This window comes from Dendropsophus ebraccatus, chromosome 15, assembly GCF_027789765.1.
Source record: "Dendropsophus ebraccatus isolate aDenEbr1 chromosome 15, aDenEbr1.pat, whole genome shotgun sequence".
In the NCBI taxonomy this organism is placed as follows: domain Eukaryota; kingdom Metazoa; phylum Chordata; class Amphibia; order Anura; family Hylidae; genus Dendropsophus; species Dendropsophus ebraccatus.
In genome coordinates, this window is record NC_091468.1 from 75548322 (window position 1) to 75620410 (window position 72089).

The 72089-nt window shown below is 45.6% G+C and overlaps 1 protein-coding gene across 1 annotated transcript; it reads left to right on the forward strand.

Annotated features, from left to right (window-relative positions):
* Window positions 1-30140: 30140 nt before the first annotated feature.
* LOC138774063 (translin-associated protein X-like) lies at window positions 30141-56768 on the forward strand. Its single transcript, XM_069954614.1, has 6 exons — window positions 30141-30266; window positions 36166-36261; window positions 40804-40918; window positions 48074-48204; window positions 51001-51113; window positions 56117-56768. The coding sequence occupies exons 1-6, from the start codon at window positions 30254-30256 to the stop codon at window positions 56501-56503; spliced, it is 855 nt and encodes a 284-aa protein (XP_069810715.1). The 5' UTR covers window positions 30141-30253; the 3' UTR covers window positions 56504-56768.
* The last annotated feature ends 15321 nt before the right edge of the window (window positions 56769-72089 follow it).

Here is a 72089-nt window from a genome sequence, read left to right on the forward strand (position 1 = left end):
CCCATATAGTATAGGAGTCTCCTCTGTGCCCCGATATAGTATAGGAGTCTCCTTCTCTGCCCCCATATAGTATAAGAGTCTCCCCTGTGTCCCCATATAGTATAGGAGGTCTCCTCTGTGTTCCATATAGTATAGGAGTCTCCTCTGTGCCCCCATATAGTATAGGAGTCTCCTCTGTGTTCCATATAATATAGGAGTCTCCTCTGTGCCCCCATATAGTATAGGAGTCTCCTCTGTGTTCCATATAATATAGGAGTTTTCTCTGTGCCCTCATATAGTATAGGAGTCTCCTCTGTGCCCCCATATAGTATAGGAGTCTCCTCTGTGTTCCATATAATATAGGCGGTCTCCTCTGCTCCCCCATATAGTATAGGAGTCTCCTCTGTGCCCCCATATAGTATAGGAGTCTCCTCTGTGCCCCCATATAGTATAGGAGCTCTCCTCTGTGCCCCCATATAGTATAGGAGTCTCCTCTGTGCCCCCATATAGTATAGGAGTCTCCTCTGTGCCCCCATATAGTATAGGAGTCTCCTCTGTGCCCCCATATAGTATAGGAGTCTCCTCTGCGCCCCCATATAGTATAGGAGTCTCCTCTGTGCCCCCATATAATATAGGAGTCTCCTCTGTGCCCCCATATAGTATAGGAGTCTCCTCTGTGCCCCCATATAGTATAGGAGTCTCCTCTGTGCCCCCATATAGTATTGGAGTCTCCTCTGTACCCCCATATAGTATAGGAGTCTCCTCTGTGCCCCCATACAGTATAGGCAGTCTCCTCTGTGCCCCCATGTAGTATAGGAGGTCTCCTCTGTGCCCCCATGTAGTATAGGAGGTCTCCTCTATGCCCCCATATAGTATAGGAGGTCTCCTCTGTGCCCCCATATAGTATAGGAGCCTCCTCTGTGCCCATATAGTATAGGAGCTCTCCTCTGTGCCCCCATATAGTATAGGAAGTCTCCTTTGTGCGCCCATATAGTATAGGAGGTCTCCTCTGTGCCCCCATATAGTATAGGAGCCTCCTCTGTGCCCATATAGTATAGTAGCTCTCCTCTGTGCCCCCATATAGTATAGGAGTCTCCTCTGTGCCCCCATATAGTATAGGAAGTCTCCTTTGTGCCCCCATATAGTATAGGAAGTCTCCTTTGTGCCCCCATATAGTATAGGAAGTCTCCTTTGTGCCCCCATATAGTAAAGGAGGTCTCTTCTGTGCCCCCATATAGTATAGTAGCTCTCCTCTGTGCCCCCATATAGTATAGGAGTCTCCTCTGTGCCCCCATATAGTATAGGAGGCCTCCTCTGTGCCCCCATATAGTATATAGTCTCCTCTGTTTCCCTATATAGTATAGGAGGTCTCCTCTGTGCCCCCATATAGTATAGGAGTCCCCTCTTTGCCCCCATATAGTATAAGAGTCTCCTCTGTGCCCCCATATAGTATAGGAGTCTCCTCTGTGCCCCCATATAGTATAGGAAGTCTCCTTTGTGCGCCCATATAGTATAGGAGGTCTCCTCTGTGCCCCCATATAGTATAGGAGCCTCCTCTGTTCCCATATAGTATAGGAGCTTTCCTTTGTGCCCCCATATAGTATAGGAGGCCTCCTCTGTGCCCCCATATAGTATATAGTCTCCTCTGTTTCCCTATATAGTATAGGAGTCACCTCTTTGCCCCCATATAGTATAGGAGTCCCCTCTTTGCCCCCATATAGTATAGGAGTCTCCACTGTGCTCCCAAATAGTATAGGAGTCTCCTCTGTGCCCTCATATAGCATAGGAATCTCCTCTGTGACCCCATATAGTATAGGAGTCTCCTCTGTGCCCCCATATAGTATAGGAGTCTCCTCTGTGCCCCCATATAGTTTAGGAGTCTCCTCTGTGCCCCCATATAGTATAGGAGTCTCCTCTGTGCCCCCATATAGTATAGGAGTCTCCTCTGTGCCCCCATATAGTTTAGGAGTCTCCTCTGTGTTCCATATAGTATAGGAGGTCTCCCCTGTGCCCCCATATAGTATAGGAGGTCTCCTCTGTGCCCCCATATAGTATTGGAGGCCTACTCTGTGATCTATATAGTATAGGAGTCTCCTCTGTGCCCCCATATAATATAGGAGGTCTCCTCTGTGCCCCCATATAGTATAGGAGGTCTCCTCTGTGCCCCCATATAGTATAGGAGTCTCCTCTGCGCCCCCATATAGTATAGGAGGCCTCCTCTGTGTTCCATATAGTATAGGAGTCTCCTCTGTGCCCCCATATAATATAGGAGGTCTCCTCTGTGCCCCCATATAATATAGGAGTCTCCTCTGCGCCCCCATATAGTATAGGAGGCCTCCTCTGTGTTCCATATAGTATAGGAGTCTCCTCTGTGCCCCCATATAGTATAGGAGTCTCCTCTGTGCAACCATATAATATAGGAGGTCTCCTCTGTGTTCCATATAGTATAGGAGTCTCCTCTGTGCCCCCATATAATATAGGAGGTCTCCTCTGTGCCCCCATATAATATAGGAGTCTCCTCTGCGCCCCCATATAGTATAGGAGGCCTCCTCTTTGTTCCATATAGTATAGGAGTCTCCTCTGTGCCCCCATATAGTATAGGAGGTCTCCTCTGAGTTCCATATAGTATAGGAGGTCTCCTCTGTGCCCTATATAGTATAGGAGTCTCCTCTGTGTTCCATATAGTATAGGAGGTCTCCTCTGTGCCCCCATATAGTATAGGAGTCTCCTCTGCGCCCCCATATAGTATAGGAGGTCTCCTCTGAGTTCCATATAGTATAGGAGGTCTCCTCTGTGCCCTATATAGTATAGGAGCTCTCCTCTGTGCCCCCATTTAGTATAGGAGTCTCCTCTGCGCCCCCATATAGTATAGGAGGCCTCCTCTGTGCGCCCATATAGTATAGGAGGTCTCCTCTGTGCGGCCATATAGTATAGAAGTCTCCTCTGTGTTCCATATAGTATAGGAGTCTCCTCTGTGTTCCATATAGTATAGGAGGCCTCCTCTGCGCCCCCATATAGTATAGGAGGTCTCCTCTGTTCGCCCATATAGTATAGAAGTCTCCTCTGTGTTCCATATAGTATAGGAGTCTCCTCTGTGCTCCCATATAGTATAGGAGTCTCCTCTGTGCCCCCATATAGTATAGGAGTCTCCTCTGCGCCCCCATATAGTATAGGAGGTCTCCTCTGAGTTCCATATAGTATAGGAGGTCTCCTCTGTGCCCTATATAGTATAGGAGCTCTCCTCTGTGCCCCCATATAGTATAGGAGTCTCCTCTGCGCCCCCATATAGTATAGGAGGCCTCCTCTGTGCCCCCATATAGTATAGGAAGTCTCCTTTGTGCGCCCATATAGTATAGGAGGTCTCCTCTGTGCCCCCATATAGTATAGGAGCCTCCTCTGTGCCCATATAGTATAGGAGCTTTCCTTTGTGCCCCCATATAGTATAGGAGGCCTCCTCTGTGCCCCCATATAGTATATAGTCTCCTCTGTTTCCCTATATAGTATAGGAGTCACCTCTTTGCCCCCATATAGTATAGGAGTCCCCTCTTTGCCCCCATATAGTATAGGAATCTCCACTGTGCTCCCATATAGTATAGGAGTCTCCTCTGTGCCCTCATATAGCATAGGAATCTCCTCTGTGCCCCCATATAGTATAGGAGTCTCCTCTGTGCCCCATATAGTATAGGAGTCTCCTCTGTGCCCCCATATAGTATAGGAGTCTCCTCTGTGCCCCCATATAGTTTAGGAGTCTCCTCTGTGTTCCATATAGTATAGGAGGTCTCCCCTGTGCCCCCATATAGTATAGGAGGTCTCCTCTGTGCCCCCATATAGTATTGGAGGCCTACTCTGTGATCTATATAGTATAGGAGTCTCCTCTGTGCCCCCATATAATATAGGAGGTCTCCTCTGTGCCCCCATATAGTATAGGAGGTCTCCTCTGTGCCCCCATATAGTATAGGAGTCTCCTCTGCGCCCCCATATAGTATAGGAGGCCTCCTCTGTGTTCCATATAGTATAGGAGTCTCCTTTGTGCCCCCATATAATATAGGAGGTCTCCTCTGTGCCCCCATATAATATAGGAGTCTCCTCTGCGCCCCCATATAGTATAGGAGGCCTCCTCTGTGTTCCATATAGTATAGGAGTCTCCTCTGTGCCCCCATATAGTATAGGAGTCTCCTCTGTGCAACCATATAATATAGGAGGTCTCCTCTGTGTTCCATATAGTATAGGAGTCTCCACTGTGCCCCCATATAATATAGGAGGTATCCTCTGTGCCCCCATATAGTATAGGAGGCCTCCTCTTTGTTCCATATAGTATAGGAGTCTCCTCTGTGCCCCCATATAGTATAGGAGGTCTCCTCTGAGTTCCATATAGTATAGGAGGTCTCCTCTGTGCCCTATATAGTATAGGAGCTCTCCTCTGTGCCCCCATATAGTATAGGAGTCTCCTCTGCGCCCCCATATAGTATAGGAGGTCTCCTCTGAGTTCCATATAGTATAGGAGGTCTCCTCTGTGCCCTATATAGTATAGGAGCTCTCCTCTGTGCCCCCATATAGTATAGGAGTCTCCTCTGCGCCCCCATATAGTATAGGAGGCCTCCTCTGTGCGCCCATATAGTATAGGAGGTCTCCTCTGTGCGGCCATATAGTATAGAAGTCTCCTCTGTGTTCCATATAGTATAGGAGGCCTCCTCTGCGCCCCCATATAGTATAGGAGGTCTCCTCTGTTCGCCCATATAGTATAGAAGTCTCCTCTGTGTTCCATATAGTATAGGAGGCCTCCTCTGTGTTCCATATAGTATAGAAGCCTCTTCTGTGTTCCATATAGTATAGGAGTCTCCTCTGTGCTCCCATATAGTATAGGAGTCTCCTCTGTGCCCCCATATAGTATAGGAGTCTCCTCTGCGCCCCCATATAGTATAGGAGATCTCCTCTGAGTTCCATATAGTATAGGAGGTCTCCTCTGTGCCCTATATAGTATAGGAGCTCTCCTCTGTGCCCCCATATAGTATAGGAGTCTCCTCTGCGCCCCCATATAGTATAGGAGGCCTCCTCTGTGCGGCCATATAGTATAGAAGTCTCCTCTGTGTTCCATATAGTATAGGAGGCCTCCTCTGCGCCCCCATATAGTATAGGAGGTCTCCTCTGTTCGCCCATATAGTATAGAAGTCTCCTCTGTGTTCCATATAGTATAGGAGGCCTTCTCTGTGTTCCATATAGTATAGAAGCCTCTTCTGTGTTCCATATAGTATAGGAGTCTCCTCTGCGCTCCCATATAATATAGGAGTCTCCTCTGTGCCCCCATATAGTATAGGAGTATCCTCTGTGCCCCCATATAGTATAAGAGTCTCCTCTGTGCCCCCATATAGTATAGGAGTCTCCTTTGTGCCCCCATATAGTATAGGAGCCTCCTCTGTGCCCCCATATAGTATAGGAGTCTCCTCTGTGCCCCCATATAGTATAAGAGTCTCCTCTGTGTTCCATATAGTATAGGAGTCTCCTCTGTGCTCCATATAGTATTGGAGTCTCCTCTGTGCCCCCATATAGTATAGGAGGTCTCCTCTGTGCCCCCATATGGTATAGAAGGTCCCATGTGTGCCCCCATATAATATAGGAGTCTCCTCTGTGTTCCATATAGTATTGGAGTCTCCTCTGTGCCCCCATATAGTATAGGAGGTCTCCTCTGTGCCCCCATATGGTATAGGAGTCTCCTCTGTGCCCCCATATAGTATAGGAGTCTCCTCTGTGCCCCAATATAGTATATGAGCCTCCTCTGTGTTCCATATAGTATAGGAGTCTCCTCTTTGCCCCCATATAGTATATGAGCCTCCTCTGTGTTCCATATAGTATAGGAGTCTCCTCTGTGCCCCCATATAGTATAGAAGTCTACTCTGTGCCCCCATATAGTATAGGTCTCCTCTGTGCCCCCATATAATATAGGAGGTCTCCTCTGTGTCCCCATATAGTATAGGAGGCCTCCTCTTTGTTCCATATAGTATAGGAGTCTCCTCTGTGCCCCCTTATAGTATGAGTCTCCTCTGTTTTCCATATAGTATAGGAGGTCCCCTCTGTGCCCCCATATAGTATAGGAATCTTCTCTGTGCCCCCATATAGTATAGGAGTCTCCTCTGTGTCCCCATATAGTATAGGAGCCTCCTCTGTGTTCCATATAGTATAGGAGTCTCCACTGTGCCCCCATATAGTATAGGAGCTCTCCCCTGTGCCCCCATATAGTATAGGAGTCTCCTCTGTGCCCCCATATAGTATATGAGCCTCCTCTGTGTTCCATATAGTATAGGAGTCTCCTCTGTGCCCCCATATAGTATAGGAGGTCTCCTCTGTGCCCCCATATAGTATAGGAGTCTCCTCTGTGCCCCCATATAGTATAGGTCTCCTCTGTGCCCCCATATAGTATAGGAGTCTCCTTCTCTGCCCACATATAGTATAAGAGTCTCCTCTGTGTCCCCATATAGTATAGGAGTCTCCTCTTTGCCACCATATAGTATAGGAGTCTCCTCTGTGTTCCATATAATATAGGAGTCTCCTCTGTGCCCCCTTATAGTATAGGAGTCTCCTCTGTGTTCCATATAGTATAGGAGGTCCCCTCTGTGCCCCCATATAGTATAGGAATGTCCTCTGTGCCCCCATATAGTATAGGAGGTCTTCTCTGTGCCCCCATATAGTATAGGAGGTCTCCTCTGTGCCCCCATATAGTATAGGAGTCTCCTCTGTGCCCCCATATAGTATAGGAGTCTCCTTCTCTGCCCACATATAGTATATGAGTCTCCTCTGTGTCCCCATATAGTATAGGAGGCCTCCTCTGTGTTCCATATAGTATAGGTCTCCTCTGTGCCCCCATATAATATAGGAGGTCTCCTCTGTGCCCCCATATAGTATAAGAGTCTCCTCTGTGTCCTCATATAGTATAGGAGGCCTCCTCTGTGTTCCATATAGTATAGGAGTCTCCTCTGTGCCCTCATATAGTATAGGAGTCTCCTCTGTGTTCCAAATAATATAGGAGTCTCCTCTGTGCCCCCTTATAGTATAGGAGTCTCCTCTGTGTTCCATATAGTATAGGAGGTCCCCTCTGTGCCCCCATATAGTATAGGAGTCTACTTCTCTGCCCACATATAGTATAGGAGTCTCCTCTGTGTTCCATATAATATAGGAGTCTCCTCTGTGCCCCCATATAGTATAGGAATCTCCTCTGTGCCCTCATATAGTATAGGAGTCTCCTCTGTGTCCCCATATAGTATAGGAGCCTCCTCTGTGTTCCATATAGTATAGGAGCTCTCCCCTGTGCCCCCATATAGTATAGGAGTCTCCTCTGTGCCCCCATATAGTATATGAGCCTCCTCTGTGTTCCATATAGTATAGGAGTCTCCTCTGTGCCCCCATATAGTATAGGAGTCTCCTTCTCTGCCCCCATATAGTATAAGAGTCTCCCCTGTGTCCCCATTTAGTATAGGAGGTGTCCTCTGTGTTCCATATAGTATAGGAGTCTCCTCTGTGCCCCCATATAGTATAGGAGTCTCCTCTGTGTTCCATATAATATAGGAGTCTCCTCTGTGCCCCCATATAGTATAGGAGTCTCCTCTGTGTTCCATATAATATAGGAGTCTCCTCTGCTCCCCCATATAGTATAGGAGTCTCCTCTGTGCCCCCATATAGTATAGGATGTCTCCTCTGTGCCCCCATATAGTATAGGAGGTCTCCTCTGTGTCCCCATATAGTATAGGAGTCTCCTCTGTGCCCCCATATAGTATAGGAGTCTCCTCTGTGCCCCCATATAGTATAGGAGTCTCCTCTGTGTTCCATATAATATAGGAGTCTCCTCTGTGCCCCCATATAGTATAGGAGTCTCCTCTGTGTTCCATATAATATAGGAGTCTCCTCTGCTCCCCCATATAGTATAGGAGTCTCCTCTGTGCCCCCATATAGTATAGGAGGTCTCCTCTGTGCCCCCATATAGTATAGGAGGTCTCCTCTGTGTCCCCATATAGTATAGGAGTCTCCTCTGTGCCCCCATATAGTATAGGAGTCTCCTCTGTGCCCCCATATAGTATAGGAGTCTCCTCTGTGCCCCCATATAGTATAGGAGTCTCCTCTGTGCCCCCATATAATATAGGATTCTCCTCTGTGCCCCCATATAGTATAGGAGTCTCCTCTGTGCCCCCATATAGTATAGGAGTCTCCTCTGTACCCCCATATAATATAGGAGTCTCCTCTGTGCCCCCATATAGTATAGGAGTCTCCTCTGTGCCCCCATATAGTATTGGAGTCTCCTCTGTACCCCCATATAGTATAGGAGTCTCCTCTGTGCCCCCATGTAGTATAGGAGGTCTCCTCTGTGCCCCCATATAGTATAGGAGGTCTCCTCTGTGCCCCCATATAGTATAGGAGGTCTCCTCTGTGCCCCCATATAGTATAGGAGCCTCCTCTGTGCCCATATAGTATTGGAGCTCTCCTCTGTGCCCCCATATAGTATAGGAGTCTCCTCTGTGCCCCCATATAGTATAGGAAGACTCCTTTGTGCGCCCATATAGTATAGGAAGTCTCCTTTGTGCCCCCATATAGTATAGGAAGTCTCCTTTGTGCCCCCATATAGTATAGGAGCCTCCTCTGTGCCCATATAGTATAGGAGCTCTCCTCTGTGCCCCCATATAGTATAAGAGTCTCCTTTGTGCCCCCATATAGTATAGGAAGTCTCCTTTGTGCCCCCATATAGTATAGGAAGTCTCCTTTGTGCCCCCATATAGTATAGGAAGTCTCCTTTGTGCCCCCATATAGTAAAGGAGGTCTCTTCTGTGCCCCCATATAGTATAGGAGGCCTCCTCTGTGCCCCCATATAGTATATAGTCTCCTGTTTCCCTATATAGTATAGGAGGTCTCCTCTGTGCCCCCATATAGTATAGGAGTCCCCTCTTTGCCCCCATATAGTATAGGAGTCTCCTCTGTGCCCCCATATAGTATAGGAGTCTCCTCTGTGCCCCCATATAGTATAGGAAGTCTCCTTTGTGCGCCCATATAGTATAGGAGGTCTCCTCTGTGCCCCCATATAGTATAGGAGCCTCCTCTGTGCCCATATAGTATAGGAGCTCTCCTTTGTGCCCCCATATAGTATAGGAGGCCTCCTCTGTGCCCCCATATAGGATATAGTCTTCTCTGTTTCCCTATATAGTATAGGAGGTCTCCTCTGTGCCCCCATATAGTATAGGAGTCCCCTCTTTGCCCCCATATAGTATAGGAGTCTCCTCTGTGCCCCCATATAGTATAGGAGTCTCCTCTGTGCCCTCATATAGCATAGGAATCTCCTCTGTTCCCCCATATAGTATAGGAGTCTCCTCTGTGCCCCCATATAGTTTAGGAGTCTCCTCTGTGCCCCCATATAGTATAGGAGTCTCCTCTGTGCCCCCATATAGTATAGGAGTCTCCTCTGTGCCCCCATATAATTTAGGAGTCTCCTCTGTGTTCCATATAGTATAGGAGGTCTCCCCTGTGCCCCCATATAGTATAGAAGGTCTCCTCTGTGCCCCCATATAGTATAGGAGGCCTCCTCTGTGATCTATATAGTATAGGAGTCTCCTCTGTGCCCCAATATAATATAGGAGGTCTCCTCTGTGCCCCCATATAGTATAGGAGGTCTCCTCTGTGCCCCCATATAGTATAGGAGTCTCCTCTGCGCCCCCATATAGTATAGGAGGCCTCCTCTGTGTTCCATATAGTATAGGAGTCTCCTCTGTGCCCCCATATAGTATAGGAGGCCTCCTCTGTGTTCCATATAGTATAGGAGTCTCCTCTGTGCCCCCATATAGTATAGGAGTCTCCTCTGTGCCCCCATATAGTATAGGAGGTCTCCTCTGAGTTCCATATAGTATAGGAGGTCTCCTCTGTGCACTATATAGTATAGGAGCTCTCCTCTGTGCCCCCATATAGTATAGGAGTCTCCTCTGCGCCCCCATATAGTATAGGAGGTCTCCTCTGAGTTCCATATAGTATAGGAGGTCTCCTCTGTGCCCTATATAGTAAAGGAGCTCTCCTCTGTGCCCCCATATAGTATAGGAGTCTCCTCTGCGCCCCTATATAGTATAGGAGGCCTCCTCTGTGCGCCCATATAGTATAGGAGGTCTCCTCTGTGCGGCCATATAGTATTGAAGTCTCCTCTGTGTTCCATATAGTATAGGAGGCCTCCTATGCGCCCCCATATAGTATAGAAGTCTCCTCTGTGTTCCATATAGTATAGGAGGTTTCCTCTGTGCCCCCATATAGTATAGGAGGCCTCCTCTGTGTTCCATATAGTATAGGAGTCTCCTCTGTGCCCCCATATAGTTTAGGAGGCCTCCTCTGTGCCCCATATAGTATAGCAGTCTCCTCTGTGCCCCCATATAGTTTAGGAGGCCTCCTCTGTGTTCTATATAGTAAAGGAGGTCTCCTCTGTGCCGAAGATAGTATAGGAGGTCTCCTCTGTGCCCCATATAGTATAGGAGGTCTCCTCTGTGCCCCATATAGGATAGGAGGTCTCCTCTGTGCCCCCATATAGTATAGGAGTCTCCTCTGTGTTCCATATAGTATAGGAGGTCTCCTCTGTGCCCCATATAGTATAGGAGGTCTCCTCTGTGCCCCATATAGTATAGGAGGTCTCCTCTGTGCCCCATATAGTATAGGAGGTCTCCTCTGCGCCCCCATATAGTATAGGAGTCTCCTCTGCGCCCCCATATAGTATAGGAGGCCTCCTCTGTGTTCCATATAGTATAGGAGTCTCCTCTGCGCCCCCATATAGTATAGGAGTCTCCTCTGCGCCCCCATATAGTATAGGAGGCCTCCTCTGTGTTCCATATAGTATAGGAGTCTCCGCTGCGCCCCCATATAGTATAGGAGTCTCCTCTGTGCCCCCATATAGTATAGGAGCCTCATCTGTGCCCCCATATAGTATAGGAGTCTCCTCTGTGCCCCCATATAGTATAGGAGGTCTCCTCTGTGCCCCCATATAGTATAGGAGTCTCCTTTGTACCCCCATATAGTATAGGAGTCTCCTCTGTGCCCCCATATAGTATAGGAGTCTCCTCTGTACCCCCATATAGTATAGGAGTCTCCTCTGTGCCTTCATATAATATAGGAGTCTCCTCTGTGTTCCATATAATATAGGAGTCTCCTCTGTGTTCCATATAATATAGGAGTCTCCTCTGTGTTCCATATAGTATAGGAGTCTCCTCTGTGCCCCCATATAGTATAGGAGTCTCCTCTGTGCCCCCATATAGTATAGGAGTCTCCTCTGTGCCCCCATATAGTATAGGAGTCTCCTCTGTGCCCCCATATAATATAGGAGGTCTACTCTGTGCCCCCATATAATATAGGTCTACTCTGTGCCCCCATATAGTATAGGAGTCTCCTCTGTGTTCCATATAGTATAGGAGTCTCCTCTGTGCCCCCATATAGTATAGGAGTCTCCTCTGCACCCCATATAGTATAGGAGTCTCCTCTGTGTTCCATATAATATAGGAGGTCTACTCTGTGCCCCCATATAATATAGGAGGTCTACTCTGTGCCCCCATATAGTATAGGAGTCTCCTCTGTGTTCCATATAGTATAGGAGTCTCCTCTGTGCCCCCATATAGTATAGGAGTCTCCTCTGTGTTCCATATAGTAGAGGAGCCTCCTCTGTGTTCCATATAGTATAGGAGTCTCCTCTGTGCCCCCATATAGTATAGGAGTCTCCTCTGTGCCCCCATATAGTATATGAGCCTCCTCTGTGCTCCATATAGTATAGGAGTCTCCTCTGTGTTCCATATAGTATAGGAGTCTCCTCTGTGTTCCATATAGTATAGGAGTCTCCTCTGTGTTCCATATAGTATAGGAGTCTCCTCTGTGTTCCATATAGTATAGGAGGTCTCCTCTGTGTTCCATATAGTATAGGAGTATCCTCTTTGCCCCCATATAGTATAGGAGTCTCCTCTGTGTTCCATATAGTATAGGAGTCTCCTCTGTGTTCCATATAATATAGGAGTCTCTTCTGTACCCCCATATAGTATAGGAGTCTCCTCTGTGCCCCCATATAGTATAGGAGTCTCCTCTGTGCCCCCATATAGTATAAGAGTCTCCTCTGTGTCCCCATATAGTATAGGAGTCTCCTCTGTGTGCCATATAGTATAGGAGTCTCCTCTGTGCCCCCATATAGTATAGGAGGTCTCCTCTGTGCCCCCATATAGTATAGGAGTCTCCTCTGTGTTCCATATAGTATAGGAGTCTCCTATGTGTTCCATATAGTATAGGAGTCTCCTCTGTGTTCCATATAGTATAGGAGTCTCCTCTGTGTTCCATATAATATGAGTCTCCTCTGTGCCCCCATATAGTATAGGAGTCTCCTCTGTGCCCCCATATAGTATAGGAGTCTCCTCTGCGCCCCATATAGTATAGGAGTCTCCTCTGTGTTCCATATAATATAGGAGTCTCCTCTGTGTTCCATATAATATAGGAGTCTCCTCTGTGTTCCATATAATATAGGAGTCTCCTCTGTGCCCCCATATAGTATAGGAGTCTCCTCTGTGCCCCCATATAGTATAGGAGTCTCCTCTGTGTTCCATATAATATAGGAGTCTCCTCTGTGTTCCATATAATATAGGAGTCTCCTCTGTGTTCCATATAATATAGGAGTCTCCTCTGTGCCCCCATATAGTATAGGAGTCTCCTCTGTGCCCCCATATAGTATAGGAGTCTCTTCTGTGTTCCATATAGTATAGGAGTCTCCTCTGTGCTCCCATATAGTATAGGAGTCTCTTCTGTGTTCCATATAGTATAGGAGTCTCCTCTGTGTTCCATATAGTATAGGAGTCTCCTCTGTGCCCCCATATAGTATAGAAGTCTACTCTGTGTTCCATATAGTATAGGAGTCTCCTCTGTGTTCCATATAGTATAGGAGTCTCCTCTGTGCCCCCATATAGTATAGGAGTCTCCTCTGTGCCCCCATATAGTATAGGAGTCTCCTCTGTGTTCCATATAGTATAGGAGTCTCCTCTGTGTTCCATATAGTATAGGAGTCTCCTCTGTGTTCCATATAGTATAGGAGTCTCCTCTGTGTTCCATATAGTATAGGAGTCTCCTCTGTGTTCCATATAGTATAGGAGGTCTCCTCTGTGTTCCATATAGTATAGGAGTATCCTCTTTGCCCCCATATAGTATAGGAGTCTCCTCTGTGTTCCATATAGTATAGGAGTCTCCTCTGTGTTCCATATAATATAGGAGTCTCTTCTGTACCCCCATATAGTATAGGAGTCTCCTCTGTGCCCCCATATAGTATAGGAGTCTCCTCTGTGCCCCCATATAGTATAAGAGTCTCCTCTGTGTCCCCATATAGTATAGGAGTCTCCTCTGTGTGCCATATAGTATAGGAGTCTCCTCTGTGCCCCCATATAGTATAGGAGGTCTCCTCTGTGCCCCCATATAGTATAGGAGTCTCCTCTGTGCCCCCATATAGTATAGGAGCTCTCCCCTGTGCCCCCATATAGTATAGGAGTCTCCTCTGTGTTCCATATAGTATAGGAGTCTCCTATGTGTTCCATATAGTATAGGAGTCTCCTCTGTGTTCCATATAGTATAGGAGTCTCCTCTGTGTTCCATATAATATAGGAGTCTCCTCTGTGCCCCCATATAGTATAGGAGTCTCCTCTGCGCCCCCATATAGTATAGGAGTCTCCTCTGTGCCCCCATATAGTATAGGAGTCTCCTCTGCGCCCCATATAGTATAGGAGTCTCCTCTGTGTTCCATATAATATAGGAGTCTCCTCTGTGTTCCATATAATATAGGAGTCTCCTCTGTGTTCCATATAATATAGGAGTCTCCTCTGTGCCCCCATATAGTATAGGAGTCTCCTCTGTGCCCCCATATAGTATAGGAGTCTCCTCTGTGTTCCATATAATATAGGAGTCTCCTCTGTGTTCCATATAATATAGGAGTCTCCTCTGTGTTCCATATAATATAGGAGTCTCCTCTGTGCCCCCATATAGTATAGGAGTCTCCTCTGTGCCCCCATATAGTATAGGAGTCTCCTCTGTGCCCCCATATAGTATAGGAGTCTCCTCTGTGTTCCATATAATATAGGAGTCTCCTCTGTGCCCCCATATAGTATAGGAGTCTCCTCTGTGTTCCATATAATATAGGAGTCTCCTCTGCTCCCCCATATAGTATAGGAGTCTCCTCTGTGCCCCCATATAGTATAGGAGGTCTCCTCTGTGCCCCCATATAGTATAGGAGGTCTCCTCTGTGTCCCCATATAGTATAGGAGTCTCCTCTGTGCCCCCATATAGTATAGGAGTCTCCTCTGTGCCCCCATATAGTATAGGAGTCTCCTCTGTGCCCCCATATAATATAGGATTCTCCTCTGTGCCCCCATATAGTATAGGAGTCTCCTCTGTGCCCCCATATAGTATAGGAGTCTCCTCTGTGCCCCCATATAATATAGGAGTCTCCTCTGTGCCCCCATATAGTATAGGAGTCTCCTCTGTGCCCCCATATAGTATTGGAGTCTCCTCTGTACCCCCATATAGTATAGGAGTCTCCTCTGTGCCCCCATGTAGTATAGGAGGTCTCCTCTGTGCCCCCATATAGTATAGGAGGTCTCCTCTGTGCCCCCATATAGTATAGGAGGTCTCCTCTGTGCCCCCATATAGTATAGGAGCCTCCTCTGTGCCCATATAGTATTGGAGCTCTCCTCTGTGCCCCCATATAGTATAGGAGTCTCCTCTGTGCCCCCATATAGTATAGGAAGACTCCTTTGTGCGCCCATATAGTATAGGAAGTCTCCTTTGTGCCCCCATATAGTATAGGAGGTCTCCTCTGTGCCCCCATATAGTATAGGAAGTCTCCTTTGTGCCCCCATATAGTATAGGAGCCTCCTCTGTGCCCATATAGTATAGGAGCTCTCCTCTGTGCCCCCATATAGTATAAGAGTCTCCTTTGTGCCCCCATATAGTATAGGAAGTCTCCTTTGTGCCCCCATATAGTATAGGAAGTCTCCTTTGTGCCCCCATATAGTATAGGAAGTCTCCTTTGTGCCCCCATATAGTAAAGGAGGTCTCTTCTGTGCCCCCATATAGTATAGGAGGCCTCCTCTGTGCCCCCATATAGTATATAGTCTCCTGTTTCCCTATATAGTATAGGAGGTCTCCTCTGTGCCCCCATATAGTATAGGAGTCCCCTCTTTGCCCCCATATAGTATAGGAGTCTCCTCTGTGCCCCCATATAGTATAGGAGTCTCCTCTGTGCCCCCATATAGTATAGGAAGTCTCCTTTGTGCGCCCATATAGTATAGGAGGTCTCCTCTGTGCCCCCATATAGTATAGGAGCCTCCTCTGTGCCCATATAGTATAGGAGCTCTCCTTTGTGCCCCCATATAGTATAGGAGGCCTCCTCTGTGCCCCCATATAGGATATAGTCTTCTCTGTTTCCCTATATAGTATAGGAGGTCTCCTCTGTGCCCCCATATAGTATAGGAGTCCCCTCTTTGCCCCCATATAGTATAGGAGTCTCCTCTGTGCCCCCATATAGTATAGGAGTCTCCTCTGTGCCCTCATATAGCATAGGAATCTCCTCTGTTCCCCCATATAGTATAGGAGTCTCCTCTGTGCCCCCATATAGTTTAGGAGTCTCCTCTGTGCCCCCATATAGTATAGGAGTCTCCTCTGTGCCCCCATATAGTATAGGAGTCTCCTCTGTGCCCCCATATAGTTTAGGAGTCTCCTCTGTGTTCCATATAGTATAGGAGGTCTCCCCTGTGCCCCCATATAGTATAGAAGGTCTCCTCTGTGCCCCCATATAGTATAGGAGGCCTCCTCTGTGATCTATATAGTATAGGAGTCTCCTCTGTGCCCCAATATAATATAGGAGGTCTCCTCTGTGCCCCCATATAGTATAGGAGGTCTCCTCTGTGCCCCCATATAGTATAGGAGTCTCCTCTGCGCCCCCATATAGTATAGGAGGCCTCCTCTGTGTTCCATATAGTATAGGAGTCTCCTCTGTGCCCCCATATAGTATAGGAGGCCTTCTCTGTGTTCCATATAGTATAGGAGTCTCCTCTGTGCCCCCATATAGTATAGGAGTCTCCTCTGTGCCCCCATATAGTATAGGAGGTCTCCTCTGAGTTCCATATAGTATAGGAGGTCTCCTCTGTGCACTATATAGTATAGGAGCTCTCCTCTGTGCCCCCATATAGTATAGGAGTCTCCTCTGCGCCCCCATATAGTATAGGAGGTCTCCTCTGAGTTCCATATAGTATAGGAGGTCTCCTCTGTGCCCCCATATAGTATAGGAGGTCTCCTCTGAGTTCCATATAGTATAGGAGGTCTCCTCTGTGCACTATATAGTATAGGAGCTCTCCTCTGTGCCCCCATATAGTATAGGAGTCTCCTCTGCGCCCCCATATAGTATAGGAGGTCTCCTCTGAGTTCCATATAGTATAGGAGGTCTCCTCTGTGCCCCCATATAGTAAAGGAGCTCTCCTCTGTGCCCCCATATAGTATAGGAGTCTCCTCTGCGCCCCTATATAGTATAGGAGGCCTCCTCTGTGCGCCCATATAGTATAGGAGGTCTCCTCTGTGCGGCCATATAGTATTGAAGTCTCCTCTGTGTTCCATATAGTATAGGAGGCCTCCTATGCGCCCCCATATAGTATAGGAGGTCTCCTCTGTGCGCCCATATAGTATAGAAGTCTCCTCTGTGTTCCATATATTATAGGAGGTTTCCTCTGTGCCCCCATATAGTATAGGAGGCCTCCTCTGTGTTCCATATAGTATAGGAGTCTCCTCTGTGCCCCCATATAGTTTAGGAGGCCTCCTCTGTGCCCCATATAGTATAGCAGTATCCTCTGTGCCCCCATATAGTTTAGGAGGCCTCCTCTGTGTTCTATATAGTAAAGGAGGTCTCCTCTGTGCCCAAGATAGTATAGGAGGTCTCCTCTGTGCCCCATATAGTATAGGAGGTCTCCTCTGTGCCCCATATAGGATAGGAGGTCTCCTCTGTGCCCCCATATAGTATAGGAGTCTCCTCTGTGTTCCATATAGTATAGGAGGTCTCCTCTGTGCCCCATATAGTATAGGAGGTCTCCTCTGTGCCCCATATAGTATAGGAGGTCTCCTCTGTGCCCCATATAGTATAGGAGGTCTCCTCTGCGCCCCCATATAGTATAGGAGTCTCCTCTGCGCCCCCATATAGTATAGGAGGCCTCCTCTGTGTTCCATATAGTATAGGAGTCTCCTCTGCGCCCCCATATAGTATAGGAGTCTCCTCTGCGCCCCCATATAGTATAGGAGGCCTCCTCTGTGTTCCATATAGTATAGGAGTCTCCTCTGCGCCCCCATATAGTATAGGAGTCTCCTCTGTGCCCCCATATAGTATAGGAGCCTCATCTGTGCCCCCATATAGTATAGGAGTCTCCTCTGTGCCCCCATATAGTATAGGAGGTCTCCTCTGTGCCCCCATATAGTATAGGAGTCTCCTTTGTACCCCCATATAGTATAGGAGTCTCCTCTGTGCCCCCATATAGTATAGGAGTCTCCTCTGTACCCCCATATAGTATAGGAGTCTCCTCTGTGCCTTCATATAATATAGGAGTCTCCTCTGTGTTCCATATAATATAGGAGTCTCCTCTGTGTTCCATATAATATAGGAGTCTCCTCGGTGTTCCATATAATATAGGAGTCTCCTCTGTGTTCCATATAGTATAGGAGTCTCCTCTGTGCCCCCATATAGTATAGGAGTCTCCTCTGTGCCCCCATATAGTATAGGAGTCTCCTCTGTGCCCCCATATAGTATAGGAGTCTCCTCTGTGCCCCCATATAATATAGGAGGTCTACTCTGTGCCCCCATATAATATAGGAGGTCTACTCTGTGCCCCCATATAGTATAGGAGTCTCCTCTGTGTTCCATATAGTATAGGAGTCTCCTCTGTGCCCCCATATAGTATAGGAGTCTCCTCTGCACCCCATATAGTATAGGAGTCTCCTCTGTGTTCCATATAATATAGGAGGTCTACTCTGTGCCCCCATATAATATAGGAGGTCTACTCTGTGCCCCCATATAGTATAGGAGTCTCCTCTGTGTTCCATATAGTATAGGAGTCTCCTCTGTGCCCCCATATAGTATAGGAGTCTCCTCTGTGTTCCATATAGTAGAGGAGCCTCCTCTGTGTTCCATATAGTATAGGAGTCTCCTCTGTGCCCCCATATAGTATAGGAGTCTCCTCTGTGCCCCCATATAGTATATGAGCCTCCTCTGTGCTCCATATAGTATCGGAGTCTCCTCTGTGTTCCATATAGTATAGGAGTCTCCTCTGTGTTCCATATAGTATAGGAGTCTCCTCTGTGTTCCATATAGTATAGGAGTCTCCTCTGTGTTCCATATAGTATAGGAGGTCTCCTCTGTGTTCCATATAGTATAGGAGTATCCTCTTTGCCCCCATATAGTATAGGAGTCTCCTCTGTGTTCCATATAGTATAGGAGTCTCCTCTGTGTTCCATATAATATAGGAGTCTCTTCTGTACCCCCATATAGTATAGGAGTCTCCTCTGTGCCCCCATATAGTATAGGAGTCTCCTCTGTGCCCCCATATAGTATAAGAGTCTCCTCTGTGTCCCCATATAGTATAGGAGTCTCCTCTGTGTGCCATATAGTATAGGTGTCTCCTCTGTGCCCCCATATAGTATAGGAGGTCTCCTCTGTGCCCCCATATAGTATAGGAGTCTCCTCTGTGTTCCATATAGTATAGGAGTCTCCAATGTGTTCCATATAGTATAGGAGTCTCCTCTGTGTTCCATATAGTATAGGAGTCTCCTCTGTGTTCCATATAATATGAGTCTCCTCTGTGCCCCCATATAGTATAGGAGTCTCCTCTGTGCCCCCATATAGTATAGGAGTCTCCTCTGCGCCCCATATAGTATAGGAGTCTCCTCTGTGTTCCATATAATATAGGAGTCTCCTCTGTGTTCCATATAATATAGGAGTCTCCTCTGTGTTCCATATATTATAGGAGTCTCCTCTGTGCCCCCATATAGTATAGGAGTCTCCTCTGTGCCCCCATATAGTATAGGAGTCTCCTCTGTGTTCCATATAATATAGGAGTCTCCTCTGTGTTCCATATAGTATAGGAGTCTCCTCTGTGTTCCATATAATATAGGAGTCTCCTCTGTGCCCCCATATAGTATAGGAGTCTCCTCTGTGCCCCCATATAGTATAGGAGTCTCCTCTGTGTTCCATATAGTATAGGAGTCTCCTCTGTGCTCCCATATAGTATAGGAGTCTCTTCTGTGTTCCATATAGTATAGGAGTCTCCTCTGTGTTCCATATAGTATAGGAGTCTCCTCTGTGCCCCCATATAGTATAGAAGTCTACTCTGTGTTCCATATAGTATAGGAGTCTCCTCTGTGTTCCATATAGTATAGGAGTCTCCTCTGTGCCCCCATATAGTATAGGAGTCTCCTCTTTGCCCCCATATAGTATAGGAGTCTCCTCTGTGTTCCATATAGTATAGGAGTCTCCTCTGTGTTCCATATAATATAGGAGTCTCTTCTGTACCCCCATATAGTATAGGAGTCTCCTCTGTGCCCCCATATAGTATAGGAGTCTCCTCTGTGTTCCATATAGTATAGGAGTCTCCTCTGTGTTCCATATAGTATAGGAGTCTCCTCTGTGTTCCATATAGTATATGAGTCTCCTCTGTGTTCCATATAGTATAGGAGTCTCCTCTGTGTTCCATATAGTATAGGAGGTCTCCTCTGTGTTCCATATAGTATAGGAGTATCCTCTTTGCCCCCATATAGTATAGGAGTCTCCTCTGTGTTCCATATAGTATAGGAGTCTCCTCTGTGTTCCATATAATATAGGAGTCTCTTCTGTACCCCCATATAGTATAGGAGTCTCCTCTGTGCCCCCATATAGTATAGGAGTCTCCTCTGTGCCCCCATATAGTATAAGAGTCTCCTCTGTGTCCCCATATAGTATAGGAGTCTCCTCTGTGTGCCATATAGTATAGGAGTCTCCTCTGTGCCCCCATATAGTATAGGAGGTCTCCTCTGTGCCCCCATATAGTATAGGAGTCTCCTCTGTGCCCCCATATAGTATAGGAGCTCTCCCCTGTGCCCCCATATAGTATAGGAGTCTCCTCTGTGTTCCATATAGTATAGGAGTCTCCTATGTGTTCCATATAGTATAGGAGTCTCCTCTGTGTTCCATATAGTATAGGAGTCTCCTCTGTGTTCCATATAATATAGGAGTCTCCTCTGTGCCCCCATATAGTATAGGAGTCTCCTCTGTGCCCCCATATAGTTTAGGAGTCTCCTCTGCGCCCCATATAGTATAGGAGTCTCCTCTGTGTTCCATATAATATAGGAGTCTCCTCTGTGTTCCATATAATATAGGAGTCTCCTCTGTGTTCCATATAATATAGGAGTCTCCTCTGTGCCCCCATATAGTATAGGAGTCTCCTCTGTGCCCCCATATAGTATAGGAGTCTCTTCTGTGTTCCATATAATATAGGAGTCTCCTCTGTGTTCCATATAATATAGGAGTCTCCTCTGTGCCCCCATATAGTATAGGAGTCTCCTCTGTGCCCCCATATAGTATAGGAGTCTCCTCTGTGTTCCATATAGTATAGGAGTCTCCTCTGTGTTCCATATAGTATAGGAGTCTCCTCTGTGTTCCATATAGTATAGGAGTCTCCTCTGTGTTCCATATAGTATAGGAGGTCTCCTCTGTGTTCCATATAGTATAGGAGTATCCTCTTTGCCCCCATATAGTATAGGAGTCTCCTCTGTGTTCCATATAGTATAGGAGTCTCCTCTGTGTTCCATATAATATAGGAGTCTCTTCTGTACCCCCATATAGTATAGGAGTCTCCTCTGTGCCCCCATATAGTATAGGAGTCTCCTCTGTGCCCCCATATAGTATACGAGTCTCCTCTGTGTCCCCATATAGTATAGGAGTCTCCTCTGTGTGCCATATAGTATAGGAGTCTCCTCTGTGCCCCCATATAGTATAGGAGGTCTCCTCTGTGCCCCCATATAGTATAGGAGTCTCCTCTGTGTTCCATATAGTATAGGAGTCTCCAATGTGTTCCATATAGTATAGGAGTCTCCTCTGTGTTCCATATAGTATAGGAGTCTCCTCTGTGTTCCATATAATATGAGTCTCCTCTGTGCCCCCATATAGTATAGGAGTCTCCTCTGTGCCCCCATATAGTATAGGAGTCTCCTCTGCGCCCCATATAGTATAGGAGTCTCCTCTGTGTTCCATATAATATAGGAGTCTCCTCTGTGTTCCATATAATATAGGAGTCTCCTCTGTGTTCCATATAATATAGGAGTCTCCTCTGTGCCCCCATATAGTATAGGAGTCTCCTCTGTGCCCCCATATAGTATAGGAGTCTCCTCTGTGTTCCATATAATATAGGAGTCTCCTCTGTGTTCCATATAATATAGGAGTCTCCTCTGTGTTCCATATAATATAGGAGTCTCCTCTGTGTTCCATATAATATAGGAGTCTCCTCTGTGCCCCCATATAGTATAGGAGTCTCTTCTGTGTTCCATATAGTATAGGAGTCTCTTCTGTGTTCCATATAGTATAGGAGTCTCCTCTGTGCTCCCATATAGTATAGGAGTCTCTTCTGTGTTCCATATAGTATAGGAGTCTCCTCTGTGTTCCATATAGTATAGGAGTCTCCTCTGTGCCCCCATATAGTATAGAAGTCTACTCTGTGTTCCATATAGTATAGGAGTCTCCTCTGTGTTCCATATAGTATAGGAGTCTCCTCTGTGCCCCCATATAGTATAGGAGTCTCCTCTGTGCCCCCATATAGTATATGAGCCTCCTCTGTGTTCCATATAGTATAGGAGTCTCCTCTGTGTTCCATATAGTATAGGAGTCTCCTCTGTGTTCCATATAGTATAGGAGTCTCCTCTGTGTTCCATATAGTATAGGAGTCTCCTCTGTGTTCCATATAGTATAGGAGTCTCCTCTGTGTTCCATATAGTATAGGAGGTCTCCTCTGTGTTCCATATAGTATAGGAGTATCCTCTTTGCCCCCATATAGTATAGGAGTCTCCTCTGTGTTCCATATAGTATAGGAGTCTCCTCTGTGTTCCATATAATATAGGAGTCTCTTCTGTACCCCCATATAGTATAGGAGTCTCCTCTGTGCCCCCATATAGTATAGGAGTCTCCTCTGTGCCCCCATATAGTATAAGAGTCTCCTCTGTGTCCCCATATAGTATAGGAGTCTCCTCTGTGTGCCATATAGTATAGGAGTCTCCTCTGTGCCCCCATATAGTATAGGAGGTCTCCTCTGTGCCCCCATATAGTATAGGAGTCTCCTCTGTGCCCCCATATAGTATAGGAGCTCTCCCCTGTGCCCCCATATAGTATAGGAGTCTCCTCTGTGTTCCATATAGTATAGGAGTCTCCTATGTGTTCCATATAGTATAGGAGTCTCCTCTGTGTTCCATATAGTATAGGAGTCTCCTCTGTGTTCCATATAATATAGGAGTCTCCTCTGTGCCCCCATATAGTATAGGAGTCTCCTCTGTGCCCCCATATAGTATAGGAGTCTCCTCTGCGCCCCATATAGTATAGGAGTCTCCTCTGTGTTCCATATAATATAGGAGTCTCCTCTGTGTTCCATATAATATAGGAGTCTCCTCTGTGTTCCATATAATATAGGAGTCTCCTCTGTGCCCCCATATAGTATAGGAGTCTCCTCTGTGCCCCCATATAGTATAGGAGTCTCCTCTGTGTTCCATATAGTATAGGAGTCTCCTCTGTGTTCCATATAATATAGGAGTCTCCTCTGTGTTCCATATAATATAGGAGTCTCCTCTGTGCCCCCATATAGTATAGGAGTCTCCTCTGTGCCCCCATATAGTATAGGAGTCTCTTCTGTGTTCCATATAATATAGGAGTCTCCTCTGTGTTCCATATAATATAGGAGTCTCCTCTGTGCCCCCATATAGTATAGGAGTCTCCTCTGTGCCCCCATATAGTATAGGAGTCTCCTCTGTGTTCCATATAATATAGGAGTCTCCTCTGTGTTCCATATAATATAGGAGTCTCCTCTGTGCCCCCATATAGTATAGGAGTCTCCTCTGTGCCCCCATATAGTATAGGAGTCTCTTCTGTGTTCCATATAGTATAGGAGTCTCCTCTGTGCTCCCATATAGTATAGGAGTCTCTTCTGTGTTCCATATAGTATAGGAGTCTCCTCTGTGTTCCATATAATATAGGAGTCTCCTCTGTGTTCCATATAATATAGGAGTCTCCTCTGTGTTCCATATAGTATAGGAGTCTCCTCTGTGCCCCCATATAGTATAGGAGTCTCCTCTGTGTTCCATATAATATAGGAGTCTCCTCTGTGTTCCATATAGTATAGGAGTCTCCTCTGTGCCCCCATATAGTATAGGAGTGTTCTCTGTGTTCCATATAATATAGGAGTCTCCTCTGTGTTCCATATAGTATAGGAGTCTCCTCTGTGCCCCCATATAGTATAGGAGTCTCCTCTGTGCCCCCATATAGTATAGGAGTCTCCTCTGTGTTCCATATAATATAGGAGTCTCCTCTGTGTTTCATATAATATAGGAGTCTCCTCTGTGCCCCCATATAGTATAGGAGTCTCCTCTGTGCCCCCATATAGTATAGGAGTCTCCTCTGTGCTCCCATATAGTATAGGAGTCTCCTCTGTGCCCCCATATAGTATAGGAGCCTCCTCTGTGCCCCCATATAGTATAGGAGTCTCCTCTGTGTTCCATATAATATAGGAGTCTCCTCTGTGCCCCCATATAGTATAGGAGTCTCCTCTGTGCCCCCATATAGTATAAGAGCTCTCCTCTGTGCCCCCATATAGTATAGGAGTCTCCTCTGTGCCCCCATATAGTATAGGAGCTCTCCTCTGTGCCCCCATATAGTATAGGAGTCTCCTCTGTGCCCCCATATAGTATAGGAGTCTCCTCTGTGCTCCCATATAGTATAGGAGTCTCCTCTGTGCTCCCATATAGTATAGGAGTCTCCTCTGTGCCCCCATATAGTATAGGAGCTCTCCTCTGTGCCCCCATATAGTATAGGAGTCTCCTCTGTGCCCCCATATAGTATAGGAGCTCTCCTCTGTGCCCCCATATAGTATAGGAGTCTCCTCTGTGCCCCCATATAGTATAGGAGTCTCCTCTGTTCCCCCATATAGTATAGGAGTCTCCTCTGTGCTCCCATATAGTATAGGAGTCTCCTCTGTGCCCCCATATAGTATAGGAGTCTCCTCTGTGCTCCCATATAGTATAGGAGGTCTCCTCTGTGCCCCCATATAGTATAGGAGTCTCCTCTGTGCCCCCATATAGTATAGGAGCCTCCTCTGTGCCCCCATATAGTATAGGAGCCTCCTCTGTGTTCCATATAATATAGGAGTCTCCTCTGTGCCCCCATATAGTATAGGAGGCCTCCTCTGTGCCCCCATATAGTATAGGAGTCTCCTCTGTGCCCCCATATAGTATAGGAGGCCTCCTCTGTGCCCCCATATAGTATAGGAGTCTCCTCTGTGCTCCCATATAGTATAGGAGTCTCCTCTGTGCCCCCATATAGTATAGGAGTCTCCTCTGTGCCCCCATATAGTATAGGAGTATCCTCTGTGCCCCCATATAGTATAGGAGCTCTCCCCTGTGCCCCCATATAGTATAGGAGTCTCCTCTGTGTTCCATATAGTATAGGAGTCTCCTATGTGTTCCATATAGTATAGGAGTCTCCTCTGTGTTCCATATAGTATAGGAGTCTCCTCTGTGTTCCATATAATATAGGAGTCTCTTCTGTACCCCCATATAGTATAGGAGTCTCCTCTGTGCCCCCATATAGTATAGGAGTCTCCTCTGTGCCCCCATATAGTATAAGAGTCTCCTCTGTGTCCCCATATAGTATAGGAGTCTCCTCTGTGTGCCATATAGTATAGGAGTCTCCTCTGTGCCCCCATATAGTATAGGAGGTCTCCTCTGTGCCCCCATATAGTATAGGAGTCTCCTCTGTGCCCCCATATAGTATAGGAGCTCTCCCCTGTGCCCCCATATAGTATAGGAGTCTCCTCTGTGTTCCATATAGTATAGGAGTCTCCTATGTGTTCCATATAGTATAGGAGTCTCCTCTGTGTTCCATATAGTATAGGAGTCTCCTCTGTGTTCCATATACTTTAGGAGTCTCCTCTGTGCCCCCATATAGTATAGGAGTCTCCTCTGTGCCCCCATATAGTATAGGAGTCTCCTCTGCGCCCCATATAGTATAGGAGTCTCCTCTGTGTTCCATATAATATAGGAGTCTCCTCTGTGTTCCATATAATATAGGAGTCTCCTCTGTGTTCCATATAATATAGGAGTCTCCTCTGTGCCCCCATATAGTATAGGAGTCTCCTCTGTGCCCCCATATAGTATAGGAGTCTCTTCTGTGTTCCATATAATATAGGAGTCTCCTCTGTGTTCCATATAATATAGGAGTCTCCTCTGTGCCCCCATATAGTATAGGAGTCTCCTCTGTGCCCCCATATAGTATAGGAGTCTCCTCTGTGTTCCATATAGTATAGGAGTCTCCTCTGTGTTCCATATAGTATAGGAGTCTCCTCTGTGTTCCATATAGTATAGGAGTCTCTTCTGTGCCCCCATATAGTATAGGAGTCTCCTCTGTGTTCCATATAGTATAGGAGTCTCTTCTGTGCCCCCATATAGTATAGGAGTCTCCTCTGTGTTCCATATAGTATAGGAGGTCTCCTCTGTGTTCCATATAGTATAGGAGTATCCTCTTTGCCCCCATATAGTATAGGAGTCTCCTCTGTGTTCCATATAGTATAGGAGTCTCCTCTGTGTTCCATATAATATAGGAGTCTCTTCTGTACCCCCATATAGTATAGGAGTCTCCTCTGTGCCCCCATATAGTATAGGAGTCTCCTCTGTGCCCCCATATAGTATAAGAGTCTCCTCTGTGTCCCCATATAGTATAGGAGTCTCCTCTGTGTGCCATATAGTATAGGAGTCTCCTCTGTGCCCCCATATAGTATAGGAGGTCTCCTCTGTGCCCCCATATAGTATAGGAGTCTCCTCTGTGTTCCATATAGTATAGGAGTCTCCAATGTGTTCCATATAGTATAGGAGTCTCCTCTGTGTTCCATATAGTATAGGAGTCTCCTCTGTGTTCCATATAATATGAGTCTCCTCTGTGCCCCCATATAGTATAGGAGTCTCCTCTGTGCCCCCATATAGTATAGGAGTCTCCTCTGCGCCCCATATAGTATAGGAGTCTCCTCTGTGTTCCATATAATATAGGAGTCTCCTCTGTGTTCCATATAATATAGGAGTCTCCTCTGTGTTCCATATAATATAGGAGTCTCCTCTGTGCCCCCATATAGTATAGGAGTCTCCTCTGTGCCCCCATATAGTATAGGAGTCTCCTCTGTGTTCCATATAATATAGGAGTCTCCTCTGTGTTCCATATAATATAGGAGTCTCCTCTGTGTTCCATATAGTATAGGAGTCTCCTCTGTGCCCCCATATAGTATAGGAGTCTCCTCTGTGCCCCCATATAGTATAGGAGTCTCTTCTGTGTTCCATATAGTATAGGAGTCTCCTCTGTGCTCCCATATAGTATAGGAGTCTCTTCTGTGTTCCATATAGTATAGGAGTCTCCTCTGTGTTCCATATAGTATAGGAGTATCCTCTGTGCCCCCATATAGTTTAGGAGGCCTCCTCTGTGTTCTATATAGTATAGGAGTCTCCTCTGTGTTCCATATAGTATAGGAGTCTCCTCTGTGCCCCCATATAGTATAGGAGTCTCCTCTGTGCCCCCATATAGTATATGAGCCTCCTCTGTGTTCCATATAGTATAGGAGTCTCCTCTGTGTTCCATATAGTATAGGAGTCTCCTCTGTGTTCCATATAGTATAGGAGTCTCCTCTGTGTTCCATATAGTATAGGAGTCTCCTCTGTGTTCCATATAGTATAGGAGTCTCCTCTGTGTTCCATATAGTATAGGAGGTCTCCTCTGTGTTCCATATAGTATAGGAGTATCCTCTTTGCCCCCATATAGTATAGGAGTCTCCTCTGTGTTCCATATAGTATAGGAGTCTCCTCTGTGTTCCATATAATATAGGAGTCTCTTCTGTACCCCCATATAGTATAGGAGTCTCCTCTGTGCCCCCATATAGTATAGGAGTCTCCTCTGTGCCCCCATATAGTATAAGAGTCTCCTCTGTGTCCCCATATAGTATAGGAGTCTCCTCTGTGTGCCATATAGTATAGGAGTCTCCTCTGTGCCCCCATATAGTATAGGAGGTCTCCTCTGTGCCCCCATATAGTATAGGAGTCTCCTCTGTGCCCCCATATAGTATAGGAGCTCTCCCCTGTGCCCCCATATAGTATAGGAGTCTCCTCTGTGTTCCATATAGTATAGGAGTCTCCTCTGTGTTCCATATAGTATAGGAGTCTCCTCTGTGTTCCATATAGTATAGGAGTCTCCTCTGTGTTCCATATAATATAGGAGTCTCCTCTGTGCCCCCATATAGTATAGGAGTCTCCTCTGTGCCCCCATATAGTATAGGAGTCTCCTCTGCGCCCCATATAGTATAGGAGTCTCCTCTGTGTTCCATATAATATAGGAGTCTCCTCTGTGTTCCATATAATATAGGAGTCTCCTCTGTGTTCCATATAATATAGGAGTCTCCTCTGTGCCCCCATATAGTATAGGAGTCTCCTCTGTGCCCCCATATAGTATAGGAGTCTCCTCTGTGTTCCATATAATATAGGAGTCTCCTCTGTGTTCCATATAATATAGGAGTCTCCTCTGTGTTCCATATAATATAGGAGTCTCCTCTGTGCCCCCATATAGTATAGGAGTCTCCTCTGTGCCCCCATATAGTATAGGAGTCTCTTCTGTGTTCCATATAATATAGGAGTCTCCTCTGTGTTCCATATAATATAGGAGTCTCCTCTGTGCCCCCATATAGTATAGGAGTCTCCTCTGTGCCCCCATATAGTATAGGAGTCTCCTCTGTGTTCCATATAATATAGGAGTCTCCTCTGTGTTCCATATAATATAGGAGTCTCCTCTGTGTTCCATATAATATAGGAGTCTCCTCTGTGCCCCCATATAGTATAGGAGTCTCCTCTGTGCCCCCATATAGTATAGGAGTCTCTTCTGTGTTCCATATAGTATAGGAGTCTCCTCTGTGCTCCCATATAGTATAGGAGTCTCTTCTGTGTTCCATATAGTATAGGAGTCTCCTCTGTGTTCCATATAATATAGGAGTCTCCTCTGTGTTCCATATAATATAGGAGTCTCCTCTGTGTTCCATATAATATAGGAGTCTCCTCTGTGTTCCATATAATATAGGAGTCTCCTCTGTGTTCCATATAGTATAGGAGTCTCCTCTGTGCCCCCATATAGTATAGGAGTCTCCTCTGTGTTCCATATAATATAGGAGTCTCCTCTGTGTTCCATATAGTATAGGAGTCTCCTCTGTGCCCCCATATAGTATAGGAGTGTTCTCTGTGTTCCATATAATATAGGAGTCTCCTCTGTGTTCCATATAGTATAGGAGTCTCCTCTGTGCCCCCATATAGTATAGGAGTCTCCTCTGTGCCCCCATATAGTATAGGAGTCTCCTCTGTGTTCCATATAATATAGGAGTCTCCTCTGTGTTTCATATAATATAGGAGTCTCCTCTGTGCCCCCATATAGTATAGGAGTCTCCTCTGTGCCCCCATATAGTATAGGAGTCTCCTCTGTGCTCCCATATAGTATAGGAGTCTCCTCTGTGCCCCCATATAGTATAGGAGCCTCCTCTGTGCCCCCATATAGTATAGGAGTCTCCTCTGTGTTCCATATAATATAGGAGTCTCCTCTGTGCCCCCATATAGTATAGGAGTCTCCTCTGTGCCCCCATATAGTATAAGAGCTCTCCTCTGTGCCCCCATATAGTATAGGAGTCTCCTCTGTGCCCCCATATAGTATAGGAGCTCTCCTCTGTGCCCCCATATAGTATAGGAGTCTCCTCTGTGCCCCCATATAGTATAGGAGTCTCCTCTGTGCTCCCATATAGTATAGGAGTCTCCTCTGTGCTCCCATATAGTATAGGAGTCTCCTCTGTGCCCCCATATAGTATAGGAGCTCTCCTCTGTGCCCCCATATAGTATAGGAGTCTCCTCTGTGCCCCCATATAGTATAGGAGCTCTCCTCTGTGCCCCCATATAGTATAGGAGTCTCCTCTGTGCCCCCATATAGTATAGGAGTCTCCTCTGTTCCCCCATATAGTATAGGAGTCTCCTCTGTGCTCCCATATAGTATAGGAGTCTCCTCTGTGCCCCCATATAGTATAGGAGTCTCCTCTGTGCTCCCATATAGTATAGGAGGTCTCCTCTGTGCCCCCATATAGTATAGGAGTCTCCTCTGTGCCCCCATATAGTATAGGAGCCTCCTCTGTGCCCCCATATAGTATAGGAGCCTCCTCTGTGTTCCATATAATATAGGAGTCTCCTCTGTGCCCCCATATAGTATAGGAGGCCTCCTCTGTGCCCCCATATAGTATAGGAGTCTCCTCTGTGCCCCCATATAGTATAGGAGGCCTCCTCTGTGCCCCCATATAGTATAGGAGTCTCCTCTGTGCTCCCATATAGTATAGGAGTCTCCTCTGTGCCCCCATATAGTATAGGAGTCTCCTCTGTGCCCCCATATAGTATAGGAGTATCCTCTGTGCCCCCATATAGTATAGGAGGCCTCCTCTGTGCCCCCATATAGTATAGGAGTCTCCTCTGTGCTCCCATATAGTATAGGAGTCTCCTCTGTGCCCCCATATAGTATAGGAGTCTCCTCTGTGCCTCCATATAGTATAGGAGTCTCCTCTGTGCTCCCATATAGTATAGGAGTCTCCTCTGTCCCTCATTCATTGTCTCAGCTCGTCATCACTAGTGCAAAACAGTAACATTTACCCATCATGGATCCTGCCCGAGCTAGGTCATATCAATTGTGTCACAATACACTGTTCTATGACCGCTAGCAGCAGCGTGTGGATAACACGCTGAGAACTACATTTCCCATCATGCCCTGAACCGGAAGTGACATGCGCACCGCGCCCTCAGCCCAGGATTCCTTTTTTTGCAAAAACAAGAAAACAAGTAACACCTTATGTAATTCTTACACTTCAAAACCCTTCAGCATTTCCATAGAGTCGCCCCTCCGCCCGCGGGATAAACGAACGCCAAAACGGAAGTCCCTGTGTAAGAAATAATGGAGCCCTCAGGTGGGTGCACGATTCTGGTTCCGTGTCTGATGAATGTCTATAGCCCGGTCCGTGTATATCTCCCCTGTATCCGCCATGCCCGCTCTATGTATATATCCCCTGTATCCGCCATGCCCGCTCTATGTATATATCCCCTGTACCCGTCGTGCCTGGTCTATGTGGGTGTGTATATGTGTGTGTATATATAATATATATACAAAATATATATATAATCTATATTTATTATATATATCCTGAGGGTGGGCAGTATCTATCTATCTCTCTCCTGGGGGTGGCCAGTATCTATATATTTCCTGGGGGGCGGGCAGTATATATATCCTGGGGGGTGGGCAGTATCTATCTATCTATATATATATATAATATAGATACTGCCCGCCCCCAGGATATATAGATACTGACGCCCCCCAGGATATATATAATATATATATCCTGGGGGTGGGCAGTATCTATATCCTGGGAGGTGGGCAGTACCTATCTATCCATATACTGGGGGTGGGCAGTATATATATTTGGGGGGGGGGGTAGTATATATATATATATATATATATATATATATAATATATATATTCTGGGGGGTGGCAGTATCTATATATCCTGGGGGGCGGCAGTATCTATATATCCTGGGGGTGGGCAGTATATATATCCTGGGGGGTGGGCAGTATCTATATATCCTGGGGGGTGGGCAGTATCTATATATCCTGGGGGGTGGGCAGTATGTATATCCTGGGGGGTGAGCAGTATCTATATATATCCTGGGGGCCGGGCAGTATATATATATATATATATATATATATATATATATATCCTGGGGGCCGGGCAGTATATATCTCTCTCCTGGGAGTGGGCAGTATATATATCCTGGGGGGCAGGCAGTATCTATCCATATCCTGGGGGTGGGCAGTATATATATCCTGGGGGGTGGGCAGTATACATCTCTCTCCTGGGGGTGGGCAGTATATATATCCTGGGGGGTGGGCAGTATTTATCCATATCCTGGGGTTGGGCAGTATATATATCCTGGGGGGTGGGCAGTATTTATCCATATCCTGGGGGTGGGCAGTATATATATATCCTGGGGGGCGGGCAGTATCTATCCATATCCTGGGGGGTGGGCAGTATATATATCCTGGGGGCGGGCAGTATATATATTCTGGGAGGTGGGCAGTATCTATCTATATCCTTGCAGATGGCAGTATATACATGCTGGGAGTGGGCAGTATATATCTCCTGGGGGCGGGTTTCTTTTACTAAGGCCTGTGTCAGTACTTCATTGGCTGAGGTGCTAATAGAGTTACTTGCATAGCACTTGTGTTACTTACAGAAGGCTCCCGACCCCCCCGTTACAGCCCCCTATACTCACCTGATCCCGCCGGGTCCCGCTTCCTGATCCGGTCGGGGCACGGAGATATGAGCGCCCGAAGCCCGGAGTGCATGCTCACAGGAGAGTCCGATGCTCATAGAGAATGACGGAGCATCGGACTCCCCATTCATTCTCTATGAGCGTCGGACTCTCCTGTGAGCGTGCACTCCGGGCTTCGGGCGCTTATATCTCCGTGACCCGACCGGATCAGGAAGCGGGATCAGGTGAGTATAGGGGGCTCTAACGGGGGGTCGGGAGCTTGTCACCCCGACACGGGAGGTGACAGGTCTCCTTTCAGGGATGTAACATCTCCTCATGTTTAGAAGGTCATATTGTTATGGCTTCACTAAATACACAGAATATCGCATCCTTAACCGCTTAAAGACGGAGCCCAAAATAGCCTTAAGGCCTAGGACAATTGTCAATTTAGTGTTTTCGTTTTTTCCTCCTCGTCTTCTAAGAGCTATAACTCTTTTATTTTTCCATCTACAGGGTCATTTAGGGGCTTGTTTTTCAGGAACGGGTGTACTTTGTAAAGGCCCCTTTGATCTACCATACAATGTATTACGGAACCCCCAAAATATCATTTATCGGGTGAAATTGGGGAAAAAAATACAATTCTTCAAATTGTGGGGGGGGTTTCCTGTTTACGTAATGCACTTTACAGTAAAACTGACATTTTATCTTTATTCTATAGGTCAGTCTGAATGCAGCCATATGCAGATTACAGCTTTTCTAATGTTTTACTATTTTTTATTAAGAGTAAAACATTTTTTTGCAAATAGGTGTGATTACAATGGCCCTTTTTTGACTCTTACAGCCTTTCTATTTTTTCATGTACAGGGGTGTATGGGGTGTCATTTTTTTAGACATTTAGTTTTTATTAAAGGGGAAGTGCGGCGCTTAACATTTATTCTCTAAATAACACACATTACAGAGTTATACAACTTTGTAATGTGTTATTTTCGTGAATGGCCTCCTTCTGCCGCGTCCTCAGCTGTGATTGGCTGAGCTCATTTATGCTCAGCCCATCACGGCTGAGCAGCTGATGACACGGCAGAGGGGGGCCGGCATGAGGGACAGCTGGAGCGGTTCGGCTGGCCTCCTGAAGATGACGTCGTCGACCCAAGATGGTGGCCGGTGTCAACAGCGAACACGTAAGTATAATGCACCACACTTCCGGGGTGGGGGGAACACGGGGAAGGGTGCCATTCATGTAAATAACACACGTTACAAAGTTGTATAACTTTGTAATGTGTGTTATTTAGTGAATAAATGTTAAAGGGGTTGGCCACTGTATAGTAAAATAGTTCAGTGTACAGTATTAGTAGGCATACTCACTGTATATACTGACAGCAGCTCCCTGTGTACTCACTGTATATACTGACAGCAGCTCCCTGTGTACTCACTGTATATACTGACAGCAGCTCCCTGTGTACTCACTGTATATACTGACAGCAGCTTCCTGTGTACTCACTGTATATACTGACAGCAGCTCCCTGTGTACTCACTGTATATACTGACAGCAGCTCCCTGTGTACTCACTGTATATACTGACAGCAGCTCCCTGTGTACTCCCTGTATATACTGACAGCAGCTCCCTGTGTACTCACTGTATATACTGACAGCAGCTCCCTGTGTACTCACTGTATATACTGACAGCAGCTCCCTGTATATACTGACAGCAGCTCCCTGTGTACTCCCTGTATATACTGACAGCAGCTCCCTGTGTACTCCCTGTATATACTGACAGCAGCTCCCTGTGTACTCCCTGTATATACTGACAGCAGCTCCCTGTGTACTCCCTGTATATACTGACAGCAGCTCCCTGTGTACTCCCTGTATATACTGACAGCAGCTCCCTGTGTACTCACTGTATATACTGACAGCAGCTCCCTGTGTACTCACTGTATATACTGACAGCAGCTCCCTGTGTACTCACTGTATATACAGCAGCTCCCTGTGTACTCACTGTATATACTGACAGCAGCTCCCTGTGTACTTACTGTATATACTGACAGCAGCTCCCTGTGTACTCACTGTATATACTGACAGCAGCTCCCTGTGTACTCACTGTATATACTGACAGCAGCTCCCTGTGTACTCACTGTATATACTGACAGCAGCTCCCTGTGCACTCACTGTATATACTGACAGCAGCTCCCTGTGCACTCACTGTATATACTGACAGCAGCTCCCTGTGTACTCACTGTATATACTGACAGCAGCTCCCTGTGTACTCACTGTATATACTGACAGCAGCTCCCTGTGCACTCACTGTATATACTGACAGCAGCTCCCTGTGCACTCACTGTATATACTGACAGCAGCTCCCTGTGCACTCACTGTATATACTGACAGCAGCTTCCTGTGTACCTCACAGAGCTAATATCAGACTCCCCTCCTCCATGCTGGGCTGCCCTGCTCTGTGGTGTTTTGGTCCATAAGATTGCTGACATGGAGGATCATGTGGATCATTTTATGGAGGATCATTTTATAGACTAAAACACCACAGAGCAGGGCAGCCCAGCCTGGTGAATGGGAGTCTGATTTAAGTTCTATGAGGTACACAGGGAGCTGTTGTCAGTATATACAGTGAGTACAGGGAGCTGCTGTCAGTATATACAGTGAGTACACAGGGAGCTGCTGTCAGTATATACAGTGAGTACACAGGGAGCTGCTGTCAGTATATACAGTGAGCTGCTGTCAGTATATACAGTGAGTACAGGGGGCTGCTGTCAGTATATACAGGGAGGTGCTGTCAGTATATACAGTGAGTACAGGGAGCTGCTGTCAGTATATACAGTGAGTACACAGGGAGCTGTTGTCAGTATATACAGTGAGTACACAGGGAGCTGCTGTCAGTATATACAGTGAGTACAGGGAGCTGCTGTCAGTATATACAGTGAGTACACAGGGAGCTGCTGTCAGTATATACAGTGAGCTGCTGTCAGTATATACAGTGAGTACAGGGGGCTGCTGTCAGTATATACAGGGAGGTGCTGTCAGTATATACAGTGAGTACACAGGGAGCTGCTGTCAGTATATACAGTGAGTACAGGGAGCTGCTGTCAGTATATACAGTGAGTACACTTACTAATACTTTGTACTGACCTATTTTACTATAAAGTGGCCAACCCCTTTAAGCGCCGCACTGCCCCTTTAATACCATATTTGTGTAGATGAGACATAACTGATCAATTTTTATTCATTTTATTTTAAATAAAATGTAATAAAAATAATCAATACTGGTGTATTTTTAACCACTTTTTTACACCGTTCACCGTGCGGGAACAATATTAATAGATCGGATGATTATGCACGCTACAGTATATAATATGTTTATTTATTTTTATGTGTTTTATTTATAAAATTGGAAAGGGGGGGTGATTTAAACTTTTATTGGGGGAGGGGCTATGGTATGTTTTTAAAACTTTATTTATTTATTTACACTTTTTATCTCCCTTTAAGGGACTTTAACATTTTTGCATTACATTACATACACTGATCATTGCTATGCCATAACATAGCACTGATCAGTGTTATCTGTGATCATTACATACAGCCTGCCTGTGGCCATAGCTGGGATCAGTGTTATCTGTGATCATTACATACAGCCTGCCTGTGGCCATAGCACTGATCAGTGTTATCTGTGATCATTACATACAGCCTGCCTGTGGCCATAGCACTGATCAGTGTTATCTGTGATCGTTACATACAGCCTGCCTGTGGCCACAGCATAGCACTGATCAGTGTTATCTGTGATGATTACATAGAGCCTGTTGTGTGACGTTGTGTGGTTGTAGCTTAATACTTTGAGGGGTGCAGTATTTAAAACTGGAGGATTCATGGAGGTTTCTAACATACAGGCCTCTAAGCGATCCCTACTTACAGTGTCACTGTCGCTTGGGAAAACTTTTGACATGTCAACAGAGACATGTCAAAAGTTTTAATGGGTCCTGGTTTGCTTGTGCACACCTGTACCAAGTGGGAGAAGGAGCCGGGAGAAGACTACGCTGCATTGAGTTGGGCTCCATAGACTTACATTATAAGCTAGACTTTTTTTTTAACACAGAGCAGGGAGCGGACGCACTGCAGGGCGGTCTTTTCACGGCCCGTTTAGACCTGGACCAATCAAAAGTTTGACATGTCTCCTATGAGATGTGAAAAGTTTTCCGAAATGGCAGTGACACTTTACCTTTGATTTAGAAATGATTTTTGAAAATTTTCAAACCTTTTTAGCGGCACATTTATCAAAGTTTGCTCCTAGCGCAAACTTGCAGACAACAGTGCAAATTTTTGTGCAAGGATCCCCCATGCGCAAAAGCTGTTTTGCACCTTGTGCGCCATATGGATGGAGAGGGGGCGTGGCATTGCACACACATTGATAATGATAGATTAATCTATGTCACATATCTATCCTTCTTACAAGCAGAAACCTTTGGAATAGCCCTTCTAAATGTTTGTTGTGTTGCTGGTTTTCATCTGAATGTTATACATAGTAGATATTAGAGACTGAAAAGCCTCTCTTGTTATCAGGAACCATGGAAGTAAAGAGCTCTGCCCCTGATATGAGGAAAGACAGCGGCAAGCGAAGTAATGCAGACTCTTCATCTGTCATCGTAACGTTTAAATGTAAGTAGCTTTACCACAGATTACTTCTATTTTCAAGGCTGCATAATGGATTTAATTTTTAACTTTTTTTTAATAGTTCCTAATAAATCCCTATACTGAAATCCTGATTTTCTGCAATTAATACAACCTGATCCCCTTTGCGTAAAGACACAGATTAAACTGTGTTTCAAAGCCCCTGGTGGTGACAGGTGTGCCGTGTATGTTTGTTGCTTGGTGGTGACAGGTGTGCTGTGTATTTTTGGATTCAATCGGATTTGTCTAAGAAAATTTAGGTTTAAATGGAAAGCCACATGGATGGAGCCGCATCACAGAGGGGAGGGGGTTTAGTCACACTGGGGATTGGTGGGCTTGCCTCCAGTGCTTCATGCCCGGTCCTTGGTAATAGACCAGCGCCATGCACGGGAAACAGGCCGCAGGTAACTAAAAGGACTGCACCACCATCATCCCTGCCCTGGCCTGTTTGTGTAAAAAACAAAAAAAAGCGATTTACCTAGTATTACATTTGTTTTAGTATCAAACATATCAATGTTTATTAAAAGTACAAAGACACATAGCACAAAGCCAATGGGCCTACAATCGGCCTTCAACATGAAAGGAAGAAAACAAACGACAATACAATAGTCAAGTGCAGATAAGTGCAAAAAAGAACAAAAAAATAGAAATAAAATACAAACAAGAAAGTCCAGTACCCGTCGTCCCATCATATGGAAATATAATATGAAATGTCCTTCACATGAGCTGAAGTAATCCAGGGTGTCCAAGTCTTCTCGAAGTGTCCCCCCTTATTGACGCAATTTTTTCAGAAAGCATAATATCATTTACACGATCTTTAATCTTATCTAGAGAAAGATGAGTTTTTTTCCAGCAAGAGGCAACATAGGTCCTAGCTGCTAGCAAAATAAATTGTGCCGATTTTAACAGGCGATAGGGAAGCCTAGATGGCTTAACTCACAAATAGGCACGCTTGAGGTGTGCTAGGGAAAGGCCGGCCAATTACGTCCACCACCAGTATTACATTTGTTTTAAAGTGTACCTGTCGTTTGGGAAAAGTTTTGACATTTAATAGAGACATGTCAAAAGTTTTGATTGGTCCGGGTCTGAGTGTTCACACCTGTAACAATTGGCAGAACAAGCTGGAAGAATACTGTGCTACAGCGTGTCCTCTCCCTGCTCTGTGTAAGAAAAAAAAAAAGTTGTGCTCCATAGAATTACATTATAAGTCTGACTCTTTATTCTAACACAAAATGGACAGTGGGTGTTCTGCAGCAGGGTCCTCTCCCCACTCATTCTCCTGATGGGTACGGGTGTGAACACACGGGTGTGAATTTTCAGACCTGGACCGATCAAAACTTTTGGCATGTATTTGTCACAGTTACTAGTGGGGTACAACAGGGGGCAGTATTGGGGCTATTTAGTTTAAAGAGGAGACATCTTAGGAGTGATCTGATCACAATGTAGAATTATATGAGGGAACTCCTTACACCTAGGCCTGTAATGATGACAAGGAGCATCCTCTACATCTAGAGGAAAGAAGGTATCACCATCAGCACAGATGTGGATTCTTTACTGTAAGAGCAGTGACACTATGGAACTCTCTATATTCTTTACTGTAAGAGCAGTGACACTATGGAACTCTCTGCCACATGATGTCATGGCTGAGTCATTATATAAGTACAGGGAAGGCCTGGAAGCCTCTCTAGAAATATAATATTACTGGTTATGGACACATGATTATTCTGATCGCCATAGTGGAGTCAGAAAGGCATTTTCTCTCTGTGATGGGGCAATTGGCCTCTGCCTCATGGGGGTTTCTGTTTCCTCTAGATCAGCATGGTTCTCTGGGTTGTTGTTTTTTTTTAATCAATAAAAGGTTTTTAATCTTCCCATTAGATGCATTTTCTTTCTTCTGTTCTGATTTCTGTGATTGAGATGTAAGAAGAGGGTAAAGGTGATATAGTAAATACAGACGCCTGACGTCGGATGTTCGGGGGATGATTGGGGGGTATTTGTGGGAGATGACAAGTATCAAGAAATGAATCAGAAAGCTGTGTACGTTCCATGGAGTGGTGAGGCGGTGTACCAGCGAGATCGTAGAATCCAGTGCACTATGGCAGAGTGCTTGTGTATTCCTTTGTGAATGTGAGACGTCTGCACCTTAGTTGTGTCTTGTTGCCACGCTCATAGCTTTCTGGAATATAAGAGAAGCTTTCCAGCCTTGTGGAAGGCCAGATAGCTCTATTGTCTGAGCTACTAAGAGAGACATTATGACCAAAAAAGAAAACAAATACTGATTTCACGTAGCAAAAAAATATCTTTATTAAATACACATTTAAAACAATTCATATATATGTATAAAAAAGAGAGATAACTAAACATTAAAAAAGAGAACGGCGGCTATCCTGGAGGTGTTTCTATTGTAACCACATCACATGTGCTGGGATCCCTTGACCTACAACTTGCATCACAAACCAGGGGGATAAATTCTGAAATCTCATACAGTACCCCGGGGTTACCCCGGACGAAGGCAACGAAACGCGCGTCGGGGTGGTGGCGTCCTGGAGGATACATACGATATTACACTGTGAAAGGTATCTGACTGGCTGGATCCCTGGATATGATGGGGTGGTAATATTTAGGTGAAGGGTGGATAAGAGATTAACTAACTAGCTGTAGGTTTGTTTATGAATTGAATGCACTAGCAGTTTATTTTGCAATACAAGTATTATAATACCCTACTGTATGAGATTTCAGAATTTATCCCCCTGGTTTGTGATGCAAGTTGTAGGTCAAGGGATCCCAGCACATGTGATGTGGTTACAATAGAAACACCTCCAGGACAGCCGCCGTTCTCTTTTTTAATGTTTGGTTATCTCTCTTTTTTATACATATATATGAATTGTTTTAAATGTGTATTTAATAAAGATATTTTTTTGCTACGTGAAATCAGTATTTGTTTTCTTTTTTGGTCATAGTTTGTAATAGCTGTAGTAGCAGTATAGCGACTTTCTGCATTAGACCTAGATGAACTAGCACGCTCACTTTACTATATTATAGGTATTGCAGATAGACAAAACCGTGAACTAAGAGAGACATTAATAATATAGCCCCTAGGGGGCAGAAGCGTTCCCCTTAATGGGGGCTTTCATACTGTATAGCGCAGTTTGCTAGGCTGATATGTAAGGTGCTTAAAAACTGTAAGCATTCTTTTTTTTGAGAGAGCAAAATTGGAGAGTTCCAGGCGGTGCTGTTTAATCTAAAGGCCGTATTAGACAGCCGGAACCTCACTGTAAGGCTCTGTTCACATAATGTCTCTTTTTGGCTGTTTCACAGCCAAAAAACCCAAGAAGGGACATAGGGGGACATTTATTAAGTCCAACGTTTTCTGCGCCGGGCCTAAAAATTTTCCCGCAGTACCGACACTAGGGAGATATATGTAGAGGCCCCTCTGCCATTTTGTCTCGCACCCCCTCCTAATAGTCTGTAAGCTCATGGGCGAGCAGGGCCCTCATTATCCTGTATGGCTGATAACTATATGTAGATCTCTATAATGTCTATGTATGTACCTTTTGAATTGTAAAGTGCTGCGGAATCTGTTGGCGCTATATAAATAAAAATTATTAAATTATTATTAGAGGTGCATTGCCTCTACATAAATCCCATGCGCACCAATGTGTGTGCCGAGGAAACCTACGCCAGCTCAGAGCTGATGTAGGTTTCCTGATCAGCACCCCCTCCCCACCCCCCTTGCAGACCGTGTGGAAAATACACAATTTTGCCTTTATAAGTATCCCCCATAGCCTCAAAGTGACACTGTCACCCCCTTTTTGCATTATGACTTCTCTACACAGGTGTAATGGGCAAATTTAGCGGTTTTCTTAACCTATTTTATATCATAAGTCATGCTGCTTGTTCAAGTAAAAAGTGATCTTTTATCAACTGCAGATTGTGCTAAGTGGGTGCCGCCCCCCTCAATGCTCATTGGTATGGGCCGACCTAGAGGGGGTGGGGCCTAGACCTTTAGGCCAGCCTGTTCCAATGGGCCACGAAGGGGCCGGGCCTGTTTGTCTATGATGTAGTGGAAGGGCGGGGCCAGTGGTGGTGCTGTGGGCGGGGCTAAGTGGCGCTGTTGCTGTGAAGCCTCGCCCACTTAGCACAATCTGTAGTTGATAAAAGATCACTTTTCACTTGAACAAGCACCATGAGGTATGATCTAAAATAAGATATGAAAACTGCTAAGTTTACCCATTACACCCGTGTAGAGACGTCAGAATGCAAAAAGGGGGGGACAGTGTCACTTTAAGATTATCAGGTTCAAAGTGAGTGATCTGCCGGTGACTGTGTTCTTGTTTGTTGGCTGATAGCTGGCCCTGTCAGGGGGGCTTGTGTACCCTGAGGCCGCCCTATGCCACATCTCTCCCCTTGGGGACCTAGCCCTGTTACCTGTAGGAAATATAGCAGTTTAGTTGTTGAATGAGCTTGAAATGTCACTTTCCTGTCCCTTTCAGTTTGTTGCTGAATTTGCACCTTTTTTTTCCCCTCCAGCTTTTCGGAATGAACTGGATGCAAAGCATGATAAGTACGAGCGACTTGTAAAGCTTGGAAGAGATGTAACAATTGAAAGCAAAAGAACAATCTTTCTGTTACACCGAGTGATAAGGTATACTGTTTTATTGCTTGTGAATGTCTGGGGGAACCAAAGATGCCGCAATAGTCAGGCTGCATAATTTTTTATTTTTTTTTTAAATATATTTTTATTTCGTTTTCACAAAAATTTTTTGTTTAAAAAACATTACATTCCAAACAACATACACACAGCTTAATAGATGAGTATTATCAGGAGCGCTGACATCTCTAAACAGTTCCCCCCCTCCCTCCCCCCCCCCCCCCCCCCCCCCCTTCCTGCGAGAGAGACCCTTCCGGCACCTCATAGTCCTAAAGATAAAGTAAAAGCAAAAGAAAAGAAAAGAAAATGAAACAAACAACATATAACCTGCGGACCACAGAACTCCTAACTTAGGAGAAGGTACAGGTATCCCCCTGCTTCACTTCATTTATCTGCTCCCACCCCCTATCGCATCACACCTGCAGTCTTCCCAGGGAGCCAGCCAGAGCCACCTTCAGATACCACCCCGTCTGCATGAACGGTGACACCACCTGTTTAATCTCTTGGGCGGTCAGAAAGGCAGTAATGAAGGTTCCCCATTTGGAGAAGAAAGATTTAGTCATCTTTTCTTTGTGTTGCTCCGTTTTCAATTGGTCCATCCTGAGATAGAATTTAATCTGAGTGAGCACGTCAGTCATGGTAGGCATATCAGGTGTAAGCCATTTAGCCAGGAGACATCTCTTGGCTACTAGTATAATTATATGTAGTAAACGGGACAAGGGTCTATCTTCGGGGGCGACATGCAAAATGACAGTTTGTGCGTCTATAGTAAGTGTCTGGTTCAGCTTGTGTTGCAATAGGGTAACTAAAGATTCCCAGTATTGGGCTACCTTGGGACAGGTCAGTAAACCATGTAGCAGATCTGTTCCTGGGGAGGAGCAGTTAGGGCACGCCGTAATTCTGTTAGGATGGGAGGGCGTTTTCGGTAACGTAAAACCATAAGTGGCGTGATGTAGGATCTTGAAGTGGGTTTCACGCCAACGTTCATTCACCACTGCGCCTCGAACAGCCTCCCATCCCCGCAGAATAGGCTTTAGTAGATTGGAGGAGCCCAGCTTCCTCTCCCAATATGCAAACATTGATCCAGCAATATTGGATGTGTCTGCATTTTTTAGGTCCTGATACAGGAAAGATAAGGAGTGTCCTGCCATCTCAGACCCCACATAGCCATCTAGAATTCCTATCTCACATTCCTTAGACCAGTCCCGGAGTCTGGAGGACAAGAATGAGATTACTTGATTATATGCTATGAAGTGTCCTTGCGGCAGCCTATTACGGGCTAGGCTGCATAATTTTACAACGTTAACAGGCTGCAGAGGTACAATTGTACCTTCATATAAATCCACTGTGGGAAGACTTTCTCCTTTACTTGGTTTCAGAAACTAAAGTTCATTCAGCTCCAAATGTGCTGTTCTTCCCAGATATAATCATCATTTTGTTCATGTGCATATTGTACCCAGTATATACCAGTATAAATTTACCCAGTATATACCTTCCAAACCAGCTAAATATGGCATAAAGATTAACTGGGCTTGTGACTCGTCAAACACCTCCCCATTACAAGGTCAGCTCGACACTGGGAAACCAACTGATGGTCCTCGACAAGTAAACATTGGTGAAGAAACAGTATTGGACCTAGTGAGCTCGTATAAAGGCTCTGGAAGAAATGTCACCACCGATAACTTCTTTACAACCATGGAACTAGCTAAGGTATTGAACTCCTGGAACATGACACTAGCTGGTACAGTGAGAAAAAACAAAAGGTTCCTACCTAGCAACATGCAGCCTGCCAAAGAAAGGCCTGAAAACTCGACAAATTTTGCTTACAATCATGATGCAAGAAGAACAAATCAGTCATGCTTCTATCATCTATACACATGACGGGAGAAGTTGAAGAGACACTAGCAGCCAAGCCAGAGATAATAAAATATAGAGAGTTCCATAGTCTCACTGCCCTTACAGTAAAGAATCCACGTCTGTGCTGGTGATGAAATGCCCCCTTGTCATGGTTACAGCCCTAGGTGTGAGGGGATCACTAGAAAGATCTCTGCACTGTCCATTCATATATTTGTACATCGTGATCAGATCGCCCCTTAGAAGTCTTCTCTCTAAACTAAATAATCTCAAGCTTGATAACCTGTCCTGGTCCTGTACCCCCCCCCCCATTCCCTTATATACAGGTGCCCGGTGCTGTATACAGTATATACCATGTGTGGTGACCAGTGATTTATATAGTCAAAACTATAGGAGCAAATTATTAACCCTGTATGTCTGCAGTTTGGTGTAATAGAGAAGAAATCAGGCGATACCTTTTAGACTGAGTATATGTGAGTGTAAGCTTTGGGGAGTCTAGCCCCCTCATCAGACATGATGTTATACAGAACTGATCACAGACACACAGGGTCTGCTATATATACACACACGCACGGGGTCTGCTATCTGTTTGTTGTCAGATTTATTGCCTTCATTTCCAGAACAGGTCACACATAGGCCGCCATGAAGCTGCAGGAATATTGAAGTTTTAAAGTTGAGCATTAATTAATTTTCCCTTTGTGTCTTGAAATGTCCCATTAAAATCATAACCCACAGCTCTTCAGCTGTATGTCCCTCTCCGGAGAAATGTGCGAGATAGCAGCCAGAGCAGACCCCGTGTATATATAGAGCAGACCCCGTGTATATATAGAGCAGACCCCGTGTATATATAGAGCAGACCCCGTGTGTAGATAAAGCAGACCCTGTGTGTGTATATAGAGCAGACCCTGTGTGTATATGTGTGATATATATATATATATATATATATGTATGTATGTATGTGTGTGTATATATATATATATATATATATATATATATATATATATATAGCAGAACCCGTGTGTTAGGGCTGGGCGATTAATCGAATTAATTCGATTAATCGCCCAGAAGGTTAGAATCGATTTGATTTTTTGTGAAAATCGTAAATTCGATTTTCACAAAAAATCATTGTGGGCGGAGCAGTGCGGAACGTCGGCCGGCCGGCTAGGCTGGAGGTGCAGGGCGCACGGAGGTGAGGTGCAGGGCGGGCGCCGCTACATGGAGTGTCGGGCCGGAGGTGAGGTGCAGGGCGGGAAGTGAGGTGAGGTGCAGGTCGGTAGGGCAGTCCGCCTAACAGAGCCGCGACTGACCTGCCCCAGCTGTACATATCGCGTCCCGTCCCCCCGACCACACATGCAGGTCCCGGTCTCTGGAGGAGGATGCAGAGACTGTAGTGGTGATAGCGTCCTGCGGGTCCTGGAGCTGTACAGCGGGATCTGCATCCCCCGATCCCGCTGTACAGCTCCAGTAATGGCAGCGATGCTATCACCACTACACTCTCTGCAGCCTCCTCCAGGGATCAGGACCTGCATGTGTGGCCGGGAGAGGAACCTGTGTGCCGGGGTGAGAGGAGGGCAATGTGCACTCTTGCCCCAGTCCCCCTGTGTCACCCCCATCAGTCACCCCCAGCTGCCCCAGTCCCCCTTCAGTCAACCTCAGTTTGCTTCAGTCCTCCCCAGTCACCCCTCATCTATACCTGTACTGCTACTACACCCCTCATCCTTACCTGTACTACTGCACCCCTCATCTATACCTGTACTGCTACTACACCCCTCATCCTTACCTGTACTACTGCACCCCTCATCTATACCTGTACTACTACAGCACACATCAATACCTGTACTACTAATCCTCCTCATCTGTACTACTAAAACAGTAGTAAACCCTCATCTACTACTCCTCTACTACTACACCCCTTATCCACTATACCTCCACTACTACACTCTACCTAGATGGAGGCACAAAGAAGATCTCCTATACTATATGGGGACACAGAGGGGGCTTGCCTACTACATGGGGAGCACTGTTACAGTGGGAAGCAATACAGTTGTTGTCTCAAACGTCATTAAAATAGTATCTGACGCTGCAGGGAGAAAAAATTTCTGTTTATTTAGCAAAAAGAAAAAAATCGAGATTTAAATCGAGAATCGTCCAAAAATGTTTAAAAATCGAGATTTTATTTTTTGGCCATATCGCCCAGCTCTACCGTGTGTGTGTGTGTGTGTGTGTGTGTATGTATGTATGTGTATATATTAGGGCTGGGCGGTATACCGTGAAAATACCGATACCGTCACTGGCGTCGGTTAACCGACCTCAACTTTGCCAGGACGGTATCTGCGGTATTTTCACTTTCATCTCCCTGTCTGAGCCCTGATCCCTGCACAGGTTGGAGGATGTCTGTGTGCTGTGTATGCAGGGACGCACAGACAACACATAGGAGACTGCCACTGTGTGTCAGAGCGCCCCGCATCACCCGCCCGGCACAGCACAACGGAGCCGCCACCCGCCCGTCCCCGCATCCTCCAACCTCCTGGCGTGTCAGAGCGCGCCCCGCATCACCCGCCCGACACAGCACAACGGAGCCGCCACCCGCCCGTCCCCGCATCCTCCAACATCCTGGCGTGTCAGCGCGCCCCGTGTCACCCATCCGGCACTGTACACCGCCCCTGCTCGTCTCAGCCAGTTCCCGCGGCCAGCACATGCCTCTCTCAGCACAGCACAGCACAGTGGAGCCGCCACCTGCACATCCCAGCGCCCCCGCCACCTGCCCGGCCTCTCAGAGCATCACGGCCAGTCCCCTATGTGCTGTCTGTGCGTCCCTGCACACACAGCACACAAGACTTCCTCCAACCTGTTCAGCAACCCATGAGAAAAAGAGCAACGTTTCTGACCACAACCGTGGTCTTTTCTCAAGCCAAATAACATTTGGCTTGAGAGAAGACCACGATTGTGGTCAGAAACGTCGCTGTTTTCGACATAAATGTAAAAAGGTGTAGATTTATTTACAAAGCAATTGGCATCTCTTCTAGGGATAGAAGAGATAGATAGATCTTTCTCTCTATCTCTCTTCTATCTATCTATCTATATATCTATCTTCTATCTATCTATCTATCTATCTATCTATCTATATCTATCTCCTATCTATCTATCCATCTCCTATCTATCCATCTGTCTATCTCCTTCCTATCTATCTATTATCTATTGATCAATCAAGGAGATAGATAGATAGATAGATAGATAGGCAGGAGATAGATAGATAATAGATACATAGGAGATAGATAGATTGGTATGGCCAAGTGGGTGTGGCTTGTAAAAGGGGGCGTGGCTTACAAAGGGGCGTGTCATAGTTATCGTCCAATTATCGTTACCGCAGCTACATATGCGATAAACCGCGATATTGATTTAGGCCAATATCGCCCAGCCCTAGTATATATATATATATATAATCAGTCCCTGTGTGTATATATAGCAGACTCTGTGTGTGTGTGTGTGTGTGTGTGTGTGTGTGTATATATAGCAGACCCTGTGTGTATATATACGTATGTGATCAGTTCTGTATAACATCATGTCTGATGAGGGGGCTAGACTCCCCAAAGCTTACACTCACATATACTCAGTTAGCCTGTAAAAGGTATCGCCTGATTTCTTCTCTTTTCTACTGATTTCTATGGATAACACGGTACAACAATCCTCTACTTGCAGTTTGGTGTGAAAGATTGCAGGCAAATGTGTTGGCTCCACCCACGCCAAGTCTAAAAGGGTGGGTGGAGCTTAGTGACAATGTAATGTAATATTCTATTATCCTCCCTTGTAGTGTTATATTATCCTCCCCTGAAGTAATAAATTATCCTCCTCCCCTGTAGTGTTATATTATCCTCCTATAATGGAACTCTCTATATTCTTTACTGTGAGAGCAGTGAGACTATGGAACTCTCTATATTCTTTACTGTAAGAGCAGTGACACTAATCTTTATATCCGTTAATTGGTATCATTCGCTCTCAGGGCCCTGGGGGACTAATTTCCTTGCTTTACTCGCACCTCATCCGACACAAGGCAGCCAATACTCCACTTCCTGCAGTGGATAGATGGAAGGAACACATTCCATTTATGTCCGATGAAACCTATGACGTTATGTTGGAATCCCATACGCATGTGTCTCCTTCTATAAATAACAGACTCACACAACTATACATAGTACACCAGAGCTACCTGACGCCGGTGCGTCTTCATAGAATGGGCAGAATCCCGGCTCCATCGTGTCCTAAGTGTCAATTTGCCCCAGCTGACTTTTGGCACATGATCTGGGATTGTCCCCACATTCGGTTATTCTGGCAGGAGGTGGTTCGGGTGCTTACGGAGATGTGTCCCATGCAGGTGCCCCTTGACCCTACGGTGTGCCTGTTTGGAGCCTTGTGCGAGGAGGTGTGGACGCATCATAGGGTGATTTTTCTCAGGGAAACTTTATTCCTTGCCAGGAAAGCGATCGCGCTACGGTGGATCGACAGAAGGCCCCCCACGGTTGCAACGTGGATAACACTAGTTAACTCAGCCCTAGTGTACGAGCGGATTATTTATAAACACCGCAAATGCCCCACCAAATTTTACAAGATCTGGGACGCGTGGTGTCAGTCGCCACAGACGATGATTTCCCCCCAAGACCTACCCGATCCTATCTGAATGTGTCGCCCTGGGATGCCGAAACACCTTCTCTTGACGATCTCTTGAGATCTGAGTTTTGTATCATTGTCATGATGACAATGCGGGAAGCTGTAGACCTATGACCTCGCTCCTTTTTTGTGTTTGCCTAACCTTTTTGTGAAAAGTGTTACCTATATTTTGCTGTATAATGCTGTATGACTTGGATAGCTGTCTGATTTGTTTTACCTTTTGGTATGCGTTTCTCTGTGTATACCACTTTGGAGCAGTGACACTATGGAGCTCTTGGCCACATGATGCTGTCATGGCTGATCAATTATATAAGTACAGGGGAGGCCTGGAAGCTTCTCTATAAATATGCTGTTAGAGGTTATGGGCACTAGATGACATGTGATAGGACGCTGAACCAGGGATTATTCTGATCACCATAGTGGAGTCGGGAAGGGTTAGGGTTAGCCTCATGGAGGTTTCCTACTCCTCCTCCGGATCAGCACAGTAGGGTCCTGTAGGAGGAACACTGGACGGACTCTCAGTCTATGTGTATATCCTATTTATATGTGTATATCCTATTTGTATGTGTATATCCTATCTGTAATGTGTTTTCATTTCTTCTATATCTGCTTTGTTGCTCTTCATTACAGTAAACCTAATAAAGATGAAGTTCTGAAAGAAGCAAAATGCAAATTAGATGAAATTCGGGGGAAAATACGGCACTTGGCAAACGAGTTAGTAAATGAGGATCTCTATCAGTATCACCGCGCTTTTACATCCGGTCAGTACTTTACATGGTTTGCATTGACGGTAGGGATTCGGTCTTTATATTGATTCCCTGTAAATTGCTGTTATAGACGTTGTTTCAGAATAATATGTAGCGGTGCAGCCCAGTCAGCAACAAGGGAGCAGGGAGCGCCATCATTGGACAGAGAAATACCGCTCACTTATTTATCCTTTGAACCCTGTGGTATCTGGATGCAATAACATCCGCAGATATAGGGGCCAGCGTCAGTGTCCTTACTGAGCTGTTTGTTTGTTTTTTTAACGAAGATTTAGCCATTTTCTGCTATTTACCATATTTTTCCTTTTATTAGACACCAAAATGGGTGGAATAATGTAAATATGCCGATGCCAAACACTGACATTTGCCGCTCTTACCTCTCCCCACTGCTGGGGACATCACCGCTAGCCTGCCTGAGCTTCGGGGACTCTTTCCTAGGCTGCCACCTCCCACGCTGGCCACTACTGCTGCTGATTTGTGCCAGGTTCAATAACCTGCTTCACCGCTTCAGGCCTTGCCCCAACCTCAGGAAGCCTCCTCCAGCCACCACCAATCATTCTCCTGCAGCCGCTCCTGCCTCCTCTGCTTCTCCCTGCCAAGGAAGGACACCGCTGTTGGCCTGCCCGAGCCCCAAGTAGCATACCTCAGGCTGCCACTGATCGACCTCCATCATCCAGTGCTGCCTGCTGATCCGGCAGGGGCCTGCGCCAAACTCGGGAAGCCACCCCGGCCAGAGGAGACAGAGTGGTGACCAGCTATAGGAGATCTGCTGCTTCAGCTGACACTTGAATTCTCCCATATCTGTGCGCTGCCACTCTCTCTCCTCGTTGATCTGAGGTTAAGCTATTGTATTTGTTTTTGTACTGTAAGTGTTCCAATGGTGCCTCCTCCCCTCCCACCCCCGCCTTCCTGCCAGCTACCCAGCACAACCAGGGAGTTAACCCTCAATGAGCCGCAGCCTATTACTGCCTGGCACCATGGCTCCCATAACAACCTGATACATTTTGCCCATAGTGATGCACAGCTGTAACTGCAACTCAGCCCCTGGTCACTTGAATGGGAGCTGAGCTGCAGTTACATATCACAATGAATGGAGTCAGATATCCGTCACTGTTGTGCGGCACCAGGCAGCTTTCTCCCATTTTTCCTATCCTGTAGAAAGGAGTGAGGTCTTCTATCATAAAAAAAACCTTAGGAAAGAAAATTTACCTGGGCCATATGGTGTCCGGTCTTTATTATACACATCACTGACCATTCTCTTGAGTTTATGAAAATTCTTTAACCCCTTCATGGCCAAAGCTCATTGATGGCCGGATGTCCAGGTCACAGCGCTATCCTCCTCGCCTTCTAAAAGCCACAACGCTATTATTTTTCCACCTATGGGGCAGGCTGGAGTTACATTTTACATTTGCCATGATCTATAGTTTTTATTGGTGTAAAAGAAAAATCACTGTTTGATCATTTTTTTTCTGACAAAATTTTAAGCAATCAGCAATACTGGTGTTCTTTCCCTCTTCATTTCCCTCATTCACCGTGCAGGAAGAATATTGTTATTTTAATCGGAGAATCCTGCACACTTCGATATATAATATGTTTGTTTATTTTATTTTTGGGGGTGAAAAGAGAAAATAATAGGAAAGGAGGTGATTTTTTTTTTTTTTTTAACCTTATCAGTCTCCCTGGTGGACTTGTATCTGTATTCATTGGGTTGCATTTACTGATCAGTACTATCGGTCATCTTCTCATAGAGAGTGCAGAGTCTGGATTTCTAATCCAGCAAGATGGAGTATTTCTCCTCCGCCTGTCAGGGAAAGTGATCGGGACCCCACAGCATAGCTCATCCTGTCACAGACGCCACAATCTATAGGAAGTCTAAGAGGTTAATGACAGGCAGCTGTTTGATGGCGCTTCCTCTGGCTCCGGGGACACTGATGTGTGCTGCTCACCTTGATGCCTGTTCATGACAGGAACGTCTGTATATGTTCCTACTGCACAGGGCATCTACAGTAGCAATGTATATAGCTGTATGGCGGTTATGAAGGTTTTAATGACAAAGAAAAAGATGACGTGAGGGTCAGCTGCAGGAAATACTAGTGTTGAGGGGACCTGACAAACTGTTCTGAACCGAAACGCTTGGCATGTGATTCCCGGTGGTTGGAAAAGTTGGATGCCGCCCTAAGGAGTCCTGGAAAATTTGATGGATGGTTTCCTGGCAGCCTTAGAGCTTCTCCAGCCGCCGAGAGTCATATGCCAAGCGTTTAGGTTCAGAGGACGTTGCAGAACCCAAACAGTTTGACACGTCCGCTCGACACTAAGAAAGACACAATACCACAACACATGGTTAGAAGACCAAACATGTATGCTTCACCTCACTATCACATTATTCTGTCATTACCGTAATATATGTACTAATGCCTTATATGTAATGTATAATATGTAATAATGCCTTATATATAATATATAATAATGCCTAATATATAATATGTAATAATGCCTTATATAATATGTAATAATGCCTTATATATAATATGTAATAATGCCTTATATATAATATGTAATAATGCCTTATATGTTATATATAATATGTAATAATGCCTTATATGTTATATGTAATATGTAATAATATAATATGTAATAATGCCTTATATGTTATATATAATATGTAATAATGCCTTATAATATGTAATAATGCCTTATATGTTATATATAATATGTAATAATGCCTTATATATAATATGTAATAAATGACTCTAGATATAATGTATCATTAATTGTTTCCCTCTTTTTTTGTAGGAATTCAAGAATACGTTGAAGCTGTCACATTTCAGCATTTTATTACCAGCAGAAAACTTCTGAGCCTTTCAGATATGAACCATCAGCTTCGGTTTCCAGACGGAGGTTATGCTGTAAGTAGCTATTGTTGTGTGATGTTTGAAAACAATGGATCGTCAAGTAAGAATTGTTTAAATGGCTAGAAATGGTTTCCTATAATACCAAAAACATTGGTCACCACTCTAATACAGTAATACTTCTGTTCTTGAACACAGCTGCCTCTGAAACAGCCGTCCAAACAGTGTCTTCCCATAGGGAACAATGTAAATGTGCAGAGCGCTTGGCCCACAGAATGGAAGTAGCGGGACATCATGCATCTTTACTTACTGTAAATCAGTGGGAATTCCCATCATAATGATTGGAATCTCCACTCTAAACTGATGGGTGGCAGAGAGGGGCTACCTGCTGGTGACCCGGAGCTCCTGCACAGGGATGTCCTCCCTCTCCAGGTGGCCAGTGCACTCAGCTGCATAGGAGATGTCACTGTGCAAGAGCTCAGGCCACCCTCAATACCCTGGCATCCCTCACAGCATCCACCAAGTGTACCCCCAATATACTTTATACTACCGGCAGTTCAGGATGAGAAGGAGAGCAGCCCCAGAGCTTCTGCACAGTGATGTCCTCCTTCTCCAGGCGGCCGGTGCAGGTTGATGTCACTGTGCAAGAGCTGGAAAATTTGATGGATTTGATTGGTCACCCCCAATACCCTGGCATCCCCCACAGCTTTCCCTAAGTGCATTCCCCAATATACTTTATACTACCGGCAGTTCAGGAGGAGAAGGAGAGCAGCCCCAGAGCTTCTGCACAGTCATGTCCTCCCTCTCCAGGGGCCGGTGCAGGTTGATGTCACTGTGCAGGAGCTCTGGTCACCCCCAATACCCTTGCATCACCCACAGCTTCCCCTAAGTCCCCCCCCCCATATACTTTATACTACCAGCAGCCCTGGGTGCACTTAGCTGCATGGGAGACATGACGGCCGCCTGGAGCAGGAGGATGTCACTTTGCATAGAGATTGTGTCTCCCCCCAATACTGTACACTAGACAACAGAATCCCCCAACACCTAGCAGATCTTCGTACTACTGTACCAGCAGTCCAGTGGTCCATTTGGTGCAGGAGGAGAAGGAGTGCAGCCCTAGAGCTCCTGCACAGTGACGTCCTTCCTCCCCAGGTGGCTGGCATGTCTACTGAGCACACCGACCAACTGTGCAGGAGTTCCTGGTCACCAGACATGCCTGTCGGGGATCCCCTCTCTGGTTGCTGCCCACCAGTTTAGAGCAGGGATTCCTGTCATCATGAGGGGAATCCCTGCTCCTGTAACCTTGGTGTCCGAACACCTCAGTAACTGTGGGCTGAACTATTCCTCTATCTCCCCTGATTTTGTTAGGATACTGAGGGATTATTGTGTTTACATATTGCCCAGTTTTATTATTCTGCCATTTAAGTTATAGAGCAGTCTTTTATGTTTGCAGACATCTGGTGTCTGCATCGTGCAGCGAGGCAGAAGCACATGCAATACTTAACCCCTAAGTGACTGAGCCCTTTTGGACTTTAGAGGGGTACTTTTATGTGCCCAACTTACACCTTCAGCTACAGCCGACCACTTTTACTTTCTGCCTTGGGTGGAGGCGGTCACTTCTACAGCAATTGGTTGTTCTGGTGAGCAGCAAATTAACAACATATATTAGTTCAGATATTGCAAAGCAAAACTGTGTAAAGCTGGGCCCACAGTTATGTTATGTCTAGATACACAATGGCCCCACATTCTGGAAGCTCCTCAGTGCATAATAGGAGGGATGGGAGCTACTCTGCGGTGCGATCACTCTGTGGTGCGATCACAGAGGTCCATAGTACCGGGGCTGGCGAGGAACATACATTGCTGCACAATGTGGATTAAAAATACTTCTTAGTTTTCTCCAGGTAAAAAAAAACCCTATAATACTCACATTAGGTGTATAAATCTTAGTGGAGTCTCCTTTCTGCTTGAAAATCTGTCAAATACATGATAATTCAGCAGAAGTGTGAGCGGGCTTAGTTATGTAGGCTGGACATGGCCAGAGGATGGAGAGTGGGGGCAGGGCTTCCCTCATGCAGTGTAAGGGGGTGTGGCATACCAGCAAAGGGAACGCCCATTCCATTTTTTCAGAAATTACCCATTTTGGAAACTAGACCCATAAGGAATTCATATAGGGCTGTAGGCATTATGTTAACCTTTGGACAAAATTAAGATAAAGAAGGTGAAACAAAGACACATTACTCCTGTAACATGCAACCCCCCCCCTCCCTCCCAAACACCCCATACTTTATCACCCCATTTCTCCTGTGACCAGAAATCTTCCGGTTGTGGCCCTAAGTCAATGACTGGACACACGACTGGACCCAAAACAGTCCCATTGTGTATTTAGAGAGGTATTGAGCTCACACAAATGACCCTATTTTAGAAACTAGACCCAGTAAGGAGTATTTTAAACCCACAGTGTTAGAAGAAAATGAACGCAAAACAGGTAAAACAAATGTGAATGTCAGGGTTTTTTTCCCTTATGTGTCATTTGAAAGACAGATTATTTCTACAGATTAACAAACTTTTTAGAAATTTGTTTTGCCAAATTTTCCCCCAAAATTAAGGTTTGCTGCAAAAAAAAAAACCAAAACATTTTAATGTCCCACAAAACGCATCAAAAACTGTGGCAAAACTGTGGTTTCAACTATCTGTGTGATCAAACCCTTACCGAGCATTACTGTCGGAAGTAGGAAGTAATGGTGACAGTGTTGTCAGGGACCCCACAGGCCTAAAACATCCAGTGGTGGTGGAAGAAGGAAGAACTGTGACAGCGGTTTCGGGGACCCCACAGGCCTAGAATAGTCAGGTGATGGTGGAGGCAGGAAGTAATGATGACAGTGTTGTCAGGGACCTCACAGACCTAGAACATCCGGTGATGGTGGAAGCAGGAAGTAATGGTGACGACAGTGTCAGGGACCTCACAGACCTAGAACATCCTGTGATGGTGGAAGCAGGAAGTAATGGTGACGACAGTGTCAGGGACCTCACAGACCTAGAATAGTCAGGTGATGGTGGAAGCAGGAAATAATGGTGACAGTGTTGTCAGGGACCTCACAGACCTAGAACAGCCCGCTGATGGTGGAAGCAGGAAGTAGTGGAAACAGCAGTGTCAGGCACTTCCCAGGCCCGAAGACAGGCATAGGATTTATTTATACCTTACTTTCCCTGTAACAGGTTTGGTTTGGTCACATAAGCCACAGTGTAACTGACCCTACAGGACCTAGAACACAATATCATAACCTCAAGAACAGTAATCGCCCAGTAATAGTATTATATCTTGGCACAAGTTCTAGGGATTAAACCCCACGGCTGCTGTTAACAATAATGGAAATGTCCTCTTTGTGAACCATAGTGGTGGTGCTTTGTTTCTGGATGATCCTTCATCTTGGGGCTTGGGTTGCGCAGTGCACTTTGGAGCCATTAAGCTGGTGTGGAGATATACGCATGTGTTTCATTCGTCCACACTATGGGCATTGCATTTGGTAACAAGCGGCAAGATGGTGGGGTTCCATGTGCTTTCACATAGAAGTGGTGCCTTAGTTTTCACCCTTCCCATGACTCACCCTTAGATCATAGAGGATGCATATGGATTCATTTTTAGCACTGTCCACTGAGAAAAACTGCCCCAGAAAGGAGGAAGTTTTTTTTGCTTCTAGTTGCAGCTGAAATCCATACTGGCCTTTTGTTGTCGCTGCTGCCTGGGGATACTCATTGCGTGCCTGGGCCTTTCTGAAAGCTAGTCTGCCAACTAGCTGGCAGTGTACCCCTCCTCCTTTTGGCTTGGGAACTTCCAGTTCTGGCGTGACGCTGGTTTGTTGGAACAACGACACCTTCGTCCCCTGATGATGATGCCACATGTTGCCTTGGATGCCATGTGCGGTCTACCACATAATCGTAATCATCAATGTGTGTTTCACTGCCACTGCTGGGGTCCTCTGGTGGTTGGCAATATCTTCCCATAGATCCAGTACTTGGTGCCCCACCCTGGCTCTCCTGACTGCTTTCAGGCCGAACATTGTTCTGGAGCTCAATGCTGCCTTCCAACCGCTGACTATCTTCAAATTCCTCAACATCCTGGCTGAACAGCGGTTGGGACTCCAAGGGAACTCTAGTCTTGCCAAAAGCTCTTGGGCGATTGGTTCTTCAAATGTCAGAGACACACAGGAGAATGACCATGTCCAAGGATCCTGGTCCTGTGTGGAGCTTGGATTCTGTGATCACCAATCCAGGACTACAGACTGGCTGGAGTGTATTCTAATAACAGTGCTATGAGTAAAGTGCCTAAACAGAGCGCAGTGAGTCAACAAATAACGTGCATATCTACATTGTGTGTCTGGCCACTCAGCCCTGAAGGGATATTTTTGGTATAAAACCACATCTGCTTCCTGCTCCTGGGTGCCATAGGCCCTAAACCACTGTCTTCCCTCTTTACCTGACTACCTCTTTATCTCCTGACTAGTTTGGGCACACTGATATGTCATCAGTGGGTGCCAACTGGTTGAGTGATTGTACGTTAGCCACTGCTGGAGGCATGATGGTTCCCTATTCATGCCTTAGGGGATGAAGAGCCATTCAACGTATAGACCATGCCTAAAACTTCTTTTTTTTTTTGTTTTCCCCACCTAAGACTTAAAAAATTATGTTCATTTACCTCCCCGGATCCAATGTAACATCTCAGCCATTCAGCAGAAGAGGCAGGACTCTGATACAGCTGCTGAATGGCTGAGCAGGCCTAAGATGTCACATCTCAAACGTTAGCGGCTGTAGACCAGGGGACCAGAGCAGTGTGATGCGGGAGCCAGGGAGGTAAGTGGACTTCATTATTTTCACCCACCCCCTCTCCAGCTAGACTGAAAAAAAGGCCTACTGCCCAGAGTACCCATTTAATGTTATCTTACATTCTACAAAGTAATAAGAGGGCCTTATTCTGACCCCTGGTGTAACTGAATTGTAAATGTTACCCAATCTGTTCCATTTCAGAATAACTGTTAATGTTTTCATCTTCTTGTTTTTCTTAGCACAACATTGATGGAACTGGCAAAGACCGACCGTACCCAGAAGGCGTCAGTTTTCAGATAACTCCTGTGGATTACCTGCTTGGAGTAGCTGATCTCACCGGAGAACTTATGCGTTTCTGCATAGGTAGCGTTGGAAATGGAGACCTGAATACCCCTTTTCAACTTTCTCAGTTCTTGCGTGAAATTTTTGATGGATTTTCTTTTATCGGTAATTCTGGATCCTATGAAATTTCTCGTAAATTATACACATTGAAGCAGAGTTTGTTGAAAGTAGAGAATGCATGCTACATGCTGAAAGTAAGAGGGTCCGAAACACCAAAACACATGCTTGCAGGTTTACTTGTATCCGACTGTGAAATCTTTAACCATAGCGAATGTTTATCTTGAAGATCTTTTATTTTTGAGTGTAAAAATTCAAAACTGCACAATTTGAAACATACAGTAGTATAACTGTGTTCTACAGGCTTAGAAAAATATGGATGCTTTCTTCTAAAAACAGCACAAATCCTTTCCTAAATTTGGACGTGGTTTTGCAGATCAGGGGTGGTGCTGTTTTTGGAAGAAACTGTGATCATTAATCCTGGATAATGCTTTACATTTGTAGTTGTATTTTTATGTTTGTCTACAAAGAGTTAATAAACATGGTTCTTGTTTCTAGTATGTAAAATAAATGAAGTAGAACCTGTTATTTCAGCCATTTTGTTTACATATGCTAATGATTATATACAATGGTCCCCCAACATACAATGTAATTCAACTAATAATGGCTTCTCAGAGGCCATTGTTATTTGAATACAGCATCAGCGTACATCGGCACACATCAGGGAGTCCAAGCAGAGACTACACTCATACTAGCATCTCTGCATTATCTATATGAGCTCCCTCCATGTATATGTGGAGTAAGATTTAGTTATTATCGGCCTTGTTTTATTAGCTATGTATATTCCTGAACTTATACTGCTACTGATACTTTTCTTCTATACAAATGTTATATTACAGTGGTGAAAAAAAGGATTTAGTCAGTCACCAATAGTGCAAGTTCTCCCACTTAAAAAGATGAGAGGCGTCTGTAATTTACATCATAGGTAGACCTCAGCTATGCGAGACAAAATGAGAAAACAAATCCCAAAAATCACATTGTCTGATTTTGTAAGAATTTATTTGCAAATTATGGTGGAAAATAAGTATTTGGTCACCTACAAACAATCAAGATTTCTGGCTCTCACAGACCTGTAACTTCTTCTTTAAGAGTCTCCTCTTTCCTCCACTCATTACCTGTAGTAATCGCACCTGTTTAAACTTGTTATCAGTATAAAAAGACACCTGTGCACACCCTCAAACAGTCAGACTCCAAACTCCACTATGGTGAAGACCAAAGAGCTGTCAAAGGACACCAGAAACAAAATTGTAGCCCTGCACCAGGCTGGGAAGACTGAATCTGCAATAGGCAACCAGCTTGGAGTGAAGAAATCAACTGTGGGAGCAATAATTAGAAAATGGAAGACATACGGGGGGCGTGGCTAGCGCTGCATGGAGGAAGACGCATAGTGCCTTCGCTCCTGCCAGAGATCGGCTCAGCGGCTAAAAAAAGCGAACCCCAGACGTCTAAAAGATTCTCTAGGCGGCCGTAATAGTACCCTCATCCTACCGACATGACCGGAGGTCGGAAAAAGAGAGCGGCGATGAAGCTGGCCCGGTTTCTGAGCGCCGGAGATCCAAGCCAAGATGGCGCCGTCTCCTCACGGGCCGCGCACCACATGAGCACCGCACAGCCACTGCCATCTCCTGCTGACTCAACAAAGGATTTGCCGGCTCATCATCCACCACAGCACGAGGTAGGGAATGCGTTAAGCCCACCGGGCACACTGCTAGCCCTGGCGGTCTCGCCCTCCAGCGAATCCTCTCACAGTGGGGACATAGAAAATGGCGGAGCTGCGGCAGCACAGCTATCCCCTACTACAGACTCGCTGTCCCGCAGTGTGCTACATGCAGACCTGTTAGACCTGGATGCCCCATCCCTACCTCCGACACCTCTCTCTTGGAAACAGTCCTCAGGGGCCCAGCTCCCCAGCTCTGCGGGCCGCAATGACGGCTCAGGGCAGCCAGAAGCCCCTATCACCCTCACTACTATGAGACTGCTGCTGGGAGAACTTAAGTCATCCTTCCAACAGACTATAGAAAAGCTGATCTCCAGTGTGCAAAAGGATATAACAGCCCTGGGTGACCGCACTTCCCATATAGAAAATAGAGTGAGTGAAATGACATCAGCTCACAATGACCATGTGGATATGTCCCACGATATGGAAGCAGACATAGAGTCTATAAAATTAAAAATGGCAGACATGGAGGATAGGGCACGTAGGAACAATGTCCGGCTCAGAGGCGTTCCGGAATCAGTGAGGAATGATATGCTGATGGAGTTTGCGACTGATTTTCTGGCATGCCTGCTGCCTAACGCCTCACGACTAGACCTAACAGTGGATAGGATCCACCGCCTACCAAAACCGAAAAACCTGCCAGCAGACATACCAAGAGATGTCATTCTGCGCATACACTTTTTCCATGTGAAGGAAGCCGTTATGGCAAGAATGAGGAATGATCCGATGCTTCCAGAGCGTTTCAAGCATATATCTGTTTACGCGGACTTATCAGCAGCCACCCTGGCTAGACGCAGGGCCTTTGCCACGAGCACAGCTACCCTTAGAGCGAATGCTATACAATACCGCTGGGGATACCCAACGAAGCTGCTGATAACAAAAGATGGCGCCAGAGTGGTTGCCCAAACGCCTGACGCAGCTATGGCACTATGTGCAGAATGGAACTTGCGACCTCCATCCCCTATCATGAACGCTAACAAGAGGCCACGTCCAGCTCCAATTTCTCCTGAATGGCACACAGTTACCCGCACGAAACCTCGATCTGCTCATCCTCAAAGGCTGCTGCCTGCTCATCCCAGCAAATGAATGTGCTGACATACCAAGGGGGTTCCCAGCGTAGACCATACACTTGCCGACGCTGGCACACGATTTATCTGGTACTTACTCCCGATCCCCCCCCTGAAGAAGTGAAAATACTCACTTCTTACCTCATTCTCTCATATTTGTTTCTGCTCTTGTATGGTTATGTTATGGTTTATTTTGTTTTGTTATGTTCCTCTTATAATGGTCACACGATGTAACAAGGAACAGGAGAAATGGCAGCACAGCTCGCTATTGATGGTAATGAGAGTTCGGCTAGACTATAATGCATATTGTTTAGAGCCTAAGGTAGTCAGCAGAGGTGTAAAAATGAGCCTCCTAGATAGGCTTATAGCAATTCTACCAGGGGTTGAAAATGGTACTTAATATAATTTCTGTCAATGCCAAAGGGCTTAACTCCCCTTTTAAGAGGTCTCAATTATGGAAAGAGGCGGCTCAGTCGTGTGCCGATGTTCTTTGTGTTCAGGAAACGCACTTAAATTCATCCGATGCCCACAGGTTGCGTCACAAACGATACCCCCATATATACTTATCTGCGGCCTTGAATAAGAAAGGAGGCGTAGCCATTCTTGTCAGAGACTCTGTAGCTTTTTCGGTACAGCACCAAATCTTAGATGATGCAGGCCGGTATGTGATCCTAGTATGCCAAATCAATAACGCCCCCTACACGATAGTGTCCCTATATGGTCCTAATAGGAACCAACTTCCCTTTCTCAGACGAGTATTCCGAGCATTGTCACCGATAAAACATGGCTCCTTAATAGTCGTGGGAGACTTTAACAAAACCATTTGGCCCAATGTAGACTCCACCAACCCTGGTCCTCATCCGCCCTCCTCCCCATTGGCTGATCTTTTTCATAAACATGCATTATTTGATGTATGGCGGGCACAACACCCGACAGAGTCGGATTTTACTTTTTACTCCCACCCCCACCAACGGTATTCTAGGATAGATTTTTTCCTAGTTGACCAGTATTTGCTTTACAGGATAGACTCCTCTACGATTGGTACCATCACATGGACTGACCACTCCCCCATAGCGATTAAGATCCAAGAAAATTTCAGCAGCCCTAGAGACTCCCCGTGGCGACTTAACAATTATATACTTAAACATCCTAAATATACTACAGATACCGATAAAGCTATTTCAGATTATTTCTCGTTTAATGACAATGGTATGGTTGGTGACGTAACGCTTTGGTGTGCATATAAAGCGACGATAAGGGGCCATTTTATTAAACAATCGTCACATGAGAAAAAAATACGGACACGGCGCACGATTGAATTGCAAACTCAGATAGCCACCTTACATAGGAGGAATAAAGCGGCCTTTTCTCTCGCTACGCTACAAGCCATCTCCAAGCTGACAGCTGAATTACGAGAAATTAATCTTTATAAGCATGAATTAGCCTTGAGGAGGCTTAAAGTCTCATACTATTCACAGAGCAACAAATCGGGCTCTATGCTCGCTAGGCTTCTTAAGCAACGAAGTGCCAAGTCTAGAATCCCATATATCTTCTCTCCTAACCAGACAAGAATATCGGATCCTAAAGGCATCTCAGACACCTTGGCCGACTTTTATGAATCTCTTTATAATTTGGCCACAGATCCTCATACCTCCCAACCTACACCATCTTTGATAACCACCTTGTTAGATAGATGTAACCTTCCTAGGGTGACTCCTCAACAGTTGGAGGAACTCTCTCTACCTGTTACAGAACAGGAGATGGGCATGGTTCTCAAAACTTTGAAAACAAACAAAGCGCCAGGGCCTGACGGTCTATCCAACGAACTATACAAAATGTATGCTAGCAAATTAACCCCCTACCTATCTAGAGCTTTCAACTCTATAATGTCCACTGGAACATTTCCGAAAGAGATGCTATCTGCGGTAATAGTTGCTTTGCCCAAACCGGGAAAATCCCCAGATACCCCAGCCCACTTCCGACCAATCTCTCTGCTCAATGCAGACTTAAAAGTGTACTCTACATTATTAGCCCTTCGCCTGGCGGCGATTCTCCCTCAGATTATCCATAGGGACCAAGTGGGGTTCGTACATGGCCGTCAGACCCTGGACGGAACTCGTAGGTTCCTTAATATCATTGCTTTGGTTGAGGCCCGGCGAACGCCTTCTCTGCTTCTCACACTGGATGCGGAGAAGGCGTTCGACCAGGTTCATTGGGGTTACCTGAGGGGGGTATTGGAGAGATTTGGACTGACAGGCCCATTCTTAACAGCAGTCATGGCTCTATACACTCTGCCCACCGCAAAGGTCCTTTCTTCTGGCACCCTTTCCAGAGAATTTAATATAACCAATGGCACTCGCCAGGGGTGCCCCCTGTCCCCTATGATATTCACGCTAGTTATGGAACCCTTAGCCTATCTGATACGGTCCTCTCCGGACATAAAGGGCATCCCAATAGACTCCACGGACCACCGCATTGGTCTCTTCGCGGATGATGTAATTATCAGTGTGTCATCTCCTGTACAGTCTCTGGCTGCAATAGACCAAATATTGCGTGAGTTTGGAGAAGCGAGCTACTATAAGATTAATGCCTCCAAATCACTGATACTAAACATGGGAATCCCCGCTGCCCAAAGATCCCAACTGCAAAATATGTACCCGTATAAATGGACAGACGGCCAAATTCCATATCTAGGGATTATTCTTACATATCCTTTAAAGAAATTAATACCGGTCAATAGTACTACTTTAATAGCAATAATATCTAAAGAAATAGATACCTACAAACATCTTCCTTTGTCATGGGTGGGCCGCATAGCGGCGGCAAAAATGATGATATTGCCTAAAATACTTTACTATTTCAGGAACTTGCCAGTATCTTTCCCTTTGTACATAATTAATAGACTACAAAAAATCATTAATTCCTTCGTGTGGAAAGGACAAAAGGCCAGGGTTAAATCCTCTATTATGTGCCTGCCTATGTCTGAGGGTGGGCTTGGATGTCCAATGATTAAATACTACCACTATGCCTCTATTGTGGACCAAATTAAATCTTGGCTGTTGGGACCTACGGTGAAACATTGGGTGGATATGGAACTATCTATCTCCAAAGCTAAGTCTCTTATGGACTTGCTGTGGTTATCCCTGCTCCCTGGTAATACAATTATAGCCACCCTGAAGAATTCCTCCCCCACGATATTGGCAGCTCTGTCGGTCTGGAAATTGATAGCCTTCCAGTATAAAATTCTCCCCCCGAAATATAAGAAGCTGCCGCTAGAAGTAATCCAACGGTACGTCCCAGGCCTCGATTTAAGAGCATGGAGGGATAAGGGTATAATAACATTGGGACAACTGTATGAGGGGAATGTTATGGACTCGTTTCTACACATATCACAAAATTACAACTTATCATCTAAAGAATTCTACAAATACTTGCAAGTGAGGCATATGGCGGGTAGCCTACCACCGGAGGAGGCCTCCCTGGCTCCCAGTTTTGAGCGATTTTTCTATGACACTACACGATTCTCTAAAGGGATTTCAATGGCATATAAAGCCCTCCTAGGTTGCTCATCTACCAATCTAACCTTCATGCAAAAATGGGAGGAAAACTTGGGAACCAAGTTTACGAATGATCAGTGGGAAGCCACCTATAAAATCCCCTATACTCTTTCTAAATGCTCTAATCACTTAGAAGCCTCCAGGAAGCTTATGTACCGATGGTACCTTACACCATATAGATTGGCTAAGATATATCCCAGAACTTCTCGTATGTGCTGGAGATGCCACACAGCAGTAGGTACTCTACAACATATTTGGTGGGATTGTGCCCCTGTAGCGCAACTGTGGAAAAAGGTTCACGAGCTAATAGGCATGATTGTGGCCTATGTCCCTCCCTGGAACTCAGGCATAGCCCTATTATCGATTGATCTCCTAGACTTCCCCATAGATGAGAGGACTATTATTTTTCACATATTAGTGGTCACCAGAACGAAGATCGCTCAAAATTGGAAATCGGTGCTCCTTCCCACCATACCGGAAATTATGCAAACGGTCCAGCACAACTGCATCATGGAACATATGGTGGAAAAGAGGAACAACCCCAATAATTCCTCCTTTTCGCTGAGATGGGGACATTGGTTGCGGTTTCAAGGCCTATCCACCCCTTAATGTAGTACATAATGATCTAGCCACATAATCATTTACTAAGTATACTCAGCCTTTCTTTATTCATGTTCCACTTCTAATATTACCACATTCTTATTTAATTAAGTGTGATCTATTAAGTTGATATGTTACTGAGTGTATGGTTACACCTGAACTGATTCGGTTCATAATGTTTCTTTGTTTATTTGTCTGTTTGTGGATTGTTAAGTTTCCTGTGACTTTTGTGTCACCTATTTTGATATGTATGTTTGTACATGCTACCTTAAAATCAATAAAATATTTGAACAAGAAAATGGAAGACATACAAGACCACTGATAATCTCCCTCGATCTAGGGCTCCACGCAAAATCTCACCGCGTGGGGTCAAAATGATCACAAGACCGGTGAGCAAAAATCCCAGAACCCCGTGGGGGGACCTAGTGAATGAACTGCAGAGAGCTGGGACCAATGTAACAAAGCCTACCATTAGTAAGACACTACGCCAGTGCCAGGGACTCTGCAGTGCCAGACGGGTCCCACTGCTTAAGCCAGTAAATGTCCGAGCCCGTCTGAAGTTTGCTAGAGAGCATTTGGATGATCCAGAAGAGTATTGGGAGAATGTCCTATGGTCTGATGAAACCAAAGTGGAACTGTTTGGTAGAAACACAACTTGTCGTGTTTGGAGGAAAAAAAATACTGAGTTGCATCCACCAAACACCATAGCTACTGTAAACCATGGGGGTGGAAACATCATGCTTTGGGGCTGTTTCTCTGCAAAGGGGCCAGGACGACTGATCCGGGTACATGAAAGAATGAATGGGGCCATGGATCGGGAGATACTGAGTGCAAACCTCCTTCCATCAGCAAGGGCATTGAAGATGAAACGTGGCTGACAATGATCCAAAGCACACCGCCAGGGCAACCAAGGAGCGGCTTGGTAAGAAGCATTTCAAGGTCCTGGAGTGGCCTAGCCAGTCTCCACATCTCAACCATATAGAAAACCTTTGGAGGGAGTTGAAAGTCCGTGTTGCCAAGCGACAGCCCCAAAACATCACTGCTCTAGAGATCTGCATGGAGGAATGGGCCAACATACCAACAACAGTGTGTGCCAACCTTGTGAAAACTTACAGAAAACGTTTGACCACTGTCATTGCCAACAAAGGATATATAACGTATATAAAGTATTGAGATGAAGTTTTGTTACTGACCAAATACTTATTTTCCACCATAATTTGCAAATAAATTCTTACAAAATCAGACGATGTGATTTTCTGGATTTGTTTTCTCATTTTGTCTCCCATAGTTGAGGTCTACATATGGTGTCAATTACAGACGCCTCTCTCATCTGGTGGAAGTTGCACTATAAATACTTTTTCCCCCCACTGTATATGAAAACTCAATAAAATGTTTGAACCACAATATGAGCTCCCTCCTTCCTGGAGTTTAGGGACCGTTGATGACATCCATTGAAGGTCCTTAATCTCCAGGAAGTACAAACTTAAGGGTACAAACACACTTGACGGATCCGCAGCAAGTTTCTCGCTGTGGATCCCGGCCCTGTGTACTCAGTGGCAGACAAACTGGCAGACAATCAGTGCGATTGCCCGAGCGGGACGTGAAGACACCGGGAGCCCCGAAGCAAGTTGGAACGGGGACCGTGTGGTGTATAGTCTCCGGCGGCCACGGGGTTAACGGGGCGGGTTGCAGACAAAGTCGCAGCCGGATGTACATCCCTGCTGCGAGTTTGTCTGCCATTGAGTACACAGGGACGGGATCCGCAGCGAGTCTCGCTGCGAATACGGAGCTAGAAACTCGCTGCGGATCCGGCAAGTGTGTTTGTACCCTAAAGGGGAACTTCAGATAAGGAAAACTGGTTTTCTATTGAAAGTACATTAAAAGTTATATAGCTGTGTCTATATAATGTATTACCATATCTGTGTGGTTCTGCCACACTAGTAGCTGATAGACATCCAGGAAGTGAAGAAAACTGGCCTCTGTGCCAATCCACATTGTCTCCTGCTCCCACTGCTTTCCCCCTCCCTTTTCCTCTGTCTCACATTGAGTGTGTGATGCAGAAACGGGGCAGGTTGTGATGTCACAGGAGGCGGGGCTGGATCCCCAAATCCCCTGCGTGATTCACCATCTCTAACCAGCCAGAAGCAGCTGCTGCAACTTCACTGATTGTGCAAAACTCTGCAGTGAAATTAGGGCTGTGTTCACACATAGCCCTAATTTGATTAAGGGCCGATGAGGCCAGAAACGCATCAGAATGTGTGTCCTGCATGTTTTTTCTATGGACTTTGTTATACGATTTTAAAGATGATGATTAAATAGATTTTTACCAGCAAGTGCTGACTTCTACAAGTTCTACAAGTCTCTTCAAATTCCTGTGCTCAGGATTCAAAGGTCCTCTGGTCGTGCACTATCCAGGTGAGCTGGTCATCTTCATCTGTTTTCTATGTTCACACATGTTGGAGTTGTATTGCAGTACTGCAGCGTGTTCACAAAAATGATGCAGTAACACAATTAAATGATGCTAAACGGCCCAGAGCCAGCACTGCCAATCCCACCTGGAGAAAAAAACAAGGCATAAACAATATATCACATGTAAGATATCGGATAAAGTCCTAATGTGGGGCTCAACTTCAAAGATAAATTATGCTTGATCATAATATGTGCGTGGAGATGAAAAGAAAAAAAAATTAAATTAAAAAAGTTCTTTACTTTATTCCAATATTGGCGTGCTGTGTGGTGTTACAGGTAGAGAATACCGGGTGCTGTGTGGTGTTACAGGTAGAGAATACAGTGTGCTGTGTGGTGTTACAGGTAGAGAATACAGTGCTGTGTGGTGTTACAGGTAGAGAATACAGCGTGCTGTGTGGTGTTACAGGTAGAGAATACAGTGTGCTGTGTGGTGTTACAGGTAGAGAATACAGCGTGCTGTGTGGTGTTACAGGTAGAGAATACAGCGTGCTGTGTGGTGTTACAGGTAGAGAATACAGTGTGGTGTGTGGTGTTACAGGTAGAGAATACAGTGCTGTGTGGTGTTACAGGTAGAGAATACAGTGCTGTGTGGTGTTACAGGTAGAGAATACAGTGCTGTGTGGTGTTACAGGTAGAGAATACAGCGTGCTGTGTGGTGTTACAGGTAGAGAATACAGTGCTGTGTGGTGTTACAGGTAAAGAATACAGCGTGCTGTGTGGTGTTACAGGTAGAGAATACAGCGTGCTGTGTGGTGTTACAGGTAGAGAATACAGTGCTGTGTGGTGTTACAGGTAGAGAATACAGTGCTGTGTGGTGTTACAGGTAGAGAATACAGCCTGCTGTGTGGTGTTACAGGTAGAGAATACAGCGTGCTGTGTGGTGTTACAGGTAGAGAATACAGTGCTGTGTGGTGTTACAGGTAGAGAATACAGTGTGCTGTGTGGTGTTACAGGTAGAGAATACAGTGCTGTGTGGTGTTACAGGTTGAGAATACAGTACTGTGTGGTGTTACAGGTAGAGAATACAGCGTCCTGTGTGGTGTTACAGGTAAAGAATACCGGGTGCTGTGTGGTGTTACAGGTAGAGAATACAGTGCTGTGTGGTGTTACAGGTAGAGAATACAGTGCTGCTGTGTGGTGTTACAGGTAGAGAATACAGTGTGGTGTGTGGTGTTACAGGTAGAGAATACAGCGTGCTGTGTGGTGTTACAGGTAGAGAATACAGTGCTGTGTGGTGTTACAGGTAGAGAATACAGTGTGCTGTGTGGTGTTACAGGTAGAGAATACAGTGCTGTGTGGTGTTACAGGTAGAGAATACAGCGTGCTGTGTGGTGTTACAGGTAGAGAATACAGTGTGCTGTGTGGTGTTACAGGTAGAGAATACAGCGTGCTGTGTGGTGTTACAGGTAGAGAATACAGCGTGCTGTGTGGTGTTACAGGTAGAGAATACAGCGTGCTGTGTGGTGTTACAGGTAGAGAATACAGCGTGCTGTGTGGTGTTACAGGTAGAGAATACAGCGTGCTGTGTGGTGTTACAGGTAGAGAATACAGTGCTGTGTGGTGTTACAGGTAGAGAATACAGCGTCCTGTGTGGTGTTACAGGTAGAGAATACCGGGTGCTGTGTGGTGTTACAGGTAGAGAATACAGTGCTGTGTGGTGTTACAGGTAGAGAATACAGTGCTGCTGTGTGGTGTTACAGGTAGAGAATACAGTGTGGTGTGTGGTGTTACAGGTAGAGAATACAGCGTGCTGTGTGGTGTTACAGGTAGAGAATACAGTGCTGTGTGGTGTTACAGGTAGAGAATACAGTGTGCTGTGTGGTGTTACAGGTAGAGAATACAGTGCTGTGTGGTGTTACAGGTAGAGAATACAGCGTGCTGTGTGGTGTTACAGGTAGAGAATACAGTGTGCTGTGTGGTGTTACAGGTAGAGAATACAGCGTGCTGTGTGGTGTTACAGGTAGAGAATACAGCGTGCTGTGTGGTGTTACAGGTAGAGAATACAGCGTGCTGTGTGGTGTTACAGGTAGAGAATACAGCGTGCTGTGTGGTGTTACAGGTAGAGAATACAGCGTGCTGTGTGGTGTTACAGGTAGAGAATACAGTGCTGTGCGGTATTACAGGTAGAGAATACAGAGCTGTGTGGTGTTACAGGTAGGGAATACAGCGTGCTGTGTGGTGTTACAGGTAGAGAATACAGTGCTGTGTGGTGTTACAGGTAGAGAATACAGTGCTGTGTGGTGTTACAGGTAGGGAATACAGCGTGCTGTGTGGTGTTACAGGTAGAGAATACAGTGCTGTGTGGTGTTACAGGTAGAGAATACAGTGTGCTGTGTGGTGTTACAGGTAGAGAATACAGTGTGCTGTGTTGTGTTACAGGTACAGAATACAGTGCTGTGTGGTGTTACAGGTACAGAATACAGTGCTGTGTGGTGTTACAGGTAGAGAATACAGCGTGCTGTGTGGTGTTACAGGTAGAGAATACAGAGCTGTGTGGTGTTACAGGTAGAGAATACAGTGTGCTGTGTGGTGTTACAGGTAGAGAATACAGCGTGCTGTGTCATGTTACAGGTAGAGAATACAGTGTGCTGTGTGGTGTTACAGGTAGAGAATACAGTGTGCTGTGTGGTGTTACAGGTAGAGAATACAGTGCTATGTGGTGTTACAGGTAGAGGATACAGTGCTGTGTGGTGTTACAGGTAGAGGATACAGTGCTGTGTGGTGTTACAGGTAGAGAATACAGTGTGCTGTGTGGTGTTACAGGTAGAGAATACAGCGTGCTGTGTGGTGTTACAGGTAGAGAATACAGCGTGCTGTGTGGTGTTACAGGTACAGAATACAGAGCTGTGTGGTGTTACAGGTAGAGGATACAGTGCTGTGTGGTGTTACAGGTAGAGAATACAGTGCTGTGTGGTGTTACAGGTAGAGGATACAGTGCTGTGTGGTGTTACAGGTAGAGAATACAGCGTGCTGTGTGGTGTTACAGGTAGAGAATACAGTGTGCTGTGTGGTGTTACAGGTAGAGAATACAGCGTGCTGTGTGGTGTTACAGGTAGAGAATACAGCGTGCTGTGTGGTGTTACAGGTAGAGAATACAGCGTGCTGTGTGGTGTTACAGGTAGAGAATACAGCGTGCTGTGTGGTGTTACAGGTACAGAATACAGTGCTGTGTGGTGTTACAGGTAGAGAATACAGCGTCCTGTGTGGTGTTATAGGTAGAGAATACAGTGCTGTGTGGTGTTACAGGTAGAGAATACAGTGCTATGTGGTGTTACAGGTAGAGAATACAGTGTGCTGTGTGGTGTTACAGGTAGAGAATACAGGGCTATGTGGTGTTACAGGTAGAGAATACAGCGTGCTGTGTGGTGTTACAGGTAGAGAATACAGCGTGCTGTGTGGTGTTACAGGTAGAGAATACAGGGCTATGTGGTGTTACAGGTAGAGAATACAGCGCGCTGTGTGGTGTTACAGGTAGAGAATACAGCGTGCTGTGTGGTGTTACAGGTAGAGAATACAGTGCTATGTGGTGTTACAGGTAGAGAATACAGCGTGCTGTGTGGTGTTACAGGTAGAGAATACAGGGCTATGTGGTGTTACAGGTAGAGAATACAGCGCGCTGTGTGGTGTTACAGGTAGAGAATACAGCGTGCTGTGTGGTGTTACAGGTAGAGAATACAGTGCTGTGTGGTGTTACAGGTAGAGAATACAGCGTGCTGTGTGGTGTTACAGGTAGAGAATACAGTGCTATGTGGTGTTACAGGTAGAGAATACAGCGTGCTGTGTGGTGTTACAGGTAGAGAATACAGTGCTATGTGGTGTTACAGGTAGAGAATACAGCGTGCTGTGTGGTGTTACAGGTAGAGAATACAGGGCTATGTGGTGTTACAGGTAGAGAATACAGCGCGCTGTGTGGTGTTACAGGTAGAGAATACAGCGTGCTGTGTGGTGTTACAGGTAGAGAATACAGTGCTATGTGGTGTTACAGGTAGAGAATACAGCGTGCTGTGTGGTGTTACAGGTAGAGAATACAGGGCTATGTGGTGTTACAGGTAGAGAATACAGCGTGCTGTGTGGTGTTACAGGTAGAGAATACAGTGCTGTGTGGTGTTACAGGTAGAGAATATAGTGCTGTGTGGTGTTACAGGTAGAGAATACAGCGTGCTATATGGGTTGGACTACAATGAAATCATAAAGTTCTGCAAATAATTCAGTAAACCAATGAAACTGCAATGTGTGAACACAGCCTAGATGTTCTGCAACAGATTTGGGCAGGGTGGAGGACTGTGATGAACAGCTGATGGAAAGCAATGCATTCTGGAACCTGCTCAACCAGGAAGTACAGCCACACAATACAGAACAACACACACACACACACACCCCAAAACAAAAAAAAAGAATAGATTTTTTGTTGTTTCAAAACTGGGATAGACAGGTAGGTATTGCTTCTGCAGAAGGTTAATTTTTTTAACCTCTACCTGGAGTTCCCCTTTAACGTTTATGTCTAAATCCAAGTAAATCTATGTACCTTGTCTATTCTCTCACTTTGGAAATAGCTTATTCAGTGTGAGAATGCTAAATCCAAGAGGGCTAAAGGACCCCACAATGGGTGTAATGGCTGTGCCTGTCCAGAACTCTGTGTGTAAGGTATGGTATACAGTCATGGCCAAAAGTTTTGAAAATGATACAGATATTAATTTTTACAAAGTCTACTGCTTCAGTTTTAAAATGGCAATTTGCATATACTCCAGAATGTTATACAGAGGGATCAGCTTATCAGCAATTACTTGTACAGTCAATATTTGCCTAGAAAATGAACTTTATCCCCCAAAACACATTTCAACATCATTGCAGCCCGGCCTTACAAGGACCAGCTAACATCGTTTCAGTGATTGCTCCATTAACACAGGTGTGGGTGTTGATGAGGACAGGGCTGGAGATCAATCTGTCATGATTAAGTAAGCAAAGGAGCCACTTCTCTCCAGAAAAAACATCAGGGACAGACTGATATTCTGCAAAAGGTCCAGGGAGTGGACTGCTGAGGACTGGGGGAAAGGTTCAGGGAGTGGACTGCTGAGGACTGGGGGAAAGGTCCAGGGAGCGGACTGCTGAGGACTGGGGGAAAGGTCCAGGGAGTGGACTGCTGAGGACTGGGGGAAAGGTCCAGGGAGCGGACTGCTGAGGGCTGGGGGAAAGGTCCAGGGAGTGGACGGCTGAGGACTGGGGGAAAGGTCCAGGGAGTGGACTGGGGGAAAGGTCCAGGGAGTGGACTGCTGAGGACTGGGGGAAAGGTCCAGGGAGTGGACTGCTGAGGACTGGGGGAAAGTCATTGTCTCTGGTGAATCCCCTTTCCGATTGTTTGGGACATCTGGAAAACAGCTTATTGGGAGAAGACGAGGTGAGCGCTACCACCAGTCTTGTCTCATGCCAACTTTAAAGCATCCTGAAACCATTCATGTGTGGGGTTGCTTCTCAGCCAAGGGAATCGGCTCTCTCACAGTCTTGCCTAAAGTGAGAAAGAGAGAGACAGGGGGCGCTTCCTCGTGTGATAAAAGATGACCAGGTAAATGGTAGCAGGCAGGGCCGTCTTAACAGCATTATGTTCCCCTGGTGGGCAGAGGTGCGAATTGGGCCCCTCCCCCCCCCCCCCCGCGGCAGTTGCCATCAAACCCCCCCCATCTTTGCAACCCCGCCCCTAGCCAGTACAATAACTTACAATAAAAAATACAAATTATTGTTAACATAAACTTTAATTCACAACACAGTCTGTAAGCAGCACAGAAACAAAAAATAACCGTGCGTGCCGCACCAAACCAGACCAGGTTGGCATCAAAGTATCCAAAAAACGCAATGGAAGTGCTTTCCAACAGCAATCTGCAGGGTTTATTTTCACACCAGTGCAACGTTTTGGCAGAGCAGCCTATTTATTTATAGTTTCATTTAACAAACTAAATTTGCGAGATTTTTTGTCAGAGAATTCCTTTATAATTGGCTTAAAGTCAATTGTCTTCAGGATGTCATTTTCCATACACATGAGTGAAAGCCAATTCAAACGTTGCTGCCCCATTGTACTGCGGAGCTGATTTTTGATAAGTTTCAGCCTGGAAAATGAACGTTCTCCTGCACAGTTGGTCACCATCATGCACATGAACACTCTGAGTGCAATTTCAACATTGGGAAACACAGATGTCAAGTTTTCTGAAATTATTTTTCTGTACAATGCAGGAAGAGTATCACAAGTTTCATCAAGAGCAATGTATTGCTTGAGATGTCTACATTCATTTAAAAGGTCTTCGCCATCAAGGTCTTCATGATATTTATTAGCAAGATCCTGGCATTTTTTGTTTAAGTCATCCGAAGCTATCGTTTTTAATTCACTGAAGAAAGAAAACAGATTTCCAATCAC

Excerpts from the sequence above, each read along its gene's own strand:
- LOC138774063 (XM_069954614.1), top strand. Across the intron at positions 48,205-51,000 it reads TCACCGCGCTTTTACATCCG|GAATTCAAGAATACGTTGAA; the intron begins GTCAGTACTTTA and ends CTTTTTTTGTAG. Across the intron at positions 51,114-56,116 it reads TTCCAGACGGAGGTTATGCT|CACAACATTGATGGAACTGG; the intron begins GTAAGTAGCTAT and ends TGTTTTTCTTAG.